At 38.0% G+C, this 71862-nt stretch overlaps 4 protein-coding genes across 6 annotated transcripts; 2 read left to right on the top strand and 2 right to left on the bottom strand.

Annotated features, from left to right (window-relative positions):
• Nucleotides 1–14546: 14546 nt before the first annotated feature.
• LOC138872525 (uncharacterized) lies at nucleotides 14547–22083 on the top strand. The gene is made up of 3 exons (XM_070150692.1): nucleotides 14547–14648; nucleotides 15782–16658; nucleotides 21980–22083. The coding sequence occupies exons 1-3, from the start codon at nucleotides 14547–14549 to the stop codon at nucleotides 22081–22083; spliced, it is 1083 nt and encodes a 360-aa protein (XP_070006793.1).
• Nucleotides 22084–28727: 6644 nt separating this feature from the next.
• Nucleotides 28728–41017, top strand: LOC104223564 (K(+) efflux antiporter 4-like). Its single transcript, XM_009775027.2, has 20 exons — nucleotides 28728–29331; nucleotides 29780–29823; nucleotides 30879–30937; nucleotides 31042–31120; nucleotides 31252–31313; nucleotides 31434–31509; nucleotides 31662–31736; nucleotides 33877–33948; nucleotides 34037–34120; nucleotides 34291–34359; nucleotides 35181–35258; nucleotides 35480–35568; nucleotides 36725–36821; nucleotides 36904–36957; nucleotides 37072–37167; nucleotides 38555–38743; nucleotides 38870–38947; nucleotides 39196–39240; nucleotides 40211–40300; nucleotides 40429–41017. Exons 1-20 carry the CDS (start codon nucleotides 29127–29129, stop codon nucleotides 40507–40509), a joined length of 1722 nt encoding a protein of 573 aa, XP_009773329.1. The 5' UTR covers nucleotides 28728–29126; the 3' UTR covers nucleotides 40510–41017.
• A 3020-nt stretch (nucleotides 41018–44037) lies between these two features.
• LOC104223563 (transcription factor MYBS3-like) lies at nucleotides 44038–46606 on the bottom strand. Its single transcript, XM_009775026.2, has 3 exons — nucleotides 46025–46606; nucleotides 45022–45227; nucleotides 44038–44630 (listed from the first exon to the last, which is right to left on the bottom strand). Exons 1-3 carry the CDS (start codon nucleotides 46314–46316, stop codon nucleotides 44331–44333), a joined length of 798 nt encoding a protein of 265 aa, XP_009773328.1. The 5' UTR covers nucleotides 46317–46606; the 3' UTR covers nucleotides 44038–44330.
• A 1719-nt stretch (nucleotides 46607–48325) lies between these two features.
• Nucleotides 48326–54223, bottom strand: LOC104248068 (inactive protein kinase SELMODRAFT_444075-like). 3 transcript variants are annotated; one of them, XM_009804256.2, is made up of 9 exons: nucleotides 53526–54223; nucleotides 52821–52975; nucleotides 52644–52738; nucleotides 51463–52487; nucleotides 50963–51123; nucleotides 49851–49927; nucleotides 49623–49762; nucleotides 49350–49499; nucleotides 48326–48823 (listed from the first exon to the last, which is right to left on the bottom strand). In XM_009804256.2, the coding sequence occupies exons 1-9, from the start codon at nucleotides 53704–53706 to the stop codon at nucleotides 48777–48779; spliced, it is 2031 nt and encodes a 676-aa protein (XP_009802558.1). In that variant the 5' UTR covers nucleotides 53707–54223; the 3' UTR covers nucleotides 48326–48776. The 3 variants fall into 3 exon arrangements, with proteins under 3 accessions (XP_009802558.1, XP_009802557.1, XP_009802559.1); XM_009804255.2 differs by having other exon boundaries at nucleotides 49615–49762; nucleotides 53526–54220; XM_009804257.2 differs by lacking the exons at nucleotides 48326–48823; nucleotides 49350–49499 and having other exon boundaries at nucleotides 49674–49762; nucleotides 49839–49927; nucleotides 53526–54222.
• Nucleotides 54224–71862: the final 17639 nt, after the last annotated feature.

The following is a 71862-nucleotide window of genomic DNA, read 5'->3' as shown; positions in this document are numbered from 1 at the left end:
GCTGAGTCCAAGGTATATCGGGCCGTATAAAATTCTTCGACGGATTGGACAGGTTGCTTATGAGTTAGAATTGCCATCCGAATTGGAATTTGTCCACCCGGTATTCCATGTATCTATGTTGAGAAAATGTATTGGAGACCCTTCTCGAGTCATCCCTATCAAAGATGTACAAGTTACAGAGGACCTATCATATGAAGAAGTGCCAGTGGCGATATTAGATCGGCAAGTCCGCAAGCTGAGAACAAAAGATGTAGCTTCCGTCAAAGTATTGTGGAGGAACAAAAATATGGAAGAAATGACATGGGAAGCAGAAGAGGAGATGAAGTCTAAATACCCTTACTTATTCCAGAATGAAGATAACAAGGATGTTGGTGGAAGACAGGATACATTGGAAGGTGAAACGGCTCTATGAGGTAAGCAATAATTTGAGAATACTCCTCCTTAATACAAAATGGTGATATGTAGATAATGTAAATACGCATAATGCTTTGTGTAGCCTTGTGAAGCCATATGTTGGGCTTAATTACTTGCAAGTTTTGCTAGTGACCATTTTATAGGGGAAAATTGATCGGAAATTTCCATTGGAATCCACGATGATTTAAACTCCCCATAAACCCTTACATTCGAGGACGAATGTTCCTAAGGGGGGAGGGTGTTACAACCCATATCCACATGTGTTAGTTCATGCCATATATTAGTTAACATAAATCCAAGAAGGAATTATCTTTGAGATGATAAGAAGTCAATCCTATTGGTCTTAAGTGATACAAGAGTGTATAAGGGTGATTAACCAGTATTAGAAGTTAAACGAATCAAGGATGTTGTAACTCGTATTTTCAGGTAATCTAGCGGTGCTTAATACACTCAAGAGGTCATTTATTAAGGTATTTTAATCATATAATATCCGTATCATAAGTCTTGAAGTCAAACGAGTTATGAAACAAAAGTCGACAAAAGTTGTCGCAACTTAGGTTCATAATTTTACTTAAACATTAGGTCAAATGTTTCTAATCTTTTCTCATAATTTACAAGGAATTACGGGGTGATCTACCCACCAAATTAAAGATCTATGAGTCTAGTTTCCAACGCATTAAACCGTTCATCGATACGATCTCGGAGTAGAGAGATATTCGCGTTTTCGCGAGACTGCGCCAAGCACCTCTCTATGGGGCCCACTAAGTCGGTTTAAGATATTTGGACCTATATAGGATGCCTCCAACCCGTTTTAAGTCATTTCTTCTCACTATTTTCAGACCTTAGAACCCTAGGAACATCCTCTCAAGGTTCTCTCAAGATTCAAGACACAAAAAGGGGCAAACAACACAAATCAAGTGTCGGGAATTCCGTGGCGCTAGTAAGTCTCTTGTTCTTCTTGTTGTTGCTCATTTTTGTGTCGTTCTAGCTCGTGTGGGATGTTCTTTAAATACTCCCTCATGTTCTTAATATCAATCCTAGGTGATTTCAAGCCTTCTAAAGTGATTCTAGTGCCGAAAAACACTAATTGATCGCTAGTTTCGCTTTTTTGTTGTTGTGGCAGCATTGGAGGGATATTTCATGGAAATTTAAGGTCAAATTGGAGTTGTTATTTCTGTATAAAGGTAAGGAACCTCTTACTCTATATGTATTTAAGATTATCCAAGTTGCGGCTAAGCCATTGAAGCTAGAACTTGTGAGATATATATCGAAAGGCTTGGTAGTAATGTTATTGTTTTGTGGACTGTTTTGCGTTGTTGTTGGGCTGTGTATTTTACTACTATCTTGTGGAGTTTTGGAGGAGGAAGGGTGTGGAGAAACACCATATATATGTAGGGTTATGGGCTGATAGTTATTCGTAACATTTCCAGGTTGTTTGACACGACTACGGTGGTCGTCGTATGTATGGAGTGATTAGGCTGTGTGTGGACTATTTTGGGAGGCTCAATATGTTTATTATTGATGTTGTTTGGGCTGTTTGGTGACTGTTTTGAATGGTGTGAGGTCATATATATAGGGGAGGTGCTGTCCGTTTCATCGTAAAATAGGTTGTGGTCGATACATAATAGTTATGACGCTTAAATGATAACGATAGTATCGTTTCTCTTATTGTAGACTAAGGAGTTTTGACAATTGCATAGCTTGAGATTGGGGCAGTATATACAAGGTATGTGAGGCTATCCCTTTCCTTCTTTTGCACGACTCCGATTGTACATAATGTAATGAACGAGCTTCCAAAGATACTCTACTCTTAGAAGCTAGCAGTACTTACATTGTTTTCCCTCTTATGGAACGATTGATGTTAATGTTGCTTCTCTTATTCTTATGTTATCAATGTTGTTGGTACTTCCTGATTCTTATAAGGTTCATAGTGAAGAGTTAGTCCTAATAACGTGTACAGAGGATACCGACCTTACGTCACTCCGAAAGGTTTAGAATGTGATTCCATGAGTCGAGCATGCATTATATATATGTATCTATTTTACTCTACCGAGCCACGCTATAGTTGGCCGGGTACGGCACCTATTGTGCAACCACTGATCAGTTGGGTTTTACCGAGCTCCACGTGGCCGGGTACGATTCTACCGAGCCTATTATGGCCGGGTACGATATGATGATGATGATGCCCACAGAGGCGAATGCTTTAAAGGTTTATGTATTTATACATATGTATCATGCATTTCATGTAAGTAGCCCTCAGAGGTACTAAGATGTTACAGGTTGTATATTCTCTATCCTTGCTTACATTACTGATCGTATTTATGGTTCCTTGCCTTACATACTCAGTACTTTATTCGTACTGACGTCCTTTTATTTGTGGACGCTGCATGTCGTGCTGCAGGTCCTGATAGACAGGCAGGTGCAGCTCCCCCACCACAGTAGACTGTCCAGTTCAGCGGTGATTGGCGAGATCCCTTCTCCGGACTTGCCTTGGTCTTGGTATGCAATTTTTGTTATAGACATTATGGGTATGTCGGGGCCCTGTTCCGGCTATGTTGCAACACTTATGTTCTTTTAGAGGCTCATAGACAGGTGTCGGCTCATGTATAGTTTGGTATGCCTTGTCGGCTAGTTTTTGTTGTATAGTCTTTCATAGTAGCGTGGTAGCTCATACCTTATATGTAGTTTCTTGATTGTCTGGTCATCCCCTGCTATGTATGTTCATGCCGTCATATTTTATTGCTGGTTGTCCATGATCTAGGTCTACCATTTATATTGATCTCGTCAGCCCTAAAAGATAATAATGAAGGTTAGATGAAATGTACGTTGGTGCTCGGCAAGTGTGGTCGGGTGCTAGTCATGGCCCTTCAGTTTGGGTCGTGACAAACTTGGTATCAGAGCAAGTCTGTCCTAGGGGTTGTCTATGAGCCGTGTCTAGTAGAGTCTTGATTATGGATGTGTAGCGCGCCACATTTATAATCAGGAGGCTACATGACATCTAGGGTTGTTACCTTTTTCCTGAATCTAGATCGTGCGTAGATACCCATAGAAGTGGAAATTCCATCCCTTCGAATTGTCGTGGAGGCTGAGATCGATGATGAGGAGTGGGTCAAAACCCGCTTAGAACAATTGAGTTTGATCGATGAGAAGAGACTGGCAGTAGTGTGTCATGTCCAGTTGTATCAATAGAGAATAGCAAGAGCATACAACAAGAAGGTACGTCCACGAAAGTTTGAAGTGGGGCAGTTAGTATTGAAACGCATTCTTCCTCATCAAGTTGAAGTAAAAGGAAAATTCGCCCCAAATTGGCAGGGGCCGTTCGTTGTGACTAGAGTGTTGTCCAATGGTGCATTTTATTTTACAGATGTAGAAGGCAAATGTGTAGAAATGGCTATCAATTCTGATGCAGTCAAGAGATACTATGTATGATTTCTGTCTTTGATTGTACTTGTTTGTATTTGACGTCTCGAATATTGAAATGACAAAGGCATTTTGTTATGCTATCTAAACACGTTATCCCTTGTCACCCCTTTTGAGCCTTATTTATTTTCTTTCATACCCCTCTTTCAGAATCAGTAACAAATATCAGAAACATAAGTGTAAAAGATAAGTAAAGGAAGGAGAGAAAACTAGAAAGAAAAGAAAAGAAAAAAAAGAATGAAAAGAGAAAGAAGAATGAAAAGAGAAAGAAAAGAATGAAAAGAAAAATACAGGAAGAAAAACAACAAAAGGGAAAAAGAAAGCAAAAGAGATAGTAAAGAAAGAGAAAAAGAAAAATCACAACAACAAAATAATTTCTATGACATGAACTGCGTTCGACCTGATTCCTTTTAAGGATACGTAGGCAGCCTCATGGTTCGGTCCCATCAAAACAAAAATCCAAAAGCCCCCCAAGCAAGAAACTGGGGCAGAAGTTGTGGTTGTTGTGAGGAATCTGATTATTGTTTTGAGCCTTTTATACCCTTTCTTTCTAACCCTATCCAAAAGCCCACGTTACGGTCCAAAGAAAGACCTTCTGATCAGTCTTCGAGAAATGCCAAGTCAAGTAGGTAAAGGTAATTCATGTTAGGGGCAACACTCTGGTTCAAGCAGAAAAAAATCAATAAAAAATGAGAGGGTCTTATTGGTGAAAACCTTCACGAGCACCGTAAGGCGACGGGAGCTGAGAGAAATAAAAATGAGAGAGTCTTATTGGTAAAAACCCTCACAGGCACTGTAAGGCGACGGGAGTTGAGAGAAATTAAAACGAGAGAGTCTTATTGGTGGAAACCCTCACAGGCACCTTGAGGCAAAAGTGAGTTGAAAAGTCAACAAGTGAGAAAGGTCTGTCGGTGGAAAACTGCTTCAAAGCACCGCAGAATGAACAAGGTCAAGGTTTGGGTAAAGTAATCAGGTCATGGAAACTCTGAGGCAACAAAGTATGGAAACTAAAAGTTGATTGGTTGGACAGATTGGGCCGATTAATCCGAAATGCATGTCGTGATCATTGGTACCAGTTGTTCCACTCAGATATTTTTCTTTTTCTTTTTCCCCTTGTAGTCGTCATCTGGTTTTGGATTCTTCTTATCCTTAACCCGCAAAGTCATTGCATTTCATTTTCTTTTGGGTTCATTTGTCTAAGATGTTTTAATGTCAGTCTTATTCAAAGCAAGTGAGAAAGAATTTCAAAGCTTGCTACCAACTTCCAAAATTGCAAAGCATGGTTTGGTCAGCATACCAAAGACAGCATGATGTAAGGTGGGATACAGGGGATCACCAGAAATTTCATCGGTGGAATGGTTTGGTAATGTCATGGGAGATATAAAGGTTCAAATAAAGGGGTCATAGGCAAAACAACAGCATGGGTATAGAACACTCGGTTTGTCAAAGGTCATGGGGTTTGAAAGTCAGTCAGAAAATCAAAGCGGTTCAGGGCTAGTTCGGGAAAGCCAGTCAGAACAAAACAACGCAATGGAAAGATCTTCAGCAAGAATGCCATCAGCTAACCACCATTTTACACTGACAAAATTTTCTTTGATTGAAACAGTGGCAGGAAATTTTGGTTGTTTCAGAGAAACCCTCTGTGGAGAAAGGCAGTCACCAAACAGGTTTGATTTTTGATTTTCAGGACCCTCCTGGAAAATGGGACCTAGTTCAAAATTCAAAACAATTATGAGTAGTAAGATCTAGCATAAGTGCGCCCCGAAGGGATAAGTTGGTTTCGAAGTTTGCATGTTTAAGATAGGATTCAATTAGGAGTTTCCAGGACCCTCCTGTAAAATGGGACCTAGTTTAAAAATCGAAATAATCAAAAGTAGCATAAATGTACCCCAAGGAATATAAGTTGGTTTCAAAGTTTGCATGTTTAAGATATGATGTAATTAGGAGTTTTCAGGACCCTCCTGGATAATGGAATGTAGCCTTAAGACCCTCTTAGATAACAAGATTTAGCGGAAGTCACACCTTTAGAAGATATAACTCAGATTTAAAATTGTCGTTTAGGTAAGAATTGGCAGGACCCCCCTGGATATTGGGACATAGCTTTCAAATTCTTAGTAATATTTGGTGATATGATTCAGTTTAACACTCACATATGTGCCCAGCCACCAAACTGGGGCAGAAAATTTTCTTTGTTTTTTGTCTATTTCATTAAAGTCAGGAGCCCGCCTGGAGAGCAGGGAATACATTTGCCTGGAGAGCAGGGAAAACATTTCAAGTCAGCAGTCAGGAGCCCGCCTGGAGAGCAAGGAATACATTTCAAGTCAGCAATCAAGAGCCCGCCTGGAGAGCAGGGAATACATTCAAGTTCAGCAGTCAGGAGCCCACCTGGAGAACAAGGGAGTACAATTCAAGTTTTGGTTTTCAAAATTCTTATTGATATTCGGTAATGTGATTCATTTTACACTTACACATGAGCCCACATACCCAAACTGGGGCAGAAAATTTTCTTTGTTTTTGTCTATTTTGCTGAAATTAGGAGCCCGCATGGATAGCATGGGAATACATTCAAGTTCAGCGATCAGGAGCCCACCTGGAGAGCATGGGAATACATATCAAGTTCAGCAGTCAGGCATCTACCTGGAAAAAGGGAAACATCTCAGTTTACAATTCAAGGCGACAACAAAGGAATTTTACCAAGATAATACAAGACAACAAGGCAACAAGAAACACAAGATCAAGTTTGAAGATCTAGATAGGATTTTGTAAAGCATAGATCATAGTCTAGCCTAGCTTCTTTTATTTTTGACTTGGTGTAATAAGGGGTTCAGTAAGCAGTAGCAGCAGTAGCCGCAACAGTGAAATCATAGCCTCATGGTAGTCCTAGCTACCAAACATTCCTGAACTACACTGACCTGATTCCTTTTTAGCCAAGGATATGTAGGCAACCTCGGAAGCAGGGTGCGGTCAAATCTTTCAAAAATGCTTCCCACGGAGTATTCAAATGGGCAAAAATCGCTCGTATCCGCTCACTTTATCTTTGCACGAAAACTCTTCGTGTTTCCGGGCAAAGAGGGGCAGCTGTGAGCACGTGATTTTTGCCCTATATGAATTACTCCCATAAATTCAAAACAAAATAATTTCTTTTCATTATTTGCAATTTTGTGGTATTTTCTGTTAATTATTTGCATTTGTCTGTACATTTCATTTGTTCAATTAATGAAAAATACAAAAATACACTGCATTTGCATTTAGGATTTAATTTTTGCATTTTTGAATTAATTAGTAATTTAGTGTTTTATAAAAATGGGAAAAATCACAAAATAGTTCATTTTTGCACTTTATTTTTAATTTTTCGAATTTTGTTAGTTTTCTTTAATTTGGCATTTGATTAGTGGTGGTAATTATTATTTAGAATTAATTAATTCAATTTAATCAGATAATTTGATTAGGAATTAATTTAGGTTTATTTTTATTTTTAATTTAATTTAAAAGAAATTAAAGGGAAAAATTGAAAAAAAGAGAAAACAAAGGTGTGGATCAGATTTTGGGCTGAGTAGTATTTCAATTATTAAGCCCAATTGGATTTTCCCTTAAAACTCGCCCAATCCAGACCCAGCCCCACCCCTGACCCGGTCCGGTTCCCCCCACTTAACCAAACAACGTCGTTCCTGTTCCCTTCATCTCGACAGTTGAATTGATTTGATCGAACGGATCGGAACTGGGGAGGTAAGGATATTTATATGTTCAAACGCTACCCTACCCCCTCATTTCGTCTCTTTCAAACACCCCTCCTAGGACTCTCCTTAGAACCCTAGCCCGCCGCCCCAATTTCCACCGCCTCGGCCCGGCGGTGCCGGCTCCAATCAACCCAAAATTAATACCAAACAACCATCACACTCTTCTCTTTCCAAATCCCGGACCAGTTTCCCTTGAACATGTCCCAAGCTCGTCGAATCTTAAGTTGAAGATGAGACCTAAATGTCGAGCTCCAGAATCGGTAGATTTGGCGTCGATTTAGACCAAAATGGGCCTTGTTCAGGTGTTTTCATTTGAGAACACGTGATTGAGACCCTTTTTGGTCAAAATCAAGAGTCCTGTTTTTCAAGGTTTGGCCAGCCTGATTTAGGTATTTTCCTTGTTTCTGTCCTTCTTCATCTTTTTTCTGTTTCTTCTTCTCTTTTTCATTATGAATTCGTTTCAATTTTGTCCATGCATAAGTGCTTAATAATCAGCCTATTTCATTTGGTTATTGTTTGAAATCAATTAAGTCACTGCTTTTTCTTTTGGGTTTTGGGTTTTGTCTTATGGGTTCCGGATTTTTCCTTTGGCTCATTAAATTGGGATGTTGAATTAGGGCTCGATCTGAGCCTGAAATTTGCAAAGCCCAAAATGGATTTGGCCCATGACCCATGTTGGACTGGTTTAATACTGGGTCGAGTTGACCCATGATTCATGGAAATTTTGTTAGGGTAATTAACAGGACCCTAAGGGGTAGAGTTGGGAATTCTAAGGGTAAGGGAATCTCAGTAACAGCCTAGGAAACTTCTAGGAAGTTGAGTATTGGGATTAATGTGGAACTCTGATTTTTAGACTAAGGTTTTCTGAGCAAAAATGAAAATGTAAAAAGGGTCTAATTGCAAAATATGATTTCTTTAGGCCTGCCCTAGCCCCTTGCCTATAAAGTCATCATTTCTTGCCTTTCAAGGCAGACCCAAGAGCTGAAAAACTCAAAAAAAAAGGCAAGTGAAAACTAAAGAAAATCACTATTTCATTAGATTTTGTAGAAATTCCTGCTTTCTTCTTAGCTTCTGGGATTATTTTTCCATCCGAGTGAGAAATGGTTTGAAACTTAGTCTCTAGAGCCTGATTTAAGGTCTGTTTGAGGTTGTTTTTTGGTTGTTTTGGATATACTGAGTTGTTACAAATCATCTCTGGGGTTGTGAGCTTTTGTTGGTTGTTTCTGGTGTTAACTTCAGTTCTTGTTTTGTTCACTTCAGGTATTCCCCCTTGAAACAAACTCGATGTAGTTCTCATATTAAAGATGAAGTTGAAAAGTTTTGAAATGTGACAACTGAACCTGTCTTGCTTGTTTACATTTTTAGCATGCTTCATCGTTTGATTTAATATAGCTTAGTTACTGCCAGTTGATTAGTTAAGTTTGTGTATTATATTTAAACTTTGGACTGTTGGTGATATGCTACTGACAGAAATCTGGTGAATGCATAATTTCTGAGAGTTTTCTTTTTGAGCACTGTTGGCAATGAGATGTGTTAAGTTAAACATCTCTATTATTTCGCTAGTTTCATTTCATGTGTTAAAATTATTTAGAATGAGGACTCATAGCAAGGGAAATAATTATAGAGGGAAAGTTATTGATATGTGTATGATGAATATGAGTGGACTTTGATTAATATGCATATTGTGGAGTAAAATAGATGTGCGTAAAAGCGGAAGTGGTAAAAGTCGATTAGCATGTTCAAATGTGAGCAGTAAGGGAATGTGCATAATTTCTCAGCTTCATGGTCTTTGATAGTTGTAAATTTATAGTTTCTTCACTTGGCATCTGAATATGTTTTCTGAATAAAAGGGCTTAGAGAAATGTTCAATTGGTTTCAGTCAGCTTTTGATACCCAATAGTTTTGATCAATTAATTCGATGGTTTTGTCATTTATAAAGATAATGATGCCTAGAACCATTTTTTGTCATTTTTCAAATTAGATGAGTTCTGCAACTACGCGAGTTCGACATGGCATCCAGAAACCCCTAGCTTGTGCATCGTGTGGCTCGATTCAGGTCTATTGGGCCCGAACACCATGAGCCGACCTGGAATAGGGATAGGGCATTAAGATCTTGAATTTCTACTTTGTCGCTCCATTGTATACAAATTGGGCCTATTTTCAAGTTTGGCTCAAATCATTTAAACTCGTGAGTTCTACAATTGCGGTACGTCATGGGGTTTAGCTTCAAGGGAAAACGGATCATTGCTTATTTATCTCATTTTAAGTATTTCAAATAATTGGGAGGTGAGCTATACTAGATAAAACAAGTAGTTTATGGCCCTCACAAGTTAACTTCGAAACCTTATAGTTAAAATAATGTGAGGTGTGCCGGCCAAATAGAATCCCGAATGCGTGGCCTTCCCTTAATTATATCCCTTAAAATCCTTAGAATTCGAAGGTGCCATTTAGCAAATTTCATGGCCCTCGCAAAGTTGCAAACGCGTAGTTGCTTTAGGTGCGTCATTTAATAATATTACCTTCCTAAATTCGAGTGTGCATTTCATGTGGCCCAAATCAAAATCTTAAAACGTTGACTAAAATGTGTCTAAGATTGCGGGTGCATTTCATGTGGCGCGATCTAAAGGCACGTTTTAAATGACGTTCAATCTTCTTAAAAATTGAATAAAAGTGGTTAAAGTTAAAATGCACATAGGTTCAAAAGTGTTTTTAAAATCAGATAGTTAAGCCAAAAATAACAGTTGAGCGACCGTGCTAGAACCACGGAATTCGGGAATGCCTAACACTTTCTCCCGGATTAATAGAATTCCTTACCTGGATTTCTGGTTCGCGGACTGTTGAATAGAGTCACCCTTTCCTCGATTCGGGATTCAACCGGTGACTTGGGACACCATAAATCTCCCAAGTGGCGACTATGAATCTTTTAATAATAATCCTGTTTCGATTGTCCTTTAATTGGAAAAACTCCCTTGTACACACCCTTCTCAGGGTGTAGGTAAAAGGAGGTGTGACAACAAGCTGCGCAAAAGAGTTTGAGAGTGTGAAGCTGAGCATATGGCACAACATAAGGCCGATATGGAAATGATAAATGAGTGGAAAGAGAGAGCTGTTAAATCTAGTGAAAGGCTGGAATATCTGGAGTACAGTTTAATGGAATTGGAAGGGAAGATAAAAAAGAGAGTCACTGACTGCCAGAACGCTGAAGGAAACGAAGGAGGGCATTTGGCAGGGGCATTCTTACTGTTGAACCTGCGCGAGCTGGGAGAGCTGATCGACAATAGCATCTGGTCTGGAGAGGGTCCTTCTGGGACCAAGTAGATTAGATTTACTTGCTTTTCTTTTAAATGTAGTAAGGCCAAGTGCCATTAGTAACATTATTTAGTGTCGTTTTGGGTCGTTTATTTTTACATTAATGAAATGAGGCAATTATTGGCACTAAATTTGTCCAAATCCATTTGTCACTAGGCCTACCTCGGGCACAACGGGGCTCCTAAATTAGGACAACGAATTTACATTCTCGCAATAGGTATTTAAATATTGCAAACATTTTAGAACCCTTACTGACTTGTTTACCTTTTATTTTCTTTATTCTTTATTCCCATCCCCTAAGGTTGGTTCGCACATACTAGCATCATCAACGTATCACACCAGATCTAGAGTCCCTCCACCACCTCCTCCAAGTAATACAAAGAGCAAAGGGAAAACTAAAATGAATGACTTAAGTGGTATTCGAAAGGAAAATGCAGAGAATGCAGAAACTTTAGATGGTCGGAGTACTCCAGCACCAAATGATTTGGTTTTACGGTTGGAACAAAAGATACTAGAGCTACAGGGAGAACTTGAGCAGGTCTACAACTTAGAAAACCTATCCCTCACCCTGAATGTCCCCGATGTCCAACCAACAAAACACCAAAAACCCAGCACCTCCCCAAAATACATTAAAGTAACATCCACAAAACCCTCCTACACCACATTAATATGCAACTCCACCTCAAAATCTCAATCCCTTAACAATACCAACTCCACCACAACACCATCATTAACTAATCTAGTACCCACCAACCGCTACTTATCACACTCCCCAAAATACACCACAACCCATTCCCGATCCTCAAAACTCAACCAATGACCACTACTACACCTGGGTTCCTGGCACTTACAAAAACAACCCTATATATGTGGAAATCGTACCTCACTCTACTCAACCAACCTCCTATACACCAGAATTTGCTGAGAAGGACATGCTCATCAAGAACATGGCTGAGGAACTCAAGAAATTGACAAGTCAGGTTCAGGGTGTCGAAAGAGGCAAAGGGATAGAAGGTTTGAATTATGAAGACCTATGCATTTAGCCGGATGTAGAACTGCTAGAGGGTTACAAACCTCCCAAGTTCGAGATGTTTGACGGTATAGGTGATCCCAGGGTTCATCTAAAGACCTACTGTGACAAACTTGTCGGAGTCAGAAATGATGAAAAAATCCAGATGAAGCTTTTTATGAGAAGTGTTATAGGAGATGCTTTGTCTTGGTACATCAGCCAGGATCCTACGAAATGGTCCAACTGGGTGAGTATGGCATCTGATTTCATGGACCGATTCAGGTTCAACACAAAAAATGCACCAGATATTTTCTACATTCAGAACCTTAAGAAGAAGCCCACCAAGACTTTCCGCGAGTATGCTACTCGTTGGAGGTCAGAAGCGGCCTAAGTCAGGCCAGCTTTGGACGAGGAACATATGAACAAATTCTTCGTCAGAGCACATGATCCGCAATACTATAAAAAGTTGATGGTTATTGAAACCCATAAATTCTTAAATATCATCAAACTTGGTGAAAGGATCAAAGAGGCATCAAAAGCGGGATGGTAACAAACTTTGAGGCACTACAGGCCACAAACAAAGCATTACAATCAGGCGGCATATCGAAAAATAAAGACGTCGAGGCAATAATGGTGGCTTAGGGCCCAAAATTTCCACTCACATACCAAACATCTCCACTTACATACCAAACACCTCCACCCACATACCAAGCGCCTTTATCTACATATCAATCCTCATCTCATAAATATTCCCAACCAGCCACTGTCTATCACACCTATAAATCCCAACCATCTCATTTTCAGTCACCTCCAACTCGCCAAAATTACCCCAAGACCATGGCCCAATTTTGACCGCAAACCACCCAGACAATACACCGCTATTGCTGAACCCATCAACTAGTTGTACTGGTTATGTCACTCATATTCCTGTTGTGGCAGTAGAGAACCTATCCCAATGGGTCAACCCAAACAAAACCTGTGCATACCATTCCGGTATGAAGGGGCACACCATTGACGAGTGTCGAACACTGAAAGATAAAATCCAGACACTGATTGACAACAAGGTCATACAGGCAAAAGAAGTTGCACCTAATGTCCACAATAATCCTCTCCCAGATCATAAGGGTGGTGGAATACATGTGATAGAGATAGATGAAGAATGGGGTCCTGAGGGGTCAATCGGTATTTGAGAAGGCGATGACTTCAAACCCGCAGTCACACTTTCTCCTATTGTAGTACAGACTCAGTCACCAGTCGAGATTGATGTAGCTGCATCGATTCCATTTGAGGTAGAGGTAGCTCCACCTGCGGCCACCCCTGTTCCATTTGAAGTAGAAGTGGCCGCACCTTTCACAGTAACGATATCAACCATACCTCATTTCGATTCAAAAGCAATACCCTGGGATTACGTTGTCGAAGCTAGGCAAAAAGGAAAGGAAAAGATGGAAGAATCCGATGCTGCACAAGGAATGACTAGGACCGGAAGAATCTATACACCTGAACACTTGGGAGGACCAAGTAAGGATGCTACTACCAAGCAGCCTGTAATTGAAATAGGACCAGATGACCTTTGGAGGAAAGTACAGGCAAGGGAATACTTCGTCATTGATTATTTGAACAAAACTCCAGCTCAGATATCCATCCTATCACTGTTGCAAAATTTAGAGGCGCACAAGAATGCTTTGATGAAGGTGTTAAGTGAAGTTTACGTACCCAACAATATCACCTACGGAGAGATGGCCAACATGGTAGGGCGGGTGCTGGAAAGTCATAAGATAATCTTCCACGAGGATGAACTATCGCCTGAAGGGTTGAATCATAACTGAGCATTGCATATCACGGTACAATTTGAAGAGAAATTCATTGCCAGAGTTGTGATCGATGGAGGTTCAAGCCTTAACATTTTTCCGTTGGATACTCTGAAAAGATTGGGCGAAGGTTTCCATGAAATACGGGCAGGAAACATGAACGTGAAAGCCTTTGATGGGTCTCAAAGGGCCACGATCGGGGAGATTAATCTTTGTCTGCATATGGGGCCAACTTGGTTCGACGTTGAATTCCAAGTGCATGACATATTAGCTTCATACAATCTTGTGTTGGGCCGACCTTGGATACACGTTGGGGTTGTGGCTTCCACACTAAACTAGGCTGTGAAGTTCGAATGGAACCATTAGGAGGTGATCATTCACGGGGATGGGAGTAACCCCATTTACACCAGTCAAACCATCCTGGTTATCGGGAATAGAAGAAGGCTAGGAGGGGAAACTTATCATCACATCGAACATGTCAATGCCATTGAGAAAGACAAACAGTGGAGTAACAAAATAGAAAGCATACTAGCATGGTTTGGGTATGAACCCGACAAAGATCTTGGATGAAGAACTTTGAGGAGAAGAAGATGAAACACTTGAGGAGATTGTCAGAGAGATTGAGAACTTTGAGAATAAACCTAAGTCCAATCTGGACGAAACTGAAGTAGTAAATTTGGGAGACGCCGAAACCGTCAAGGAGACTCGCATAAGCATTCACTTATCACTGATAGAGAAGGAGGAGTGCATTCATTTCTTGAAGGAGTATGAGGATATCTTGCATGGTCATATGATGACATGACCGGTTTGAGCACATCCATAGTGGCTTAAAAGTTCCCTACCAATCCAATGTGTCCGCCAGTGAAGCAGAAACTCAGAAAGTTCAAACCAGATATGAGCTTGAAAATCAAGGAGGAAGTTACTAAGCAGATCAAAGCCAAAGTTCTCAGGGTGGTCGAGTACCCAACCTGGACCAAACCTGGTTAGCCAGCATTGTGCCAGTTCTGAAGAAAGATGGGAAAGTCAGGGTATGTGTTGACTATAGATACTTAAATAGAGCAAGTCCCAAGGACGACTTCCCACTGCCAATCATACACATCCTAATCGACAATTTCGCCAAGCATGAGCTCCAATTCTTCGTAGATTACTTCGCGGCTTATCACCAAATTTGGATGGATGAAGAAGACACAGAAAAAATAGCTTTTATTACACCATGGGGGGTGTAATACTACAAGATGATGCCATTTGGTCTAAAGAATGCTGGGGATACTTACATGAGATCCATGACAACCATCTTCCATGATATGATACACAAAGAAATAGAGGTGTATGTTGACGACGTCATTATCAAATTCAAGAGGGTCGCAGATCACATAGCGGACTTGAGAAGGTTCTTTGACAGGTTAAGAAGGTACAACTTAAAACTGAACCCCAATAAATGTGCATTCGGGGTTCCCGCAGGAAAGTTATTGGGATTCATTGTCAGTCGTCGGGTAATTGAGTTGGACCCATCCAAAGTTAAGGCTATTCAAGAGTTACCGCCACCAAAGAGCAAGAAGGATGTGATGAGCTTCCTGGGACGTCTCAACTATATCAGTCGCGTCATAGCATAGTTTATAGTTATATGTGAACCCATCTTCAAAATGCTGAAGAAAGATGCTGAAACAAGTTGGACCGAAAATTGTCAGAAGGCTTTCGACAAAATCAAGGAATACTTGTCCACACCGCCAGTCTTGGTCCCACCAGAACCTTGGAGACCTTTGCTACTCTACCTTGCAGTGCTAGATGGAGCCTTCGGCTACGTTCTTAGGCAGTATGATGAGACAGGGCGAAAGGAGCAAGCCATATACTACTTGAGTAAGAAGTTCACACCTTATGAAGCACGATATTCTTTGTTGGAATGCACTTGCTGCGCTTTGACCTAGACAGCTCAGAAATTGAGGCATTACTTCTGTGCCTACATAATATACCTCATATCAAGGATAGATCCCTTGAAATATATCTTTCATAAACCCATGCCCACTGGCAAGCTGGCTAAGTGGCAAATCCTATTGAGCGAATTCGACATTATTTATGTGACTTAGAAAGCAGTCAAGGGACATGAACTGGCAGATCATTTTGCTGAGAATCCCGTGGAAGGAGAATACGAACCCCTGAAAATGTATTTTTCCGATAAAGAAGTATCATTCGTAGAAGAAGACATTACTGAAGCTTACGACGGTTGGAGGATGTTCTTTGATGAAGCTGCGAACTTCAAAGGAGTGGGCATTGGAGCAGTTCTGGTATCAGAAATATGTCAATATTATCCGGTATCTGCCAAACTCAGATTTCCCAGCACCAACAATATGGCAAAATATGAAGCCTACATACTAAGGCTCAACATGACAATCGACATAAATATTCAGGAGCTACTGGTAATCGATGATTCAGATCTTCTTGTGCACCAGGTACAAGGAGAATGGGCCACCAAGAATTCCAAGATATTGTCGTATTTACACCATGTACATGAATTGAGAAAGAGGTTCACGAAAATAGAGTTTCGGCATGTGCCCAGAATTCAGAATGAGTTTGTCGATGCATTGGCCACCCTGTCATCCATGATACAGCATTCCGACAAGAACTTTATCGATCCCATCCCAGTAAAAATCCATAGTCAGCCGGCGTATTGTGCCCATGTTGAAGAAGAAACAGATAGGAAGCCTTGGTTTCACGATATCAAAGAATATTTGGCAAAAGGAGAATATCTGAAGCATGCGAACCATACTCAGAAACGCACACTCCGGAGGCTATCCAATCATTTCTTCCATATCGGAGGAAACTTGTATAGAAGAACTCCAGATTTGGGATTGCTAAGATATGTCGACACAAAAGAGGCTTCTAAGCTACTTGAGGAGATACATGCTGGGATTTGCAGCCCGCATATGAATGGTTTTGTCTTGGCCAAGAAGATACTTAGGGCCGGTTATTTTTGGATGACCATGGAGACAGATTGCGTCTAGTATGTCCGAAAATGCTACCAATGTCAAGTACATGCCGCTATGATAAAAGTGCCACCAAATGAGCTCAATGCCACAAGCTTACCTTGGTCATTCGCCGCCTAGGGAATGGATGTCATCGGTTTGATCGAGCCCACTGCTTCAAATGGGCACAGGTTTATTCTAGTAGCCATTGACTACTTCACAAAATGGGTAGAGGCTGCGTCCTACAAAGCTTTAACCAAGAAAGTCATCACAGACTTTGTCAAGGATCGTATTGTCTGCCGATTCGGAGTTCCCGAGTCCATTATTACTGATAATGCCGCCAATCTCAACAGTGATCTGATGAAAGCCATATGTGAAACTTTCAAAATCAAGCACAAGAATTCCACAGCCTATAGACCTCAGAAAAATGGAGTCGTAGAAGCCGCAAACAAAAACATCAAGAAGATACTAAGGAAGATAGTAAAAAACCCTAAACAATGGCACGAAAAGCTGCCCTTTTGTTGGGATACCGCACTACAGTTCACACATTAATCGGGGCAACTTCCTACATGTTGGTTTATGGTACCGAAGCTGTCATCCCAGCTGAGGTAGAGGTTCCTTCTTTAAGAATCATACAGAAAGCCGAACTCAGCAATGCAGAATGGATAAGGAGCCGCTATGATCAATTGGCCCTTATAGATGGAAAAATAATGAACGCAGTATGTCACGTCTAGCTTTATCAGAACAGAATGTCCATAGCTTTTAACAAAAGGGTCAAACCAAGGCAGTTTGCACCAGGACAGTTGGTACTGAAGAAGATCTTCCCACATCAAGAGGAAGCCAAAGGGAAATTCTCTCCCAACTGTAAGGTCCCTACATGGTTCACAGGGTGCTAACAGGAGAAGCACTTATACTTGCAGAAATGGATGGAGAAGTGTGGCCAAAACCAATCAATTCAGACGCAATCAAGAGATACTATGCTTAGACTATTTACATTTCTTTATCATATGTAATTGAACTACGCTTGACTTGATTTCCGTTTAAGAGAGGATACGTACGCAGCCCTGTGGGTTCGGTCATATCATAATAAAATTTCCATTTCCCCCCAGAACCAGAAACTGGGGCAGAATTTTGAGGAGGACCCTCAAAATTCCAGAGCAAGTCCAGCCAACGCCATTGCATGCCAGAAAGTTAGAAATTGGTTAAGAAACTGGGGCAGAATTTTGAGAAGTATTCTCAAAATTCCGAAGAAGGTTCAACAAGTTTTGTCACTCGCAAACAGCCGAAGGATCATCTACAAACTAGGGCAGAATTTTTAGGAGGACCCTCAAAATTCTAACATGAGAAAGCTGCAATGTCTCTGAAATGTGTTACAGTCACTAGTTTGTCTAAAACTACTTGATATTTCACTATGTTTTCTAAAATAACTCTACTTTCATCAATAATTGCATATTTTCGAAAACTCTATTTCTATAACAGCCAGGTGTTACCCAGGAAAACTCAAACAAGGCATTCGAAACGGAGGAGCAAGGCCAGCCAAGACACGAAGCAACCTCCTTTATAAAACTTACAATTTTTCTTTGAGTGCAGGTACATCTGACGTAACAGTAGCATTCGTAAATATATACACACAGCAAAATCTATAGCAATCGGGCCGCTAGACACCGAACAGATCTCCAGCTAAGAAATATTCTACTCTTATTTGCTACATGTTCTTTGCATGGGACTAAACCCTGTCCCGTATCTTGCATGAGACTAAGCTCTATCTCCATCTGCACGGGGCTAAGCCCTGCCTCTATTTTTCATAAGGCTAAGCTCTGCCTTCCATTTGCATAGGACTAAGCCCTGTCCCGATTCTCGCATGAGGCTAAGCCCTGCCCCCATTTGCATAAGGCTAAGCCATGCCTCCATTTTGCATAAGCTAAGCTCCGCCTTCCATTTGCATGGGACTAATCCATGTCCCGAATTTGGCATGAGGCTAAGCCCTGCCTCTATTTTGCATAAGGCTAAGCTCTACCTTCCATTTGCATGGGACTAAGCCCTGTCCCGAATCTTGCATGAGGCTAAGCCCTGCCTCCATTTTGCATAAGGCTAAGCTTTGCCTTCCATTTACATGGGACTAAGCCCTATCCCGAATCTCGCATGAGGCTAAGCCCTGCCTCTATTTTGCATAAGGCTAAGCACTACCTTCCATTTGCATGGGACTAAGCCTTGTCCTGCATCTTGCATGAGGTTAAGCCCTGCCTCTATTTTGCATAAGGCTAAGCACTGCCTTCCATTCGTATGGGACTAAGCCCTGTCCTAAATCTTGCATGAGACTAAGCTCTGTATCCACCTGCATGAGGCTAAGCCCTGCCTCCATATCTGCATAAGGCTAAGATCTGCCTTCCATTTGCATAGGACTAAGCCTTGTCCCGCATCTTACATGAGACTAAGCTATGTCTCTGATTTTGCACGAGGCTAAGCCCTGCCTCCATTTTGTATAAGACTAAGCACTGCCTTCTCTCTACACGAGACCAATATCTATCTCCATCTGCATGAGACCAAGCCCTGCCTCCATATTCGCATAAGTCTAAGCATTGCCTTCTCATGGGACTAAACATTGTCCCTCCTTGCATAAATGTTGCTCTATTCCGACACTATCTATTTGTTCCTCTTCCGGGCTAAGCCCTGCCCTCAACCTCACAAGACTAAGCCTTATCTTATTGATTTTAGCATCATATTATTACATCTCATGGGCTGAAATATCGCCAACTTGTCCAAAGATATCATTGTCTAAAGGCATCATCCTCATAGTTAGAAGACACCATGCCATGGCCTGAGGATATCTCAAATTTGCATATCATTATTCGAAGGAGTCATGGTTCGGAGGCACCATTTTCATGGCCCGAGAACATCATTTCATATCCTACGAATCCCTCATTGAACAAATCATGGCCCAGGACATCATGGTCTAAGAACGTTATCCTCAACCGTCCGAAGATAATCTTTCATGGTCCAAAGGGAATTTGCATCATCTATATATTCACATGCATTTTTTTTAATGTTTTGCAGGTATTACAGGAGGTAACCGTTCTCCATGCAGGAGCAGCCTTCGCTTCGGTTTCCGCTCATACCATTTTCACTTCGCCATTCATAACCAATTCTCATCAGTTACCCATCCTACCTCGTGATATCCAGCTATCTGCCCTATAATACATCTGATACACTCCAGACCCATAATCATAACTCTATCAGACATTACCCCCCCCCCCCCACACAAAAGAAACTTTGTTAAAATTGGCTACCATTCCTATAACAACTCCATCGGCTTCATTCACCGGTGGATCCAGAACTACAAATGGCCTGATTCCTGTAAAACCAGGGATATGTAAGCAACTCAAAGACCAGGGTTCGGCCTATATTTTCCAAAAATGCCCGTTCGGTCAAAATTGGCCATCAATTCTTTACCCGAAAATTCTTTCATCCTTCCCTAGTAAAGAGGGACAGTTGTTGGTACCCAATTTTTCCCTATAATGCTTTTTAAATGCATATATATCTTCAAAACTATGCATTATCATCAATTGAAATTTTTTCATAATTTCTATATTTTTTTAATTAATTTATCCTAGTATTTTATTTGTATAAATAATTACAAAATTGTATTACAAATGACTTTATAGCACTTCATGACTTAATATTGCTATTTATAGTCATATTAAGTTCAAATTATTTCACAAAGGGCCAGATTTATACTTTTTGGTTACAATTGCAACAACTTTACAATTATAGCTCATGCATACCTTACTGCATTATTTTACTAGAAATTTATCTATTATATTTTTAAAATATTAAATAATTGTTTTGAAAAGTATTTAGGCATGAAATTTATTTTTTATAATTTATTAAATATTTTTTCAAATTATTTTTATCAATTAAATGGGTATTTATCAAATGACTCCTTTAAAATCAGACCCCTAATTCAATTCAATTAAACCCAGCCCAATTTAAACTATACCCATAACCTAGTCCTTAACTCGACCCATCCAAAGAATCAATCCTGGCCGTCGATCTTAGAAGATCAACGGTCCAGGATTGATCTTCCATTTTTAATTCAACCAAACCCCCCTAACCCGGCTTATTTGTCACGCCCGACGCCCTTGAATCCCTTGTCTCCCTCTTCTCTCAGAGACTCGCCCAAACCCTAGTGTCGTCACCTAAAATCTACCCCAAATCCCTTCGATTCCTACCTATTCCATGAGATTCCATAGTGGTTTGAGGCACCTACCGGCTTCTTACCTCTCCTGGTTCTTTGACCCTATTGTTGAATGAAGGGATCTTAAAAAATCCAACTCAGATTTGGTTCAAATACCGTTCAAAGGTCTACCTATGGCCATTATCATTTTGTGAGTGTTGTTTTCTTCCTATTTTCAGTACGAATCTATGACTTTGGACCAAGTCTCTTTCACCTATGTTATTTTCAAAACCCTAATCTCATGACTAATTGGGTCTGTTTAGATCTTTGTAGATTTGAAACGTTCTGAACATTATTTGGTATTTTCTTCGGAAAAACTTCCTATTTTCCTTATCATTATTCAATTTCAGTGACTTCCCAGAACTAGGGTTCATCCTAAGTTCTCTTCTAATGATTTTTTCTTAATTTTCAAGTGTTAAACCTGATTATTCCTTTGCTGATTGGGCCGATTTTTGTGTATATGCTTAAACCCTAAGTACTTCTGTTTATGGCACTAGTTTTTTCAATTTTTCTTCCGTTATGTGTTTATTTCTGTCAATTAATTATCTTGGATGATTTTATTAGGGATTTGAATCATATTTTCTCGTTCAAATCAGTACTTCTTTGTGATTTGCATGTTTGCCTTATTCGTGACTTTAATTAGTACTATTTTCCTTAATTAAACTATTATTCTGATTCAGAAGTTTTATATGGTATAATTGATTCTCTTACCTTATTTGAGCCCTAATTTGTACCATTGATTGACTCTCCCTATTCTAAAGGGTCTTTCTCGGATTTTTCTGTATGATTTGATTGGTTAAATCCCCAATTAACTGGTTGATTTATTCGATTACCCTTGTTTTATGAACTGACATATCCTTACCTTACTTGTTCTTACCTTACTAAGTGCTATATATACTCTCATTCTAGTTCTCCTAGGGATGAACAGTAGTTTAGAATACACACACATACATTCAAACTCTCTCTTCTTTCTTTGCTATTTGTACTAACTGTGGGTCTAGCCGGCTGAAAGCAAAGACTAGATAGTGGAATTGCATATGTTTTTCACATTCTGCATTTTCTTCTTTAACTGGTATGTCTCTGGTTAGATTTTGAAACTCAACTCAATGTGTTCCATGTCTATACACCTATGCTTGTTCTTGTACTAGTTATTCAATTTGTTTCTCTGTTTGCTATTATTAAGCATGTTTAAATTCTGCCTTATGTGTAATCATCATATCTGACTTCATTTAGTTATTTGATATTTGTCCAGCATGTTTACTTAGTTCCCTTACCCCCTCCCTTTAATTGGTGTGACTATGTTAGTTACTTATTTTTACATTGCATTCAATTGGTCCTGATTGTGTCCAATTCTGTTCAAAACATTTTTGTCTTCAACATGATTTTGCTACATTCTTTCTCTATGTCTTAATTGTCTATTACCATGACCAACTTGTTCAGTAGACTCCTAGTTGTTCTGTACATTTGTTGTATCAAATGTTTCCCTATTTATGTGGTTTCAACCCTATATATTCCCAATCCCCTTCACCCCTGTTTGTAAGTCTGCTTGTTGAGTGAATCTGGGTACTCTATGATCAATTGGGTTGTTTGCGGAGTATGCTTTCCCCAAAGAATGATTTCAAAACTGCTGCTCCTACTCATAGCATTCTTCTCAAAACTGGTCACTCCTAGTATCTTTAAGAACTGTTTCTGAATCTTTTCATTTCTAAACTATTTTTACTAAGTCTTTCAGCACTATGTCAAGCACTCTCACCCTACTCTTAGACTATTAAATTCTGCCCCTCTGGTGTGTGTACTGCTTAAGGATCCTTGAGATCTCTCTGAACTCTGGCATACCAGGGTTGGCTCTTCCATACTGCACATAACCAATCCCTATTTTATGAAAGGTCTTGGTGTGAGCACTACCCGGGATCCTTGAGGTCCTTAGGGAACTCTGACACACCAAGACATACATTATTGGCCTGAGATCTTTGGCTTCTGAGACTGTATTGAAGGCCTGGCATTCCCAGGTTTATTTTAGGCTTGATTCAGGCTCCCTATAGTATAGCTTCATTTACTTATGTAATTCATTTGATCCTGGTCTGTAATAATATTATTTGTAAACAGATGTTGGGTGATTAGTCAAAAGGGAGGGTTCCTATATGATGTTTGTGGGAAACTGGGTAGATATCATGTTTTAGGTCAATAGATAGTAGAAATCATGCTCTTAGTTTATATATATATATGTTTGTGGGAAACTGGGTAGATATCATGTTTTAGGTCAATAGATAGTAGAAATCATGCTCTTAGTTTATATATATATATTTGCGATAGAAATCCTGATTTGAGTTTATATTATGATAGAAATCATATTTTAGGCCCATATGCTATGTTACTTGCATCAACACATGTCATAAGTCTATATTATTTGAATTAGAAAACCTGCCTTAGGACACTCACGTTTATATTTTGCATATTAGAAACATGTTATAAGTTCATCACTTCTTTCTGACTCTGCATAAGTTATTATCACCTGGGAATCATGTCAATAAACTACTGCTGTAATCATGCTTAATAAAAATGATCTCATCTCTCTGTGCATTAGAAATCCTAATTTAGGACTTTGTTTGCATTGGCTCTAAATCATGTCTACATCGTTTGAATAGATAACTGTCAATAAAAGGTTTAAAAATGAACCAACATAGATATTATGTTCTAGTGTACACATGCGTGAAATCAGTTATGTAATATTAATCACCTAATTCAATATGCCTATAAGATTGAATGACTTCAAGTTGTCCTAACCAATTCCCATAATTATGATTCTATACAGACCCACGCCTAGGTAAGCCATAGGTAATTAATGGTCTTATAACTGTGAAATCAGGTTCTGTTTATGTGTGAAATTGTCCAGGTTTAACATGCTATAAAATCAATAGGCAAGCTGACTAGGGTTCAACCACTTCGCTTTTAAACAAATGCTGCATATTCTGTGTTTGTGATGTTCATCTAGATATCATGTTCTAGGACTTTCTGAATTTCTTTAAAATCAGTTGTTTGAGACGTGCTACGTATTTGTTTATTTGTGTAGGTAAAACATGAGCCCCTAATTGCTTCCCTATTTGACAGTCCTATATGTTCTTTGTTGTCGCTTAGATTTTACCTTTTAAATACCTTAGGAGTGTTTAGAACTGCCTAAGTGTAGAGGTCCTAAACACCTCCGGGACCACAAGGAAGGGACGGGTAAAGCACACTTAGAGTTTGTTAATTAAACTAGCTTATATAATCACTAAGGGGATGGTAATGGGTAGTAAAAGGATATGATGACATGTGCGCTAATGCCACGTGTAACCCTTCTAGTTGAGGAAGGCTTACCGGGTATTGTACAAATGTGATCCTATAGGCTAATCAACTTAGGACTTCCCTTCCCCAACTCACATATGTGTGCTTAGGCTGCCTAAACTTCCTCAGTTTATATATGTATGCTTGGACTGTTTAAACTTCCTTAATTTACATATGCTTAGACCATCTAAACTTTCTTGATTATGTATGTGTGTTTAATTTAGACTGCATAAACTACCTTTATTTGTAAATGTGTGCTTAGATCGCTTACTTGTTAAATGACTAATTCACATAACTAAGTTCGGTGGGGACCCACCGTTGTGGACCGCAAGGGGTGCCTAACACCTTCCCCTCAAGGTTATTTCGAGCCCTTACCCTGATCTCTGATAATGCAAACTGGTTACATGAGTTAATTGCTCTAGGTGACCTAACGCACCTTAATCCGTTAGGTAGCAACTCTTCAAATACCCAATTCCCAAAAGGAAACGAGTTGTTCCCAATGAATGTCGAAACCCAGACTCCGCGAAGGAAAAAGGGCCGCGATAGCAGCGTCACGATCGGATGCAACAAGAACGACATTATGGACTTCAACCCATTTGGCGTTAGTTTCTTCAAATTGTGCCTTTAACAGGGCGAATTCCTGGCTAAGGGTTACTATTTCTTGCTCGCTTTGCTGCAACTGAGCCTTCAATTCAATGGCCTCAACATCACGTGCTTCTAGTTCTAAGAGGCGAGCAATATTCTGTTCTCGTTCGGCCAAAAATTGATCCCGTTCGGAGGTAAGCCCCTCCTTATCATGAATCAACCTTTGAAGGCCCTCGGAAGTAAGGAAGTTGGCCTAGAAAACAAAAATGCAAATTCAAAATCCTACCATAACAAAGATAAAAGAAACAACAGAGGAAACAAAGAATATACCGTTGTTGCGTTATGCATGGTGTTGTTCAACAAATACTCTCCTAAGAGAGTTAGTATCTTATCTCTATCTTCTTCTGAAGCCAAAGGCTTCAGATAATTAGCAAGCTCCACCGGCCGGGATAACAGATGGCATTCGGTAGAGACCGAGGGGGTAACATTCCTCTCCTTTTGGGGATCTTCAGAAGAGACAACATAATTTTGCCCAAAATTCTCATTAGTTGGGGACTAGGGAAGAGGGATATCCTCCTCTTGGGCATCTGCAATCGGTGGAGATGATGTAGCAGTTATTGGTGGTGAAGGCAGAGTTGGAGAAGAGGGAGATGAAACGGATAGCATTGTAGGATAAAGCAACTACGACAAATGTTGTGCTGGTTGTTGGTTGCTCGTCAATCAAAGAAGGAAGGGAGACGGTACTCAGCCTTACAGTAACGGGTGTAGCAACTAGATTCAGAAGGGAGAGTTATCATTTTTCACTATATCGAACTCCCCCAGAGTGTCTAGGCATCGTCCTCGATTGGTGTAACCAGCTCAATAAATTGAGCATTTTGTTGAGCTGATGAAGATTGTCGTCTTCTATGTAGAGAAGCCCCCTCGTTACTGTATTCTCCATCATCATTGATGACCATGCTTTCTAGAACTAGCTCGGTGCGGCGCTTGTCTCTACGACATCTCTGGATGGATCAGGCACTACATTCTTTGATCTTTTGTTCTTTCCCCCAGCCGCGGGGGAGCATCGTCTTTTTGGTTGCTTGTTCTCCGGCCGGGGACTCCGAGAAGAAGCACTTGCGCCAGAAGCAGGACCTATTACACCCATTTGGGTAAAAGCCTCCTGCAACAACCTCATCGCGTCAGCAGGATTAGCCAAAATGTCCTCCTCGGAGACAACAACTGAGCCCTGGGGTAGACCTAAATTCAACGAGAGAAAAAGGTTAATATGCTTTCTTATACGAAAGGGAAAAACAAGATCAGTTCAACCTACCATGATTTTTGGCCTTCCACCCATATTTATGGGCTAATTCTTTCCATGTACAGGTCTTGGGCGTAGTAACATCCAAAATCTTTTGGATCCATTGGTCCAAGCCTTCAACCCTTAATGGAACCCACCAAGTTGCTGAAACAAGTGAAAGAAGAGGAATTAGTAACAACATGGGGTGGTCTTTAACTAGAAGAAGAGACAAATTATGAACTTACGAGTATGGTTCTACAACTTCGGAAAGGATGAAGCCGTGGCCGGAATGATGTCCCTGATGGCAACTGCAACGCATTGTTCCATCCACCCACGACTAGGGCTGTTCATTCGGATCGGATATTCGAAATCCGAACCGATCCATTCAATTTCGGATTTCGAATTTTGGATTGGATTAGATTTCAGATTGTGTTTATTAAAATTTGGATTTCGGATCGGATTCGGATTGGTATATTTTAATCCAATCCGAAATCCGAAATTATTAGGCAATGTATAAATACTACACTTTAATTTCCGGTAGTCAGTACTTCCTTTACATCTTCCTCCAAATTATTACCTTTACAATTGCTAGATTTAGCTATATTGTACCATAGTACTCTCATAATTGCATAAACATGAGTTTTTCATAATGTATTGTCTCTTTTACAAAGAAAATATACATAATAGTTTGCAACTTTAAGCATAATAAGATCCAAAATCAGATCCGATGCGACCCAAACTTTAAAATCTGATCAAATCCGATACAATTCGGATCAGATTCAGATTCCATTTTCTAGAATCCGAAATTCGAAATCCGAATCTGAAATATGCTAAATCCAATCTGATCCGATCAGTGCACAGCCCTACCCATGACCGTTATCATCATCCATGCTGGCTAGCAAAGCATGGGGACCACGTTTACTGAAATTTATCATTCCCCGCGAAAAATCTTGGGGGAATAAAGGTTTATTAATCGAGCTAGAGTTAGCTCATCTCTCATCTCCTGGCACAAACGCCGAAGACAAACGATTGTCCTCCATACAAAAGGACTTACTTGTGCCAGGCATACTTGGTAACAGATGCAAAACTCCATAATAACGGAGTCAAGCTCCCCCACTCAAAGAGAACGACCCTAAAGTGAAGGGATACACATAAAAATATGTGAAACCCTTCTTGGGTAAGGTTATCCACTTCATCAGATCAGGAGCGATAATGTCTAAATCATATCAATGACAGTCTTCCTTCATAACAGGAATACTGAAAGGACGAATGGAAGTAGGGTACACGCTGACAGCCACGTACGAGGGTTAGCATAAGAATTCTTCTCTTCGAAGTCTTTAGTTATGACAAGACTTCTTGGGATGATGGTGCTTACCGTAGGAGGAACTACATCGTCAGCTTTACCTTTATTTTTTGAGGAACTAGGGTTTTTGAAGAAGAAACAATTTTTATCAGAAAGGAAGAAAGGGTTTCTCTGAAGAAGAAGGTTAAAGAAAAGTTGAAGAGAAAATACGAGTTCAGTAAAGAGAGTTTGAGAAAGTTTGAAAAATTATGAAGTGTAAATAAAGAAGTTTGATGCGTATAAGTAAAGAAAGACAAGGCTAAAATCGTGGCCATAATTACCTCGATAATTAGCAAAAATGATGCTAAATCGTGGGATGACGCGTGTTCGGAGCATTAAATGCGGAGAGACGTGCGTCTAATCAACCGTCAAAAACTTTTCAAAGGGGGTCAGAGAATTTTCCTCCAAAAAAGGTATCTCTACTAACTTCTCGGTGACACAAAGTTATGCCATGGGAAAGTAGGGGGACTATCTGTATAGGGTGTTCATATTAATGTTTGCATGAGAAAGTGACATGTGGAGCCGAAGACAGAAGACAGTTGGTGCTGAGGGCAATGATCTCGATTGTTATCGAAGAGAATAATATTCATAAAGACGAAATAAATACCTACCATCTGATAGTATTTAATGAAAAATATTCTATAGTATTAAGTGCACGGTCCATTACAGAGAATAAGACATTCACTGCCTACCGTTACACATTCTCCAATGACCCTCATAATTATCATTTAAGAGAGGCTTGATCCTAGGACCTTGTTTCCTAGGTATAACTATAAATAGTGATCTCTACCGTTATTGTAAAGGACATGAATTTTCTGACAAGCATACACTATATTCTATCAAAAACTCAATAACATTTTACTTTCTTGCTTACTTATATTGTTCTTACTGCCTCCAGAAGCTCTGCGCCCGGGACTAAGATATCGGCTGTTTAATCTCAATTTCTAGTTTAAGTCTTACATTTTTGTCTAATTCCTTTATCATTTGAGGATCAAATCAATTCACATATCTATAAATTTTGTATAAATTCAACTGAACCGTTTTACGGATAAAAAGACTTCACTCTTGAAAAATGAAGATTACATTTGAGAACCCATAGGCTAAAAGATAAAGCTGGTAAAGTTAAGGAATAAATTACCAAAAAAGTAGTAATATAATAAAGTTGAACTCCTGGGCAATGCCTTGAAAAATTTGTTATGAAATATTTTACCTTTTTGTGGTTTAACATTGTGTAGTATTTTCGGTTTTAAAAATTTTCCCCTTGAACTGTAGAATAGATAAAGATTTTCTTCACAAAAAATAACGAATTTCGTTTGCTTTCGGATAATGTGACTAAGGTTGACCGCCACCTGGTATCGCCGTTGATCGAAGCGGTTGATACCGGAGCGTTTGTTGCACGTGCTAAAACCTCGTGTGCACCTCATTGGAAACACCTGACGGGAATCACAAGAAGCGAATATGAAGGAGGAGTCTTTTGTACTTTCACTCAACTTCTCCCGGGGCCCGATGCTTTCCTTTTTCTCTCTCCTTCAATCTCTCGCCAAAAACTTCCCTCGCCGATAACGTGAACGTGAAAACATTTCGACTTCGACGACGGTTAGTTAGCTTCAATCGGCTGCCACTCACCCCACCCTTTTTCCACATAAAAAGTCACCTTCTCTCTCTAAAACTCTCACTCATCAGAGTTCTCTCTCTCTAACATCCATTGCAAATGGGAGGGCTCTTCGTTGTCCTCCTCATTCTCTCCTTCTCCTTCCAATACGTTCTCTCTGATGCTGATGCGAAGTTTGAAGATGCAGACGACGTCGTAAATGCTTCTGAATTCAACTCGTCTAGATCTACGGAAGTTACCTTCGCTAACATGATCGATCGAGCTCTCGAAAAGGAGTTCAACGAGACTGACGACAAGTCCGATGGTTAGTTCAATTCCTGCTCTTCATTTTTTAGGGTTTATCCAATGCTATGCCTCGGCTTGAGGGAACTTGAATCCAACAAAACATGCAATGCGGGAGCTAAAATTGCATGTTTGAGTAGCTATTTCCCACTAATCTTCCAGTTTACCTCTTTACTATTTACACTATTAAATCTGGATAATATGTTCTCTTTGCGAAACAATTTGAGTGGAATTACTAGCTGGACTGACAGTGTTGGTACTTTTACGTGTCGTTACATTTATGCGGCAAGATCTTCTGTTTCTAGATTTGGTTGTTTATTCTCTGATATGTTATTTGAAACTCAATAAACCTATCTCTGATGCTGGTGATAAAGTTTCTGTAAACGATTTTGTGATTTAGGATTCGGTAGCTCCCGTTCTGGTCTTTCTTTTGTTCTCTCATACTATTATTTATTTATTTTTCATTTCAGCAACTGATCCCAGAAGCTTCAACAACAGCGTGGCAGATCAAGAGGTTTGCCCCTACTTCCTTCGAGTTGTCTGAATGAAAATAATTTGGCCCCTATGACTTGCAAATTTCGAATGAGAAGTTATTGCAATAGTTCTCCGGTTATCCGTTCCTCGAAATAGTTTTTGGATAGGATATTTGTAGTCTGATTGCTGATCTGGAACTTTAATTGCTTTTTGAGGGGTTTATTATGTATTTGTTTGCTACAATCTTAGCGGTTTTACTATTTTGCTATAAATGGGAACTATTTAAAGAACTATTATTCAAGGATGAGTTTTTTGGACTGCCACTTGGAACATCTTCTCTGGCAAAGTACATGCTAGTTCCCATTGCAGTTCTTTTCCTAAAATTTCTGTTTTGTTCTTTTGGTCAATTAGCATCTGTTAATCAGCCGAAGAATCATTTATTGCCAACTGGTTGGGCTTCTCTTAGTTGAAGGTGATAAGTGTTGGTGCTATGATCTGAGGTCCAGTGGTTGGTCTGCCCATATTAAAACTGAAGCTTAACCCATATACTCCTGTAAACCAAGTTGTGGAATGTGGTGCATGGTAATGGTGATGCTTGAAGTTCAAGTTGGGCACAACACACTTTTGATTACAATGAAGTAGCATGCTTTTTTTAGCTAAATTATATTGTGATATTTTCCGGTTGTTTACATGAAAAGATGAAAATCTGCAGTTGACAAGAATTGCTAATAAAACATTGAGGGTCTTTGGGAAGTAAAAAGAATGAAGTGCTAATATGTTGTATACAAATTTATGAAATAAGGAATTTGATCTTGGAGCTTATTGGTTGTTCTTGATCCTGAGAGCTAGATACAGATTAACATGGCTGCTATTGTGAGAAAAGATTCTCAAAATCGGTAACTAGATGTTATTTTGAGTTATTGTGCTAGTAGATTGTTTTAAACGGCACATTATTCCTTAGCTTAAGGCTTTATTCTTTGCTTACCATGTAGTTTGCCATTTAATAATAAGTGTCTGAGAAGAATCTTAAGATGTGTTTTCATGTTGATGTTATCACTTTGATCTGAATATTTCTTGAAATGCTTCATTTCTCAGGCAGTTTTGGAAACTGTTGCTAGGGTCAAGCCCAAGAAGAATGAGACGAAGGAGGAAAAGTAAGGTTAATCTTGTATTTGGTACATGCTATGCTACTTTCAATAGTCTCCATGTTATTGGAAGTGAAAATACTGAATGGTGTTGGAATAATGATTTATATTAGGTCGTTCCAGTTGCATGATGTTTTCCACCTGGAGAATGACAATGGAGCTGAAGATACACCTACCTTGATAGATCGAAAGGTACCTATTGCATCTAGAAAGTATTGGGTCTGCTAATAGGTCACACAGGAGCACTAGTAGTAGTGAGAGATGATTATGGATTACTGAACATGATTTACTAACTGGTGCCTTCACTCCTGCTCCCCCATCAGGATAATGTCTTTATCATGTCTAATCCCAAGTCGAAGTTTCCAGTGCTGCAGCTAGACTTGAGGTTAGCTTTTTTCTTCCCTACATCCTGGTCATTCTGAACTAAGTGAAAAAGGAAGATTGTTCTGTTAAGAGGAGCCATATTTTTTTAACTGATCTGATTTTACTGTAAATCAATTGGCAGATTAATATCGGATCTCGTTGTTGTCATTGTTTCTGCAACTTGTGGTGGCATTGCCTTTGCTTGTGCTGGACAACCGGTGTGTTAATTCATCCTTTGCATGTTTTTTATGCTAACTGTATAGCCTCTTATTTTTCATGCTGACGATATTATCTTGGCTGCTTTTACACATTTTAATTTATGCATTAAACTTCAGAAACAAGTAAGTCCTATCCTGTTAATATCTTTCAGGTTTTCACAGGATATTTGCTAGCAGGATCTGTAATTGGACCAGGGGGTTTTAACTTTGTCAGTGAAATGGTGCAGGTATGCTTTTTTTTTTTTTTTTTTTTTTTGCAGGTATGTCGATTTCCAGTCTGATTCATTAAACTGACAAAGATTATGTTATCGTGTAATACCTTTTATTTGGTCTAGTTTGCATAGACATTGAGTAGGCACTTATTTGCAATCTGTATTGCATCAATATTCTGCCTCCCTTGGGTAATTGTTAGCTGTGTGTCTGTTATCAGCTTGTCCATGACCATAATAAGAATTTAGCAAATTTATGGTAGAAACTGCCCAGCTAGCTTATGGGCCTGAAGTACTTAAACTCTAATTATTCCTTCTCTTGAGGATCAGGACATTGTATGAGGCATCAAAGCTTTTTCTAAGCTTTCAAATTGATGGAATAAATGAGTCAGGATTTGATAACTTCCCAGCACCTCCAATAGAAGGGCATGGAGAACCCATCAGGCCTATGTGCTTTATACCTCATTGAACTCCTAGCTCATTTCTTCTTCAAATTTTCTAGGGATGGCATCACTTTGGAAGGAAGTCCATGTAAAACTTCAATATCTCTTCTCTGTTAGATTCTTGCGCCTCTCAGATCTCCCCAGTGATCTTTAGCTTATCAACATGGTGTATCTCCTGTGGGCATTAGCTATTTTGTGGAAAAATTTGGTGCTTTTATCCCCTTGTTTGAGCCAAAGAGATCTTGAATTTTGCCTCCATTAGATTCTTCCAACCTGAATATTAATTTTTTTTTTTTGCAGTTGCTCCTCCTCTGTTAAAGTATTAAGATACTTTCATCTAGCGCTTTGTCAAGATTCATAAGGCTTTCCACTATTGCAGACTTCCTATTTCCTAGATGGCTTAAAGTGGTGCCGTCTCACTCCAAGTACTTCCAGCAGCTTTAGTATTTTCGTCAGAATGTAACTTGGAATTCCTGTCACATCATAAGACTCCAGAAAATCTTGACCATGTCTACAAAACCATTGATCTCAGCCACATATTCTCATATCAAAGTGGGACTGTCTTTGCTCCCACTGTCCCAAATTGAAGGAAACTGATCTGACGGAGTCTTAAGGAGGATAAAATCAAATGTACCTCAACTATATATCCCAGTCAGTAGAAAACAAGAATATCTTTTCTTGATGTTGTTCTTATAGTATTCACTTCGCCCTAGTATAACTGCCACCACATGGAGGATGGTTAGCTTGCTCCTTTTACTTGAAAATTCTCTCATTAGTTTGGAGTAAAAAGTCATCTTTTTCGATAGATAAGAAAAGAGAACTTTTATCTGATTGGAATAAGAAAGTTGAGACTAGAGAAGCTTAATACTGTCTCCTTTTTTTTTTGAATGAGCGTCTGAATGATTTTAAGCCTTTGTACAAGATCTTAATGATTCAGACCTATTAAGAGCTAATAAATGGTTGTGAAAAGAAAGCCACTTAGTAGGCAGACCTCCATTAAGTGGAACCAGATGAGGCCTACGAAGGATGTACTCTTTTCTGCTCCTGTATTCATGTCTCCCCAAAAAACCAGCTTAAGTCATTGTGTACGAAAGACTTAAGCCTGAGATACAGTTGTGGCCACTAACGAACTCTTTATATCGTTAGCTCCTTTTGTCCCAAAGATCACTTTACAGTCTTTCAGGCCTATTGCAGTCCACTCATGTGTTTGGCCAAATTTGACAGATTGCTCTCCGGTTCCAATCTTACACTTTGGTCTCTTAGAAGCAATAGAACTCTGCCTTCCATTGTTGAATCAGTGACCTTAGTAGGCCTATTTTATTCTTGCACTTTAGCCCCTCACTGAATTTTGTGAACTTGCAAATGTTATAAATTTCGTTTGTGATCTGTAAGTGCTAATGAGTCATTGCATACTTTTCAGAGTTTTGAGGTGCAAATATATTTTTGGAGAGCCGCTTACTAGCCATCTTACAATTACCGCTTCCTGGAAATTCAATTTCTTTACTGAACTGCTTTATTGAAACAGCGTAGCCTCCTGATATGATTTTTGTGCTTATAGTACTTTTATGTTAATTAAGTTGTCTTTTGGACCATCCCCATCTAATGTTGTGCTAATGGTCTAACTGATATTAGGTCTTCTAATTTCCTTATCAGAAAAAAAAAGGTTAGGTCTTCTAAATTCGTGTTTCCTAATATCCAGTGGCTACATCATTCAGGTGGAAACAGTTGCTCAATTTGGTGTTATTTTTCTTCTATTTGCATTGGGTTTGGAGTTCTCCACCGCGAAGGTTTGCTTTTGATTTTCTAGATTAAGACAATTTTGTATTTTATCATGTAGAGTGAAAGCAGAAGTGCATTTTTAACTTGTAACTGCAGCTTCGCATTGTTCGAGCTGTTGCTGTGCTAGGAGGGTTACTCCAAATTTTTCTCTTCATGTGTTTGTCTGGGATAACAGCCTCGGTATGTGATTTCTATTATCACCTTTTTTTTAGCTACCTTCTCAACATGCAGTTCAGCTACGGGAATCTGCATTTTTAAAATGTTGTCTCTATGTTTAAAGCTCCAGTGCTCCAGTTATGCAACATATAATGTCTTTCTTATTCATAACCATGAATCAATGATACTTACAGTTATGCGGTGGGGAAGCATCTGAAGGTGTTTTTGTCGGCGTCTTCTTATCAATGTCTTCAACAGCAGTGGCAAGTTGATGTCGTTTTTGAATTTATCTTTCCAATTTAATTGATTGTACCATCAAGTATTTGTCACGGGCTTTTGTTCAATTTTCATGTAAGTTTCCCTATGCGTTCCTAGAGGAAAATGGAAAAAATTGCAGTTGATAGTTAAATTTACCTAAGGTATAATTGAGGAAAGGAGAAGGAAAATTGATGCCATAGATGCATGAATCTTTTTGTATTTTGGATTCAATACCCTATATCTTTACTATTACGAAATGTTAGGACCTTGTTGAGTGCTGTAAGACAGGAAGTAACATCCTCATTCTAGGAAAGATCTTTTGAATAATCTGAAAAGGGGTGTACTATAGGAAGATGTACTGATAAAAAAGTGTATTACAGAAAGATGTGCAATGGGATTCACTCCAATTTGAAAATTTTCTAACATCACAATAAATGATGCATAAGCATTTAGTTTCTGCCTGCATCAGTTTTGTGCTTCACTTGCTGTTAAGAAATGTGATTAGAGGTATTAAAAAGCCCAAGAAATACGATAGAGTAACTGCAAAGTTGTTTCAGTATTCCCTTTCAGAATGTAGAGAAGCCATCTCACTGGAATTTTGAGGATTTCTGGCTCTCTGAATCCACTAAACACAACACATTTTCCTTCATAACTGGCTAATAACTGAATTAGGAAAATGGGAAAACTGCGGAAGGGAACGAATTTTGAATGTTGAATCCCCTTATCGGATGTTATGGACTGAAAATATTGTAAAGGGCACATTATGCTTTAATTAGTAAAGCTTCTTATATATGTACTGAAGATCTTTATCTTTTCTGAATAACAGGTGTTAAAATTTTTGATGGAAAGAAATAGTGTTAACACCCTCTATGGGCAAGTCACCATTGGAACTCTTATTCTGCAGGTCTGTCTCAGCTATCCTTTTCTCTTTTGTGAATATAGCAATGTTTTTGACAAAATATTGGCTCACGTTTGTCTTTTTATATGGATGTTTCTTATAAAAATAGTGCTGCCTTTCACATGGATGTGTTATACCCTAAAAATTTCCTTCTCGTCAAAATTTTCTTGTCCTTTTTCTCAAGAGTTCTTCCCTGATTGAACTTTTGAGATGTCTCTGACTTCCAGGATTGCACGGTGGGTTTGCTATTTGCACTGCTTCCTATTCTAGGTGGTAGTTCCGGTGCTCTTCAAGGAATGGTTTCCATGGCAAAACTGTAAGCAGTGGCGATTGAATAAATTTTGAATTTGGAATGCAGAATTCTTTTTATGTGAAACAATATGTTGTTACATGCATTACAGAATTCTTTTGCATCTCCATAATGCATATGTTGTTCTGTTTTCGTCATTCTTAGAGGTGAGATTGTGATATCTATGGTGGGTGTCTGGCAATTATGATGTGCCAAACAAAAGAGCTTTCAATCTTAAACTATTACCTTGTTTGACACTTTTTCTCTTAATCAGTAAGAGGTAGTTTTGTTTATTTCCAGCTACAAGTATATGCTCTGAGGTATGTACTGTATATCTGCATCACAACTTGTGTAATAAGCTCAAAAAATCAATCATAGCCTTAAGTATAGCTTTTATTGATAAGCATAGCCTTACAATATAGCTGCATCACAGGTTGTATAATAAGTTCAAAAAATCAGTCATGGCCTCTACATTATTAACTAAAGCCACATTGCACCAAAAAGAAAGTAAAGAGATACATCTATACTTCATTGTAATTATAGATTTTTTTTTTGCTCTAAATTATTACTTTTTGCATTTCGTTCCTTCCAAATTGACCACCAGATTGCAGCTGGGGTTGAGTTCCAGACCTTACCTGAAGCTTTTCAAAAACCTTTTCTGCAGCATCATTGAAGTAGTTTCAATTTCTTAGGCATTGACCAGTTAAGTCCCACCATGTTTATAAAGACTTCAAAAGCTGAGAGGTGAAACTGCAGTGCTTCGTATTAGTTTGACACCTTAAGTGTGAAAATTCATTATAGCTTAGGCCAACTACTTACTGAACCTGTTAGATTTGTGCGAAACCAGTAAAAAATCAGCTGGTGAGTCATTCTGGATCCCGTTGATCGCTGAACACTTGAGACATATCTCTTAAACACAACATATTTATTACAGGGCAAATTCCATTATGCCATTCCACAAATCTAAAGTCCACTTATGTTGATTAGTTTCACACGTTCACTGCAGTAGAACAAAATTTCCAACTTCACTTTAGCCTCTACTCATCTCCCTTCCCCCCAAAAAAAGAAAGAAAGAATAAGAGCACAATTCCTGATTTTCCTTCTGTTCTTCTATGATATTGACTGTATTAAACATTTTGAATGTGAATCTTGTCCTTGACTGCTACTATCCTTTTGATTACAGATTTGTCGTTCTGGTCATATTCTTGGCCATTTTGTCAGTATTATGCCGCACCTGTGTACCTTGGTTTCTTAAGCTAATGATTGGCCTATCTTCGCAGGTAACTTTGCATCTGTTGGAATGACACATCTTTTATGTCACAGCTGTTTCTATACATGACTGATTTACTGAATTCTTTGCAGACTAATGAACTGTATCAACTTGCATCTGTGGCTTTCTGCTTGCTTGTTGCTTGGGTTTGTCTCTTTTTCATATCTTTGAGTAGCAAATACGTGGTTCTCAACTTTTTAACCTCTTATTATCTCCTGGATATGACCTACTTGTGGATTAAATTGACTGTTGCATCACAGTGTAGTGATAAACTGGGTTTGAGTCTTGAGCTGGGTTCTTTTGCTGCTGGAGTGATGATATCAACAACCGATCTTGCTCAACATACACTTGAACAGGTTTTTCATCTCGTATATTTCATAAGCATTTTACTTTTCCTCATGTCTCTCTCATCGCTATCGTTATGACGTTATCTATGTGCAAAATACCGAAGAACAACTTGTGTTTCTAGGCAAAGATTCTCAATTGACCCTTAGCTGTATCAGTACAAGAACGAACCCAGTGTAATTCCACAAGTGGGGTCTAGGGAGGGTACTATGTCGCAGACGTTACCCTACCTTGTGGAGATAGAGAGGATGATTCCTTAGCTATATCACTATTTTGAACATTATCTAAGTGGAACAAGTATAAAAATTGATGAGATTTTAGTTTTTCAGAGAAGAATAAATCAACAGATTCAAAGATTAGAAAATATAATAATCCTCTAGATTGGAATGGATAGAAGAGGATTCATCCGATGGACCTCAACTAGATTGGGATAAGGCATGTTCGATTGATTGATCAGTCGGTCTTAGCAATCCCGAATAGCACAAGTTAAAATTTGCTTGCATCTTTTATGTTAACCAAAGTATTCAGTAATTTTACATCATAACGATGTCATTCTTACAAATGCATGTATATATTAAGTCTCGAAGAGCCTAATAACTATCTATACAAATGGTCCCTTTAAAAATTCTTCTTTATCTTTTTCTCTAGCTTATATTAACCTGAAAAAGCAAAATGGAGACATTCAATAACCCCATTTTCCAGCTTTCAATCTGTGTGACCCCGAACCTGTCATCATTGTTGCCTTGGTTTTAGGAACACCCAATTGAAAGTTAAATAAGAAATATGTTAATTCCATAACGCTGTAATGAAATTATTGGTGCGGCGGATAGTGATCAACATCCTCCCCGTCTTTTATCTAAGCAATAATAGCTTATCACTACCGATCTCAGCCTTCTTCCTTAGTTCCCAATCTGCTTAAACAACACAGAACCTCGGCGAATACTCCACATCTTCTCTCTCTCTTTTCCATCTCAAAAGTGTACTTCCCCAATTTCCGTTATCCTCAATGATTCTCCTACCTAGCCTAATATCCTAGCATAGCCCTGGTCCCTGGCAAGGCTCAGTAAGAGAGAGGATAAAGATCCATCTGAAGAAGGAACTTTGCTTATCTAAGACTTTTCCGCTCTGTTCCGGCACTTAGTCTTTAGAATTGTATAAATTCCACTTTAGAAGTTGGGATGGTTTGTCCATGTTGCTACCGGACCTATTTTTATCTGTTCCGGCTTTAAGCTTATAACTGTTTTCTTCTCTCTAAGGAAATAATTTTCTCTAACAATTCCATATAAATCGTAGGCATGCTGGAAGATGTGGGTTTCACATATTCGTGGATTATGGTTACATTATTACACCGTCTGCACTACATGCCTTATTCTTAGCTGTATTTTCATTTTGTTGCAGGTTGAACCTATACGGAACTTCTTTGCTGCTCTTTTTCTAGCTAGCATTGGAATGCTTATCCATGTTCATTTTCTTTGGAATCACATTGATATCTTAGTAGCAGCTGTTATATTGGTCATCGTTATAAAAACTATAGTGGTTGCTGCAGTTGTCAAGGGTTTTGGCTACACCAACAAGGCTGCAATTCTAGTAAGTTTTCCAAGTCATATGAGGTCATAATTTCTGAACTCTTTTCAATATATAAAACAGCTATTAGTATCTGTTCTTTTCCACCCATAATTTCTGTTACTAACTTTTTTGTATGGGTATGTCCAGGTTGGAATGTCTCTAGCTCAAATAGGAGAGTTTGCTTTTGTTCTTCTTAGCCGTGCTTCAAATCTTCATCTAATTGAGGTGCTGGTTTAGTATGCCATTTAAGCAGTATGAAAAATTCTTTTCTGCTGATGTCTACAGTAATATGATATCATGTGATATTTTGAGTACCATTTTGTAGGAATTGTGTGATTTGATGGAATTGAAATTAATTTACTAATACGTTGTATTCCTTTCCTTGTTGCCACTCTCACTTATGTAAAATTCAATCATTGTTGAGTTATCGACTGCTGATTTGAGATGAGTAATGGAATTTGGTGATGCTGCAGGGTAAAGTGTATATGCTGCTTCTGGGCACAACTGCACTTAGCTTGGTATGTTTACTGTTATTCTCTTTTCTAGCAACAGTAGCTGTACCTTATATACTTTTGAGACTTTGTTGAAGTTTTGCTTGCCTTCTTGCTTTTGATACTTGTATATCTTTCTATGAGTGATCAATTGACTAGAATCTGGATCTGTGACAATGCATGTGCTCTTTAGGAGGTAAAGAGCTGGTGCTTCAGAAAATATGGAAGACTCATGAGATCTGCATTAAGGGGTTTTCATAATTATGTCCCGGTAGGGGGTTGATGTCAGAGGTTAGGCATAAAGAACATATCGAGACTCTTCCTGAACTAAGCGTGTTTGAGTTTTAAACATCTTTTACAGTTATCCTGGTGAAAATCTTGAACACCAAACAATCTGGATTGCAAATGAAAAGGTTTCTGCAGATTTTACCAAAATAACTTTACTGGTACTTAGCTGCATGAGTTTTATGTGCTTATGATGGGCTAAATTGTACTTTAGAATGGTTGATTAAACAGGTGAGCCAGCTTTACAAGCACTTCAATTCCGGGAAAGGGGGTTGCATGCATGTACGCGAGCTTCTGCACGGGGATTTGGGAAACATTTGTGGACTTCATGATCTATTTTTGGATTCTAGAGGACTAACAAATAGGATTCCTACATAAGGTTGTTGAAGCCTAGTGTCTGAATTTTGAAACTTTTACCCTTAGTCAAGATATTGTTGGAAATTATATTTGCAATGCTTAGGCTAGAGTTATCAGCCAAACCTTGAATAAGTACCACTTCATTATGTCTTTGACAACTCTAATAGTTTGGCGATGAAGATGACTTATGCGTTATTACATAGGACAATTGGGAGAATCTTTTAGGGAAAGGCTCAAGTGATAAAATTTAATGGTTCTACTTTATCTTTCATTTTTGTTTCTATGCTGATATGTTGCGCCTCACTTCCCTTATTAAAAAAAAAATGTTGGGCCTCACTCCAAATCAATTCTACAGGTGACCACACCATTGCTTTTCAAGCTAATTCCTGCTGTTGTGCATCTTGGAATACTACTGCGGTGGTTCTCGCCTGAAACTCCAAATGAGGTATTTTTTTTGTCGTGTAAAGAATGCCTGGTTTTTCTGCAGTTTTATCAGCTCACTTGGTTACAGTTTCCCTTGAATACCTGCCTGTGTTAAGAGATTTGAGATCTTGGAAATGATTTTTCATACAGATTGGACCCAAAGGAGATATCCTGCGCGCAGACAGTTCTAAGCGTATCAGTGTGCTGATCCAAGGATCCCGTGATTCATGATAGTTAAATAAAAATCAGAACCAGAAAAGCAAATAGTAATATATACCTGATGGCATTCTGATGCTGGGGGACAGGAGTGCAAAGGAGGTGACTGACTGGACAATTCATAATCATGAAGCTCCTTGTATGCACCAACATCAGGTGGTTTTCTTTGATACATCGGAGAGGTTGCAAAGTTGCAGAGCCCTTATTGATCTATCTGCCAACATTCCATGGCATTTATTTTTTGATACGCCATTACTTCCCACGTAGCTGCTATATACAATCTTGCCCATCTGTAATGCAATTGTTTATATTCTCTAGTTAGATTTTTTTGTTTTTCTGGGTTTGTGTCAAAACAGCCCTCTCAATATCCTCTGTAAATAGACGATCATAGATTAAAGTGATGTAGCAATTATAGTTGTATGTATACAACTGAACCTTGACTTTTCAGGTGCAGTATTCCAGTGCCTAAATTTGCGAATACTCCAACTGCCCCTTAATAAAGCGCCACAAAATTCTCTTTCCCTCTTCTTTTTGTATGCGGTAAGTGGGAAAGTATTCTCTAACACAGTTCCGTGCATCCTATTTTAAAGTTTGTACTTTACATTGAAGGAGAATTTCTTTGCATAACTCTGCCTGTACCTCGTTCTCAAAGATGCACTTCAGAATAAAGCTACTATTGGAAGATTCTCACTGGCAAAGCTAAAGACATGACGCGAATGAATGGTTTGCAAAGAGGATTACTTTTTCCACCTGCGAACAAAGTAAGAGCTTCTTGCTATATTATTTTCTTGTGATAGCTGCAGCAATAACTTTTCTCACCATCTATGTTTTCGTGCCAAGACCTTGTATGAAGCATGAAATCTGTCAGCTAGTAACAGGGATTTTCCCCCAGGAACAGAAAGAATCCAAAAGTGAATAAAAAGAAGGATAATACACTTTAAACGTGGAGTGTTGTTTTACTTCAATTCTCCTTTTTCTTTCCTATTTGTTCTACCCAATCGACCACTAAGAGTCCATTTTCACGAACATTATGTTCGAATCCTACAACTTCTGCACAATTTGTGGCTTCTTACCTTCGAGATTAAATTCTTCACGAATGACGAAACAAATAGTGAACAGTGACCCTACTTTCAGATTCCTGGTCAGGAACTGAATTGAGACAGAACATCAAATGGATATAAGGTAAGATTTTGCATCCTTGTTGACAATTTAGAGGCAGTAATAGGACAATGTCTGGACTCTGGACCCTGTTAGTGATCCAAAGCTATTACATCAACAGTTATTACGTCCTGACTACTCTCCAGAAATATGAATTCTTTTTCTCGAAGGGTCATCAATAGGATCCTTGATCGTACGATCATCAGCAATCTTAAACATGCACATAATAATACCATATGGTATGAAAGGTGGAAACTTGTCCGAGTTTGGCCTCATCCCATTTCTGGACTCATTCATTACATAAACCTTTCCATATAATCCAGAATTTGTCGTGCCTATGTTTCGTAGATACGACAGCCTGACCCAATTTGCAAAAGCATAAAGCAGTGGTCCTTTTGCAAAAGCAACAGCTGGTTTGCAGGAGTGGGCCAAAAAGTGTAATGACTACTGCGATTGTTATGTACGTATATTGTAGCTTCCGGAAATTTGCACATCACAATCAATCTCGGGTCCGATAATAACTCAAATTAGAATCGAATCACATTCCCAAGATTGAGATTAAACTCAGACGTGAGTCTAGGGGTGTGCATTCAAATCGGTTTATCGATAAATCGAATCGATTATTTGTTATCGGTTTATCGATTTCGATTTATCGATTTCGATTTCAAAATTTTCCTTATCGATTTATCGATTTCGATTTAGATTTTGTCCTCTTCGATTATCGGTTAATCGATAAACCGATAAGCTACAGTAAATTTTTTTTAGATTTTTTTAATTTTTTTTACCCTTATTCTATAATACCCTTTCCTTTACCCTAAGTCCCTAACCCTATTATTTCCTCTACCACATTTAAGGAATGGTCATATTTAAAGCTCAAGTGAATGAAGTTCAAATTAATGGAAAACAAAATTAGCCGTGATGATGTATTTTGATTTTTTGTTTGTTTATACCGTTGGAGTGTTGGTGACATACATTTGATCCCTTACTTTAGTTTCGTTGCATGTGCTTGTTGACACAATTTTTATGTTATAAACGGTGCTCTTCTTATTTTAGCTTCCTTTTATCCATATTAGTTAGGTGTGTTTGTAGCGATATACTTTCCGTGGAATCCCGTAAATTTTCTTATTGGTGTAATCGATAACCGAATCGATAAGCCCCAAAAATCGATAAATCGAAATCGAAAAAATCGAAACCTTATTGAAACGATAACGATAAGCATATGTACAAATCGATAATCGATAAATAATTATCGATAATGGTCAAAATCGAATCGATAAATCGAATGCACACCCCTAGACGTGACCTTATCCAAAACTAATAGTCCATAGCATATCCGTCTTTTATGATTAATATATACATTTAATGAGTTCGTTGAATGAAACATTGGATGAACTTTCTTAATGTCTTTTTAGTTAACTTTGCAAACTCAAATATGCTGGAGTTCTTGCTCTGCAATTCCAATGATCAATTGCTTAAGCCAAGTGCACCGAGTTTTTTGAAAGATTTCACACCATTAAGAGCATTACTGTATATCTTATACTAGTATTTAGCTTCTTTTCTTATCAACTTACAATGTGAAACTTTGCCACCACAACCAACACAATGGTGTGTTGAAGGGCAGGGGCAGGGACGGGGTCCATAGAAAGCTTCTAGTTTTCTCACTTGTCCTACTATAGTGGTCCAACTCACAAGAGACCTAAAGGACAGCTTATACATGTCTTGAATCAAGAAATGCTAGTGAATGGACATTTATTTTGTCTATATAATCCTACTATATATTCAATTTTGTAGCATTGTGCACAAAGAATTGAACTGAATCATTAGTGTTATCAAAGGCAAAAAGTAAAAATAAAAGACCCCAAAATCTATTGAAGCATTAAGTGAAAAATATAAATAAAGTACGAGTTTTAATAAAGAAAAACAATAAATGATGAGGTGTACGCCTTGGTGAATACACTAAAATACAGTTTGAGCGGGCCAAAGCACATAACCTACTTTGTAATGAGTTCAAGGCTTAATCATGTCTCAAGAACGCCTCATTGATTAGAGTTTGAACAATCTTAATGAAAAAAAAAAATGCACTTGAGTAAGGTTAGAATAGATAGGTAGAGTGACAATATCCGTCGGTATAGAATTTAGATGCTCAGAAGTCAGATGTGTGAAACAAAAACAATCATATCTCTGATGTAGGCTTTAGCTTTAATGGATAAAATAAATGTTGGGAGTAGGGGGAAGAGGACAAATCTCTATCCTCCACAGGAAACATGTGAATAACTATGAATACAGAGATTATCAGTGTTATTTATCAAGATATGGAGGTATGCTTGTTGGTTCAAAGGACACTTTCTTAAAAGTGAATGCACGATGTGACAATTGACAACTTGGTATACCAAATTTATTTGCGTTATGCCAAACTAAAACTCCTAAAACAGATGTCCTCCAACCCAATTAACCCCACCCATCACCCCTCAAAACAAAAAAAGAATGGGTCGATATTATTATTCACCCATTATTACTTTCTAATAGTACGTAATATTTGAGAAAAATGCTTTTCTCTTGGAAAGTCGTTGCCTGAAAATTTGATGTTAGAGATGGAGAATAGAGTTATTACAGGAGTTTACATTCTATATAGTAACATGATAAAAGGAAAACACATTCATTATAGCATAGAGAGTACGTTAAGTAACAGGAATAGGTCCAATTAGAAAGGTATTAGGCTTGCTTTTATCCACATTTGTTGGAGCTGCTAGACTTAGCTCCAAATCAAGTGCTGCTTCCACTGGAGAGTTGGACATAATAGTAGAAGAAGACATGACCATCTGATGAGAAGCAGAATTGAGATCCATCAAATTAGATAAACTAGTTTCTTGGCAAACTTCATTTAAGCTTGTTATCCCAGTTAGAGAATTTGCATAGTCTGGCTTGGTATTAATGTAATCGGTTATAGCATCAAGATGGTTCTTGTTGTTGCTCCTTACCTATCATGTTCAGAAAAATAACACATTAAATTTCAAATATATTATATTTGATTAGTAATTAAAGTGAAAAGAAGAGCGTATTGATTGGGATTTTTTGAGAACTAAATAATACTAGTAATAATGATGTCTAATTGATAGTTATAATAAGTAGTACGAAGTTAAAAGTTAAGATAGTTATAAGAAACATGACTTCTGCTAGTAAGCGAGGGAAGTCATTTTTCTCCGATTTAATGAAAAATATTTTTCTTAGAAATACTTTGCTATTAACTATGCAAAGACCATAGAATGACTATGTCATCAAAAATATTTTTCTAAAAAATGACATTGATGGTACCAAACACATAGAAATAGAAAATATATAGGCGATGAGGATCCTATATAGTATACGTACCAAGTCAAAGAGGCTGGAACGGCGCTTCTTACTGTTGATGAGATGATGAGTTGATAGTCTGAGGAAATACTTCTGAGCATGACTAGCAACTTGAGTTGGAGTTCTTGTTGTCACAAAGTTCCTTGAAATTCCTCTCCAATCTCCTTTACCTAACTTCTCTAGTCCCACTAAGAATGTTCTGTGTTCCTCCTCTGTCCATGCAACTCCTAAAATCATCCAACAATATCCATATAATTAACATTAAAAAAATGTGTGTGTATTTAAATCAAATGAGACACGGTTCGAATTTCAGTAAAAAATAAAAAATGTTAGCTGGTTTTCTTCTCATCTGCTTAATTAAACTTTGATGGATAAAATTATCTATATCTATATTGGCGTAAAGTACATGTATCCGGTGAAATAGTCTAGCTAGCTACAATCAAAGTGGCTCATATATAGCACCGCCTTTATTAAAAAAATGTCAAAATATTAATAGAACGACTTTGACTAGTTACATTGTAAATAGGCCAATCGAAAAGAATACAGTCCGACCTCTCTATAACCAATATTCTTATATAAGGACACTTCACTGTAAAAGTCAAGTTTTTCCGAAACCAAATTTCATGCTCTATTATAATAGTATATGGTTTCTATAACAACAATTCATGATAACATCCAAAAATATTTGGAACAAACGAGATTGTTATAGAGAGGTTTGACTGTAGTTTAAATCATACATGCATGAAGATATTGGAAAGGAATGTTCAATTGAGAGAACAAACACAAAACTTTTCCTTTCACAAAGACGAAGATGCATGGTTATTAAGATTGCATGCCAAAAAGGGTTTTCAATACCTGTTGAAGGGAAAGAAAACATGTAACTCTAGTTCTTCTGAAATTGTTAGTCAATCCTATTTTCGATAGGGGAATCTGATTTCGACAATTATTTTCATACAACAGTACCTTATTATACTGAAAAGTAGAGAAACCATTATACATCTAAACAAGAATAATTATTCCAAACCTTTCCTTCTATGTTGATGAGCTTGACCTAAGAGACAATCAGAGAGAGAACCATTTGTGCAACTAGTCTTTTCAGATGAAGATAAGCAATCTAAGCTTAAACTTTTCTTCAAGTGAATATCATGAGAAGAAGAAGATGATGATGAAGATGAAGATGAAGATGAAGAAGAGATATTGTCAAGTACTTGCACTCCAAAGAGTCTTAATCCACAGCTAATGACACCTACTCTGAAACTGGTGCAAGTTCTTGAATTATGACCTATCTTCCCACAATGTGAACACTTTCTCCTCATTTTTACCTAGCTACAGAAAATATTATTAACTTCCCAAACTACCAATTACTCCAAGAACTCAACATCCAGAATGAGTTTTCTCGTTTTGGTTGTGGAAAGAAGAGGAAATATTAAGTGGTTTATATGAGTAATAATATGTTTTGTAGTACAAGTTGGGTCTTATGAAAATAGGAGCATACACCAAGTGAAGATGATTGGATTGCCACGTTACTATTTGTTTTTTCTTGGATATTTTCCCAACTTGGGTTCATGACAAGAAATCAAGGAACAACTCCCCTTCCTTTACATATTAAAACACACAAGAAAGGATATACTTAAGTAGTAGAAGATGGTATAGGTTAATTTATCCTATGAAATATCATAATAATTACAGTATCAATTTTCTAGATTTGAATATGTTGTGGGGGTACCCTTTTACATGTATTAATTATTTGCGCTAATATTTCAAGCATTTGCATGTGTTTAAGCATGTAAAACCTCAACTAAACAATAAAAAAGTACCCTTAACTAATATTCATGTAATGGAAGATTTGTCACACCATTATCTCATATCTCGACAATTATAAAATAAATGGTCATCAAGCTAAGGTGATCAGGATAAAATAATCACTTGATAAATAATATTATCTACAATGTTAGATAAGCTTTTTTGTTGGGAAATATCTCTAGAATTTTTTAAAAAAGTTTCTAGTAAGTACTAAGTAATACATAATTGTACCGCACAATATAGTACTATATTTTTGTTTAGGACAATATTTAGCAGGTCCATATAAGTGCACCAGATATTGGAAAAGGTGATTCAAAATGACATAATAATAATAATAATAATAATAATAATAATAATAATAATAATAATAATAATAATAATAATAATAATAATAATAATAATAATAATACGCTCTTAGAATGTGAAACTATTACATTCACAAAGAACTGAAATATAAATACCGAATAGGCCGGTCCTAAATAATATTTTTAAAATAAAGAGATCAACAACTTGACATGTCAACTATTTTGGGTCTTCCATTTAATCATTTTTAACCTGTATTTTGTCTGCCAAAGACTTGGCTGTCACACCATAGTCATTACTTAAATCAATGAACTGACCAACAATTTACAACTTAGATCTAACTTAGATTTGGACGCGCATATATTTTATTACTCAAAGTTTTTGTAGTTAGATATCTTATTCAACTTGGCTTTATCTCATAGTAGAGTTCTACTTAAAATATTAGCGACCAATTGCTTCATAGAGTATACGTCAAAAAAGATGTATACTTATTTAATGGTTTTATCTCTATCCTTCTAGGGAACTATATAATTTATGGTCAATGTACTAAAACCCCATCAAAATCATGATTTGGCATAATTATCCCAAGGAAGGAATCTTGATTTAGGGAACAAATCAAAAGATAAACTTTCTTTTCCTGACTTTATCACTTGCCGTAATGTTTTATTTATATATATACACACACGTCTCATGACCTTGCCACAAGTTGGGGGTGATTAAAGTCTAGAATATTAGACAGCCAATCTTTTCATCCTTTGAGGTCTCATGAATTTAAGATAATGTTTCCTTTTTGCATCCGCTGAAAGATGTCTTTCATTGTGCATTAGCCACTAATACAAACTTGGAACATTAAACAAAATGATGATAATTAAGATTCCACATAATTGAGCATCCTCTCAAGTCATAACCAGTTGGACTTCCAATATCAAGTTTTAAGTTACATAAGAAAAAGATCTTCCTCTTCCTAGGTCAGCAAAACAGCCAAGTTCTTGTTTTCCTTTTCTTTTTTTTTTTTTTTTGGGTGGGGGGTGGGGGGGTGGGGGGTGGGGGGAGGGACGGCTCTGAGGTAGAGGCTAGAGAAAGGACCTGTTGGAAATTTTTTTGCACAAGAGGCCCAATACTTTTCTCATTGTTAGTAGCTTCACTACTTAGACTTTAGCGCGAAAGTAAAATGTTACGGGAGAAAGGTTATTTCTGCATTTGTTCCAGGTAAACAGAATAAAGTTCAACAAAATTGTGTATTCAAGACATTGCTTTTTTGAAGCCAAAAACCATTACGGACAAGCTACAGTTTCACTGCCATTCCCATATCCAATGTTTCGTCTTAGTTCTACTATGAATAACAAATCAAATAATTTTTACACATTCATACTTATCACTGCTATACAGCATCTATAATGCATGTGGATCATAAAGTGTACAAAAAGAGGAATAAAATGTGGTTGATGATTGTGGGAGGACTAAAAATGGCCATGACATTCTTGTTTTTGCCGATCATGTAAGCTTCCCTTGTCTCGTACATAGGAGAACCTTTCTGCCCGTGGAATCTTTTTGCAGCCCCCAGAACAGTTGGAGCATTATTCTGAAACGGCCCTTGCCAGCTTTGGCTCAATTATCTTATGTCAAACTTGACTTCTTTTGAAGACCAACTCCAAAGCATTTTCATTTTACTACAAAGTTAGTTCACTAACACGTCGCCTTCTAACATCCGAAGTACCTACATGTGCAATGAGAACAACAGAGTGTACATAAGACTCATATTAAAGTAATTCTAGGGTGCTGCTAACATGATGTTAAGTTTAACACTGAAAGTAACATGAGCTCCGCCCATTGAAAATATACAGTGACGGCTTTAACCTAAACTCCTGCTACTGTAAAACAATAGGAGACAACAACAACAGACCCAGCGTAATCCCACAAGTGGGGTCTGGACAAACAATAGGAGACTCTTCATTTATAATAACTTCACTCAATAATGATCTTTTACAGCTACCACTCATGAAGAATCTATTAACATTAGGTCCTCCCTGTTTTCTTCTTTCTTTCTTCTTTTTGTTGTTTCTTTTTCCTTTTTTTCTTTGGGGGGTGGGGGGGTGGGGGGAATAAGAAAGCAATAGATCAACGCGTAACAGGTCGACGCATATAGTTAGCTTCCAGATATAGATGCTTTTGCAGCAAAAAAAGACAAACAGTTCTTTCACAAGTTTTCGTTTTTGGACAGCAAACTTCAGTATATCTCTTACCTGGGACATCCTCGGCCTTGAATGAGGGTCCCGTCGAATGCATAATGAAGCACAATGTAGCATGCCATGAATCTCCTGCTCCAAGTAGCAGTCCCCTAGACATGGGTCGATGAGTACAGAGATGGCACTCTTTCGCAGTAGAGGACGTGCCTGGTCCATTTGGAATATTAAGGATAAACTATTAGTACTCTACACCATTAAAGCACGGGTATATTGAGATTTTGATGTGACCATAAAACACAAGAAAAACTTAAAGAACTCATACCCACTCACTGAGGGACTGTTGGCCCTTGGGGCGATTAATGTCTATAGCTTTTCTTCCGGTAACAAGTTCCAATAGTACTACACCAAATGAGTAAACATCAGCTTTTTCAGTTATTTGACCACTTTGAGCATATTCCGGTGCCAAGTATCTGAACAAGAAATATCGAATCAATTAAAAGGCTGAAAGATAGTGTTAGTCGGGGCCAACTGTGTTATGTTTCATACTTAGCTATTTACCCAAATGTTCCGATTACTCTTGTATCAACACCCAAGTCCCCTTCTGGCTGCCACCTCGCCAGTCCAAAGTCTCCAACCTATATCACAAGGAAAAAATGAAGAGGGGACCTAAAAATTAAAGGATGAAAGAAGAGAATAATACACGCAAGCCAGAACAAGCAGACAGATCATTTTGTGACCAATTTTAGACAAAAAAACAGCCTACTACATTTTAACGACGAATTACTTCAGATATTTCCGAGTACTATTTCCCTTCCATTATGTTTGAAAACAACAACAACAACAACAACAACTACTACTACTACTACTACTACTACTACTATGCCGCAATTTCAAACAAGTTGGGGTCAACTAAAAGAATCCTCACTAATCATGTTCCCATTTAAATTCATCTCAGGTCAACATTACACAAAATAAATATAAAAACAAAAATACCTGAAGTACTTTCTATTTCCTACTGGCATAAGTATCTCTAATAGGACTAAAAGAGTCCTAGATAGTATATGACCTGAAGTAAGCATATTAACAACATTAAAATATCTTCTCAACTAATTGGTATCGCCTATATATATTTCCTGTTCTTCCATTGAACTTCATATCCATCTTAAAAATTGTATCTTTGCGACACTCATCTTGTGGATGTGTTGGACTTAAGCAGCTCAACATTTACTCCTATATACCATTACTGGTCTTATAACTACTATGTAGAACTTACTTTCCAGTTTGGTAGGAATCCTTCTATCACATAACACCCATGTAGCACTTCTCCAATTCAACCATCTGATTTTGATTCTATGTGTAGGTCTTCATCTATCATTTCATTCTCTTGGAACATAGTCTTATATTTGGATTGCTTGCATTTAGGCACCATAATCTCATCTAATGTCACCTCGACTTTACTCTTTTTTGTGCTAACTAAACTTGTAGTGCATGTATTCAGTCTTACTTCTACTTATCCTAAAAACCTTACTTTCCAGAGTACTTCTCCTTAGAGAAAAAGATTTACAAGATCATCTAAAGCTTATAACTTTTAAAGAAATAAAAGAGGACCAAAACATGACCAGAGATTCTTGTAAAAAGATAAACATAAAGTGTACAAGAGCAACACACACCAATGGTTCAAAATCATGAGTTAGGAGGATATTATTTGGCCGCAGGTCACGATGAACAATACAACCTACTCTGCACTCCTCGTGCAGGTATCTCAATCCTCGAGCAGCTCCGACGGCAATCTTTTGACGTGCTGGCCAATTTAATGGATGTCCATTACGTCCTGCAGGTTGGAGAAATTCATTATCAACAAATAAATATGGGTTGCAGAATTTGTGACAGGTTCCTAAGCTTTGTTGTTCCCTATTTGCTCCACACATTAGCAAAGAATATAGTTCTCATAATAATCGACCAGATATAGTGATTTAGATTTAGCAAAGAATATAGTTCTCATAATAATCGACAGATTTTTGTAGACAGGAGTTACTTGTGGAAGTGGAACCACACCAAAAATAAAGGCTTCAATTTTTACTCAATTAAAGCATTTGAATGTCACACATTGAGAAAGACATGAGATGTAAAGAGGATTGAGAGATAAAGACAGGAGTGGAGAGGCTGGTACCATAAAGGTGAGAATCTAAGGAGCCATTGCAGATGTATTCATAAACTAGCAACCTTCTTCCATCCTCCACACAGAAGCCGATCAGCATCACAACATTTCGATGCTGAGCACAGCTCAGGACCTCCACCTCAGAGCAAAATTCAAGGTCGCCCTGCGAACTAGCCGATTTGTATTGCTTGACTGCTATGACTTGTCTATCTGGTAAGTGTCCACGATGTACAGAACCATATCCACCCTCAGCCAAAAAGTTAGCTTGTGAAAATCCACCAGTAGCACGTTCGAGCTCAGAATAAGTGAACCACCTAGGTGGTTTTCCAAATACAGGTGCCTTGTGTTGGCATATTGAACAAAGTGGAGGAGGATCAGCAGGAGAATTTTTGGTTAATGACATCATTTTTCTCATATTATTGTTTACTTCCAGATCATGTCTTTCTTTCTTTAGACGAACTCCAGGGTCCTGATCACGTCCAAATGATTTCTCCGGGGTAACATCATGCTTCAACTTTAGCAATGTGCCTTTGGATCTCGGTGAGTCTTTCTTTAAGAAACTTGAATATTCCTTTGCTGCAATGAGAATGTCTTGCATCCATTGGTGGGAACATATGCTTGTTGTAGGAGAATTTAGCTTTTCACTATCTGTGTCAGAATCAGATTCATCTGAATAATGATTGCATTTATGCGAAAAGCTCTTCTTCATATCCCAATTGATCTCAGAGAAGAAAAGCGGAGAGGCCCCTATGTCTAGACTGGAAATCGAGGATGTCCCGGCGTCAGTTGTGGTGAATGATGAATGCTCTGGACTACTTGCTGGAGTCACGTTTGGCACCCGAATCTCATTCCAGGGATCATCAGACTTTTCACCTAAATGTTTTGAAGAAGCTCGTGACCTACGGGAGACTTCAGTGTCAGTGTTAGGCGATCCAATGAAATTCAACCTAAGTACTTTTGGTTGAGAATTTTTCATCTGAACAATACTGCAGTCCAGTTGTTGTTCCATACATATTCTGGCCTCTTTTTTCATCCTCCTGAACATGAGTCATCAAGGAAATATGCATTTAGCACAAAACAGATTCAAATCAAACATCATGCACCAAGAGAAACTAAACACCTACAATCTAATCAGATGCAAAACACAAAGTACTAATGCATGCAAACATGAAATAAGATTTACACTGTATTACTTATCCAACACCACCCATCGTGTCTGAACTCTCCTGGCTTCAGCAGCCACTACTCCAGACTGCGACCCAGAAATGACTTTGACCTTCACCTTTATCTGTGAAATAAAACTGAATGATGTTTGAATCCCATGTGTTCCTTGAAGGAACTATGATTTCAGAATTAGATGTATCACTTACTTTATCTGGATCATAAATATCATGAAGTTGAAGCAACATTTGAGTGCATGATTCTGTAATGAAGTCCTTCTGATCTAAAGTTGTTCCAGACAATGATCTCCAGTTGCTATTCGTGCAATCACTGTTAAATCTAGGAAAACCCCAAAGCCTTTTACCTGAAAGTGTAGTTCAAGTCACTTTAACATATTGCTCTATAGCAAATGAAAGGACAAATGACAAAGACTGAAGAAACTAGAAACACACATGGAACTAGCGTAATTCTTGCACGGATCAAGTTAAACAGGACAATGACATGAATCAAGGCTTGAGCTAGCAATGGCTCTACAAATTCTGGAAGAATATGCCTATTCATTATCAGGAAAAACGGTGAAGTTTCGCTTAGTTAAAGACACAAAGACAGGTAGCAAGCAGGGATTTTGGCCAAACCACCTATAAAGTAGAAGGATTGATGTCTGGCATAAACTAAGTAACAGGGCAGCCCGGGTCACTAAGCTCCCGCTATGCGCGGGTCTGAGGAAGGGCCGGACCACAAGAGTCTATTGTAAGCAGCCTTATCCCCACCGTTTCCACGGCTCGAACCCATGACCTCTTGGTCACACGGCACCAAGTTTACCCGTTACCACATAAACTAAAAAGTATACTCATAAAAGCATTTTTAACACTAGTAGTATGTAAATGCATGTTAGGGCAGTTGATAAAGTTTACTTGAGCTATGAGGAGGAATGAGCACGAGCAGCTTAACAGAATCTCCAGGTTGAACCACATGAGTTAATGCCCAGATAAAGGCACTTCTTGATATATCTCTTGAAGCATTCACAGCAACAAGCACCACTCTCTTTCCCACATCCATGCTTCTATTAGTCCCACTCTTCTCTCGCAGATTCATCTCAATCCTAACCTCTAAAAAGTTAATTCTTGATTATTCCTCAGAAACCCATTTCAGCAAATATCTTTTTGCCCAAAATAACAAAAAGATTCCTCCTTTAGACTGCCACTTGCTAAGTTTATAAAACAGACCAAAGTCCAAGATCAAGAATTGGACTGTAACTGAAAAAATGAGGAAAGTATGAGCCAGAAACAGAACAGAAAGCGAGGTGTCATGATTTTCTGGGGTTAAGTAAAAAGGTAAAGCAGAAAAATCCAAAAATGTCAGTAAAGCAGCCAGCAATTGCAGGCTTGATTTATCGCATCATTTTTCAACAGGAATTCAATTATTGAGATAATCAAATACGTACAAACAAGAGAGAGGTGCCGAACAAAGAATTGATAAAAAGCGCATCAAAGGAATGGAAGACAAAGACAGTGAAAGGTAAACAAACGTTGAATTAACACTCGTATTCCAGCGACCCCACAAATTAGACACCAGCAGGAGAAAAAGTCTATATACTCTTTATTACTAATTACTAATGGAATCAACGATGTCTACACTCCAAGAATATTACGTAGTAGTGTCAACTGGAGCAGCTTCATTTTCTTTTCTTTTTTCTTTTTCTTTATAGTACAAACTTTAAGATTTTTAAAAAAAAAGGCGATCGTATGTGTGGAAAATTTCTATAAGCTTGAGCTCTTCAACTTCAGTATAGACAGTAATGTAGTATGATTTGTAAACGAGTTGTACTAATTTTAAAATAAAATAATAAAAAAATTATTTAAAATTATTTTATCTGTTATGCTTCTGGGCCTCAACAAATCACCTATATGAAACTATATTACTCTCACTACTCAAATTTTACTATAATTACATTTTATATACTCAATTATCATTTATGTACATTTTAAGGAAATTAATGATAATAATTAGTGTCCTAAAATTACTCTAACATATCTTCCACTCCCCCACATTTCTCTCTCCACATCTCATCCCTCTCCCTCAGGTATCTTGCACCCACCCACGATTCCATCATTGGCAACCATTAAAAAGCTTTGAATTCGAATTTGGGTTTTCAAAAAACATTATTTGTTTGAATTGGATGTTGTTGCAAAGAATTGAGAATTTCCTCTATGTCTTTCTCTATCTCTCAATCCCTAATTTCAGTAATGTAAAGCAAAGGAAAAGAGAGCAGCAATTCCACCATTGACAGCCATTAAAAAACTTTGAAGCTTTGAATTCGAATTTGGGTTTTCAAAAATCATTATTTGTTTGGATTGGGTGTTGTTGCAAACAATTGGGAATATGGTTTGGAGTTTATATCTCAATTTTGAGGGGTTTTGGTGAAGATTAGACTTGGTTTTGGCTGAATTTCAGATTGAAACTCGAAGAAGAAGAAGACATGATATACATTATATTTACGAAATTGTAGTAAAATTGTAGAAAAATTGTATTCTGTTGTTTTTATATATATTTTTTATTTATTTAACTATTGTATGAAAGTTGAACAACATTGTATTAAACTTATATTTAAGTTGTATGATATTGTAGTTGTATATAACTGAGTAAAAATAATGTATGAAAATTGTAGATAAGTTGTATAATTTATAATTAGTTGTATGATTTTTATTTTTACTATGTATAAATCAGATATAAAATATACAAAAGACATATTGTATAAATTTTGTATTTAAGTTGTATGTTATTATAGTTGTATTTAACTGGATATAAATAATGTGTGAATGTTGTGGATAAATTATAGATGAGTTGTAGATAAATTGTATAATATATAATTAGTTGTATTAAATTTATTTTTACTATGTATAAAGCAAATACAAAATATACAAAAGACATATTGTATGAAAGTTCGAACAACATATTGAAATTGAGGGGAATTTAGATGTTTGATGTCGGAAAATATGTTAAAGTACATGTAACTTGATACATTTGTTTATAAAGACTAAGATAGAAACACGTGTTTCTTCCATATCCAAGGATACTATGTTAAGCATGAAAAAAGAAAAAATTTAATATCACATTTGAGCAATTAAACGTAAGACAAAATAGTATAATTTAATTAATTTATAATTCTTACATTATAATTTAAGGTCAAAATTATAGGAAGACCCATTCAATTGTGTCAACTGTCGTAATGCATAAAAGTGACTTGTATTTTCATTAGAGTGATTAAATGATTCGTCAACTCTTATTAATCTTCATTCCCAACCCCAAAACACGTGTTCAAGGAATATAGCGACTTATCGGAGAAACTGGTACAATAATGTCACTTCGTATGTGAGTAACCAATTAATTAACCAAAAGAATTCCTTTGGATTAGTGAAGTGCATACAACTGCAGTACTAAGAAATTGTATGTTTAAATTCACTTCTATGCAAGATATAACTTATGCCGAAGATATGGGAAGAAAGAGAGAATCTGGGGAGAAGAGGGGAGAGAGGAGAGGAAAAAAGGAAAAGTGTATAACTAAATCTCTTGATTGAAGGCACAAATAATGAACTGGGAGCCTTTTAAGGTGGATTGTATATATTTCGTAAATAAAACTTGTTTATGCCGGGTAATTAACTAAACATGAACATCAAGGGTAATAAAATTTCAAATAGTGTATAGGAATGAAAAAAATCCCTATTTATAATGCCATTAACAGATGAGAAAAATTTTACTCAATACGTTGTTCACAATAAATGACCAATTAACTTTTTTATTTTGGTCCAAAATAAGTGTTCAATATATAATCAAAATAAAATTCAATTTATTTTTCCAAAATTATCCTTATGTATGTATCCCTAAAAAGTCTTTTACTCCCCACATTAAATTATGCTGCAACATTTAATTAAAGATAGTTTAGTCACACTAAGTATTTTTGTCTAGATTTTAGTATTTCCTTAATGAGTGTACCCAAAGCAAATTGGTCACTTATTGTGGACCGGAGAGAGTATCGAATAATGCAAAGACAAATTTAACCTTTTGCTTACCATTAAATATGGGGCAATCATAACTCAACGGTATTAAATAATCTCTTAGAATGTTTGGATGGTTTTCTGTGATTTTTTAGGAACCTTTTTCTGTAAACATATATTTTAATTGCATACCAGGATCTTGAACATGATAATCTTACATAAAATTGTTACAGAAAATATACCTGAATCGTAAGCCATTATCACAAAGTGGAAGCGTTAATTGGAAATGGTTTCTTGTTCCTTGCCCTAACTTTCGTTACCACCGACTTTAGTGATGGAAGAGAGAAATAAAATACGGTAACCCTAATGGGTGGGGAGATGACCAATTTATAGAGGTTCTCATTTAATCTGGTACGTCCATCAAGTAATCGATCAGACGAATGAAATTTGCACATTAATTAAATATTAATTATGTGCCTTAAACTTATTGGGCCACCAATAAATTAACGTAAGAAAATCTTACATTCTCCACTTGGCCCAATAATCACATAATATTAATATTTAATATAAGAACATTATTTGCGCATAAACAAATCTCCTCTATAATGTCCATCATAAATACCACAATACGATAAACTAGTAAATATGAGTTATGGCAGTTATATATAATTTGTCTACATACTCCCTTCCATATACTACAACATTAGTAGTTTATCGTATGAGGTTCATAAGCTATAAAATATTATGGTTCATAGTAATGTCTTATTGAGACTTATCCTGTAACATCTCAAAACAATAATGTGTACATTATTTTAAGAAATAGGAAAGCACTAATATATACCAGAAACACATAAATGAGCTCCGAGTGTCGAAACATCATAAATATATCAATCATAAATGCAACCAAGACCCATTCTATGTACATGTTCTTTAAATATCTTTGGTTGTAAACCTTTCGTTAACGGGTCTGCAATCATGAAATCTGTTCTAATATGCTCAAGTGACACTCTTTATTTCTGAACTTCCTCCTTGGCGGTAAAGTACTTTAATTCCATATGTTTGGCACCTTTGGAGTACTTATCATTCTTGGAGAAGAATACTGCTGCAGAATTATCACAGTAAATTTTCAGCAGCTTGGTAATGGTATCGACAACCCCAAGTCCTAAAATAAAGTTTCGAAGCCAGAATGCATGATTTGTGCTTCAAAACATGCCACAAATTCTGCTTTCATCATGGATGTAGCAATGACAGACTGTTTAACACTCTTTCACGATTTTCTCCTTCAGCTAATTGGAACAAATAACCAAACATGGATTTTCTAGTGTCAATACATCCAGCGAAATCTGAATCCGAGTATCCAATAACTTTCAAATGCTTGGATCTCCTATACATGAGCATGTAATCCTTCGTTCCTTTCAGGTACCTCAAAACTTTCTTTGCAGCTTTCCAGTGATCAATTCCTGGGTTACTCTGATATCTTCCTAGTATTCAGATCGCAAAACTAATATCCGGTCTTGTGCAAGTCTGAGCATACATCAGACTACCAACACTAGAAGAGTAAGGAATTGATTCCATTTCTTTTTGTTCTACATCATTCTTAGGGCATTGCATGAGACTAAATTTGTCCCCTTTTTGAATTGGGACAATTTCTGCTGAACAGTTATTCATGTTAAATCTCTCTAGAACACTTTTGATATAGCTTTTCTGAGACAATCCCAATAATCCTTGTGATCTATCACGAAATTTCTATTCCTATAACATAGGATGCCTCATCCATATCTTTCATATTAAAATTCTTACAGAGAAAATCTTTAGTCTCACGCAATATGCCTAAATCATTAGCAGCAAGTAGAATATCATCAACATATAGGACTAAAAATATAAACTTGCTTCCACTTGTCTTTTGGTATATACACCGATCAACGGTATTTTTCACAAATACAAAAGATGTTATGATATCATTAAACTTTATATACCATTATCGTGAGGCTTGTTTAAGTCCATATATATATTGACTTCTTCAGTTTACACACTATTGACCTTTTCCTTTAGTTTCAAAACCCTCTGGTTGGTCCATATAAACTTCCTCCTCGAGATCTTCATTAAGAAGGACAGTTTTCACATCCATTTGGTGTAACTCTAAATCATAATGAGCCACCAAAGCCATAATAATTCTTAACGAGTCTTTCTTTGAGACTGGTGAAAAGGTCTCTTTATAATCAATGCCTCCATTTTGAGTATAACCCTTGGCAATAAGTCTGGCTTTGTATCGTTCAATATTTCCATTTGAATCGCGTTTGGTCTTAAAGACCCATCTACACCCGATTCTTTTAGAACTTTCTGGCAATTCAACAAGATCCCAGACTTTATTGTATTACATGAATTTTAACTCTTCCTTCATGGCATCAATCCATTTGTCAGACTCATTACTTTTTATGGCTTGTGAAAATGAAACTGGATCCTTATTAAGACCAATGTCAAAATCTGACTCTTGCAAATAAACCACGTAATCATCCGAAATAGCCGATTTTCTAACTCTTTGAGATTTTCTTAATGACATTTCTTGTGGTTCATTTGTGTTAGATATTTGTGAGTTAATTTCTTCATGAAGTGTTTCACCCAAATGTTGTTCAGTGTTGTCAAAGTATTCTTCAATAACTGGAACAATATTTGGTATTTGTGTGGAAGTAGGCACATTCGTGGGTAATAAAATATTGACCCTCACCTCTTTTATTTCCAAACTTTATTTTTCAACACTTCCACTAACTTCACCATTCTCAGTAAATCTTGCATTACCGGTTTTAATAATTCTCGAACTATGGTTTGGACAGTAAAACACATATCCTTTAGATTTCTCTGGGTAACAAATAAAGTAACCACTTATTGTTCGAGAATCTAATTTCTTTTCTTGTGGATTATAAACTCTAGCTTCCGCTGGGCAACTCCAAACATGCAGGTGCCTTAAACTAGGTTTCCTTTCTGTCCACAGTTCAAAAGGGGTCTTTGGAACTTCCTTACTTGGAGCCCTATTTAATAAATATACAGCGGTTTTAAGAGCATACATCCATAATGATTTGGGTAACGAGGAATTACTCATCATGCTCTTAACCATATTCATAAGTGTTTGATTACACCTTTCTGTAACACCATTTTGTTGAGGTGTTCCTGGCATAGTATACTATGTACATATGCCACGTTCCTTGAGGAACTTTGCAAATGGACCCAGACGTTGTCCTGATTCATTATATTTTTCATAATATTCACCACCTCTATCTGACCTAATGATTTTCACCTTTTTATCTAATTGCCTTTCAACCTCATTAACAAACATCACTTTTTTATCTAATTGCCTTTCAGCCTCATTAACAAACACTTTGAGAGCATCTGTTGCTTGAGATTTTTCTTTCAGCAAATAGATGTATCCAAAATGTGAAAAATCATCGATAAAAGTGATAAAGTATTTTTCTCCCCCAAAATATTTAACATCAAAGGGTCCACAAATATCGGTGTGTATAATTTCAAGAAGCTAGGTACTTCTTGTGGCACCTTTCTTACTATGCTTGGTTTGCTTTCCCTTAATGCAATCCAAACATATAGTAAGATTAGTAAAATTTAGATTCGGAAGAATCTCATTCTTTACTAATCTTTCTAACCTTTCTTTAGATATATGATCCAAACCTCTATGCCACAAGTAAACAGAACTTTCATCTAGTGAACTACGTTTAATTCCAACATTATGTTGAACAGTAAGAAGGGATTCAGCAAAACCAATATCGAGTTTCAATTTATATAACCATCACTAGGAAACCCAGAACCATACAAAATAGCATTCTTATATAAATTAAAACATCCATTCCCAACATTTAAATCAAATAATAGAAACATCAAGTCTTGAAAGAGAAATCAAATTCCTAGAAACTGAAGGTACATAAAGAGTCTGCAATAGATCAAGGTGACGTCCAGTCTCCATGATTAAACGATAAGTCCCTATGCCTTCAATTGAAGCCTTTATACGATTTTCCATGAACAAGAAATCCTTATTTGGATTTGTAGTTTGGATCGTAAGGAATCCCTGCAATGTAGTAGATACATTAGCAGTTACACCAGAATCAAGCCACCAAGTATTATTAGGAATTTCTATTAAATTTGATTCGAAACATACAAAAGCACTAATTGTACCTTTCTTTTCGAACCAAGTGTGAGCACGTGATTTTTGCCCTATATGAATCTATAAAATTCAAGAAAATAAAATTTTTCCATTATTTGCAATTTTATAAGATTTAGTGAGAATTTGTGTTAATTGTTTGCATTTCTGTGCATGTTTATTTCTGTTAAAAATCATGAAAATGTTAGAAACACCATGCATTGCATTTAGAATTTATTTTTATATTTTTTGAGGTTGATTATTGAATTAGTTGCTTTATTAAAATTAAAATTCCAAAAATTGGCCCACTTTTGCATTTTAGCTTTTTAATTTTAAAAATTAGTAATTTCCTCTCTTAATTTAGGAGTAATTAATTTTCATAAATATTTTAGTAGATGATCAGTCTTATTTTTTTTTTCAAAATGATTATTTTAGGAGTATTAATTTAGGTTTGAATTAACTAAAATAGGAAAAGAGAAAAATAGAAAAAAAAAAAGAAATGAAAATGAGAATTAAAAAATAGGGGTGTTGTGTAATGGACCAAAAATACAAAGCCCAAATCATTTTTTCTCACCTATCCGCCCAGCCCAACTCCATACCCTGATGCAGCCCAGCCCCACTCTCGAATCAAAACGACCCCGTTTCCATTAGGTCAATCCCAACCGTCGATTTAATTCGATCCAATGGCTGGGAACTGGGTATCCAAGCCATATAAGAGTGTCCGAACCCACCCCCTAAACCATTCGAACCCCTCCCACTCTTTCATCTCTCTCAACCCAAACCTTAGAAAATCTGCCGCCTTCAAATCTCCATCGTCTCCGGCCGGCAGCGCAACCCCAAACCGCCTCCAAATTCACACCTTATAACCACCAAGCCTCCCCAAACTCGAAACCTTTGGTGTTTTTCCTAAATAACTGCTGGAATTCGTTGAATCTCAAATCCAGATGTGCCCTAATTTCGGAGTTCAGATTTTTTCTTGAAGCTTCCGCTTGTCATGGCTCGAAGCTAGCCCTGGTAGACCATTCTTGACTAGAGTGGTCATCATGGTCGGCTTCAAGCTTCGTCAAAGCATCCCAAGTTTGGTCATCTATGCTCTTATTCTCCGAGTTTTGGTGAGTTGTTCATCTCTTTCTTTATCTTTATTTTTTGAGTCTTCGTCTCTTCTTGATTCTTTCCTTTTCTTCATTTCTTTTCTGATTCAAATCGATTTCTGCTTGCATGTTAGGTTTAAATCATATTAGTTTATAGTAATATTAGCTTAATAATACAATTAACATATTTTGTTAGTACATTTGATTTCGTGCTTGCTTTTTGCTCAATTCTGCTTTTTGTTTTTGATTCTTTGGAAATTTGATGTCAGGAGTTCAAAACTCCATTGGTCTGTTGTTTTTGCAGTTTGTTGGTAGTACAGAAGTCCAAAGAAAAGGGGGAAGGTTTCAATTCTCGCTGTATGTCACATTTGTTGGATTTTGATAAGGTAAATAACAACCTTCTAAAGGGTATTTAGGGGAATTGGATAGATAGGAATCTTGGCTAACTGACTAGGAAGCTGCTAGGAAGGTGGGAATTGAGTGAATTACTGAATAGTTTAAAAGATTAGGGTCCAAAATGAAAAGATGAAAAATTGGGGAAGGGGTAAATGGTAAAGTTTTAAAATCAATTTTGCTGCCCTAAAGCTGGTTATAAAAAGACTCATTCCCTTCATTTTCTAGCAGGGATTAGAATACAAAAATTAGCAAATGGCTGAAATATACACACACTGATATATGTTCAAAAATTAGAAAGAAAAACACAAAAAGGGGTCTCCAACACTGTTCCATTGCAGTTGATTTTCATTTTTTTTGGGTTTAAAAAGCTTGAACACATTGCTGCTCTTCTGGGTTCGAAACATGGATTAAATTAATGGTGTTGTTGCTGTTTACTGTGGTCTGAAGCTCCATTGATCTCTTTTGTCACCTTGCTGAAGTTTTTGTTATTTTTGGCTGTATCCAGGTATGGTCATTACTCTTGAAATGACAAGTTTGAAGCAATGCATGGATTAAAGTGGAAATGGACTATTCTGCCTTTCATTCTTCTGTTTATCTTCAACATTTGATATGTTTTACTGGTTTATGGTAGTTGTTACTTCCTAGTTATGTCTGAGTGCTAGTATTTGCGCTTTTCTTTAGTGAACTAGGAGTTTGAATATTCTGAGTCTCATATTTGTATAGTGTTTGGTTATAATTTTAAGAATTGTTTAACTATGGTTGTAAGGTTGCTAAATGACTTGGACATTTGAGTATTTTCAGCATGTTTTAATTTTTTGATTCCGTAAACACTCATGGTTAGATGATTAGGACCAGTGTTAGTCCATTAATATTGTAGTGTAGTTTGATTTCAGAATGTGTGTTTCATTTTAGCTAAACTCTGCAGATTATTTGAGCCACAATAGGTTAAGAAAAGCTGTTGGGTCTCAAATGAGTTTGACATGGGGCCCAATTTCAGGTGGCCCAGTCTTAAGCTGGGGCATTTTCAGATCAATGTCAATTATTTGTTTCCTTGATATTTCATTTAGCTTAATTCAATTTTGGTTGGCAGTATGATTAAATCGCTTTTGGATAACCAATAATCTGCGCTTGGGCTTTGTGTTTGGCCCAGTTGAGTCGTTGATGCTTCCTGCAGCTTCAACATCGACTTTGGGCTTCCCCTTTAGCCCAATCCCTTTAGTCTCGTTTCTGGTTGTATCTGCAGTAATTTGGGGCCTCTAGTTGGCCTGTTCTCCTAAAATTAGTTAAAGGGTCTAGAGCATGTACCCTAAGTCTTTTAATAATAGCTCAAACCAATTGGATCTAAATAATCAAGAGCCCAATACATGTACCCCAACCCTTTTTACCACTAACAACCGTTCTTTTAGTTCAAATCAATTAGAGAGAAGAGTATCCAGCCTGCGTTAATTAGATGTGTTTCTTTTAAAAACGAATTGAAATGTGCCATATCAAACAAGACCTATAATTTATGGCCCTTAAAGACTAGATCAAGACATCACTTGAAGAAAGAGATTGAGGCATGCCATAAGCAAATTAAATCATCTATGGCTCTCATGAGTATTATAATTTAGATATTAAAAATGAACTTCGTAGTTTGCTTTAGGCGCGTTAATTATATAATTATCACGGCTATTACTAAAATCCGGGTGTGCATTTTATGTGATTCGGTTCTAATTTCCAACAAGGTTAAATAGAACGTATCGTGAATCACGAGTGCATTTCATGTAGCGTGGCTTGTGATATGTTTTAAATAACCTTGAATTTTCCTAAAATATTAAAAGCGGTTAAAAAGTCAAAAGGGCACGTAGGTTTAAAATGTGTAATTAAATCAGATAATTGAGCTAATATTAATAGTTGAGCGACCGTGCTAGAACCACGGAACTCATGAATGCCTAACACCTTCTCCCGGGTTAATAGAATTCCTTACCCGAATTTCTGTGTTTCGCAGACCATAATTAGAGTCAAACTTCCTCGATTCGGGATTTCAAACTGGTGACTTGGGACACCATAAATTATCCCAAGTGGAGACTCTGATTTCAAACAAATAATCTCATTTCGATTGTCACTTAAATTGGAAAAAAAACTCCCTTATACCCTTCCGAGGTAGAAAAAGGAGGTGTGACAGCTCTGGCAACTCTGCTGTGGACAAGAACCCAGAATCTCTGGTTCAGGGTTCAAGAATTCGAGCTTAGAATAATTTTTATATTTTGCTTTATTTATTATCTGATTTTTTACATGCTTGGGCCTAATGTGCTAAATGTTGCTTTTTACCGCTTTGATATTGTTGAACTGTATATAAATTGATATGAAACCCTCCTCTATCTAAGTCTTCTAAATCATCTAGGAAGTGTACACTTCGTGTGACTTCTCTTCTGTATATAAGTTGAACTATAGAATAATTTTTATATTTTGCTTTATTTATTATCTGATTTTTTACATGCTTGGGCCTAATGTGCTAAATGTTGCTTTTTACCGCTTTGATATTGTTGAACTGTATATAAATTGATATGAAACCCTCCTCTATCTGAGTCTTCTAAATCATCTTGGAAGTGTGCACTTCGTGTGACTTCTCTTCTGTTAGAGTCATATCCCAATTTTAGAATGAGGTTCGGACAAGTTGCAAAGCCGGTGAAGCTTCTGTATTCCTGGTACGCTGCCCTCCTCCCCGGCTCGAGCCATCCGCTCGGGTAAGCCAAGTCTAGAACAAATAAATCCAGGTTTTCAAACCTAGTATAACATAGCCTCATGTCGGATCCCTAGCAGGAACACTTGTTTGCATCATGTGCATTTGACTTTGGGGACTCAACACTGGGGTTGGGTCCGTCTAGGACAGGTACACCCAAAATCAAAAGACCATCCTGATGTATTTCACTTGCTACGTGCGCATTTATTTGACTCGGATTGCATGTTGACCGGTTTCTAGAATGGGGAAAAAATTGAGAAAAACCAAATTGAGGTGAGCGAGAGGCAATTACCCACTTATGAAAAACCCGGTGTCCAAAATATCCCGAAACTCTACCGAATTTTTTGAAGAAATAGAAAAAAAGCTATTTTAAATGTTTATGTTTTTTGGTTGTTGCGTCAAAGTTGACCGAACTACGAAAGTTTAATTCTCACCGGATGTGGGATACGTAGGCAACCCTCATTGGGTCCAGCTCCATTTTTACAAAATAACCCAAAAAAGTTTGAAGTGTCGCTATTTTATCATAAATAAATTAGGTGACGCCGTTCTTGTCCAAAATAGCCAAAATGCCCCAAAAAGGCGCCGGAAGGCTGTTTTTGCAAGAATAGCCACCTAAGGTCCTTTTTCAAATTTTGGTTGATTAACAAACACAGCTCTAAAAATTTCTTTCTTGAGGTGATGAAGGGCTGTATTCGCAAAAGTATTTTGTTACAAATTGCAGTTTTCGAGAATTGGTATTTTTCTCTTGAGTCAAAGTAATACATGGTCTTTTAAACCAATCACTTTGAATAAATGTGCAGGATAAGCACGATTGAAAATGAACCTTTCACTGTCCTCGGGGAAAATCCTGTCAGAACTCCATATGTGGTGGAATGATTTAGGGGAAGTCAGCAGAGAAACTGTGATAAAAGCTTTGGGCGATCTTGTTGGTCTTCTGAAGATTAAGTCGAGAACAGATATAATTGAGGCTTTGATACCCTTTTGGGACCCAGCGCATAATGTGTTCCATTTTGCTGATTTTGAGCTAAACCTACGCTTGAGGAAATGGCGGGCTATGCTGGTTTTAGTGAGAATCTCATAAATCAATACCCAGTGGCACCTAGAATAGTGACTCCTCATAAGTTTCTGGATCTTCTAAGCATCAGTAGGGAAGTTCAAGATGGAAATTTGGCTAAGGGATTCTACACATTCTACTTTTTGTACCAACGTTACGGGAATCCCCGCGGTTTTGAGATGCCAGATACCAGTCTTACTCATTCGGGGAACAAAGATAAGTGAGAAGCTCGGCGGGGACTAGCTTTTATAGTGGCATTCCTGGGTGTTTTGATTTGCCCAAGAAAGGATGGAAACATAGAATTGGGGCTTGTGGGAATAGCCGACTTCATGACTAAAAGGGCTAATGGCACCATTGTACCGATGATCCTAGCGGAGATTTATCGAGCTTTAACTGTTTGCCGAGAAGGAGGAAAGTTTTTTGAGGGATGCAATATGCTTCTACAACTATGGATGGAGGAACACCTTTGCCACCATCCGGGGTACATGAACTGTGGCATGATCGGTCTTAAATGCATTGAAAAACATGAACAACGGGTGGATGGCCATGAGTTTCCGGATGGTACGGAAGCACGGTTCGCACATTTGAGCTCCCTGACCGCAGAGAAAATTGAGTGGACATTCGGGTGGCTCCCGCTCAATGAAGTCATTTACATGTCGGCCGAAGTATGTTTTCTTCTATTGATGGGTCTCCATAGCATCCAACCTTATGCCCTACATAGAATTCTACGCCAGCTAGGCAGGTACTAGACTATCCCGCATGATGAGGATTTGAGCCGACAAGTCATCGAACTAGGACCAAAAGCTGCTTTCCCGGAAGAAAGGGTGCGTCGGATTTTGCATCAATGTAGGTTCTTAGATCCAAAGACTCAGGTAAAAGATTTGTCCAGAGGCGAGTTGGAGCATAGTTACACAACTTGGTACGGTAAAAGGGCTCAAGTCCATCAAGAGCCCGAACGGCCCGCCAAAAGGCCCAATGTCCAAAAATCCACTGATGGAGCGTAGGAGCAATGGGATTGGTTGGCAAAAGAGGCAAGCTACAGATCCACCATAAGCAAACTGGAGGGACAAATCCGAGATCTTAAACTTGAAAAAAGTGTACATGCCACTGCTGATGAAGGGGAGAAGAAGAAATTGGCTCAAGAAAATAAGGCCCTTCGAGCACAGATCCAAAAAATGAAAATAGCTGCTGAGAATCAGGAAAAGAGCCAAAAGGATGAAAGACTCATAAGTGGTCTTAGGAGAAAAATAGCTGAGTGTGAGGATGATTTGGAAAAATCTGAGGGTAATCTGGTGAGAGCCCGGGCACAGTTGGCGAAGAACGTAGAGGGACGAGCAGAGTTTGTCCGGTAATTAAAAAGGAAATATGAGGGAGAAGCCACCAATTTGAAGAAAAAACTAACTACCCTTGAGAACGAGATGGTCGAACAAACAAAGAGCTTCAAAACAGAAAGAGAACACTGCTACGCCCTGATGTCGCAGTTAGAAAAAGACCTGCAGCAGCTTCAAGAACAAAATCATACAGCTGAACAAGTTTTGGAGACCAGGTCTCAGCAGATCGGACGGTTGCTACAAGAGAAGGGTATTATCAGAGAAAGGGCTAGGAGCATTGCTGACTACATTGTGATGAAGTGCAACGAGTGTGAAGATATGACCAGGTCCATGTTCTTCGCTTCCATTATGATTTTTGTCCGACAGATCATGGACGACCTATTCCACTTTTAAGAAGATATGGCGAATAGGCCCGCGACAAGACAGACTGATGTCCCGCGGGCCCATGGAGCAGTTGAAGCACTTATGTATTCATGATTTTCATTCGAGTCTGTATTTTCATCTTTCCTCCAGAGTCTGTTAGTCCATTTTTGATTCTGTATTTTCATTTTTCTATTGGAGTCTATTAGTCTCCGTTTTCGAGTCTGTTAGTTTTTATGATTAAATTCTGTAGGAGAAGTCGTTGTAATCAAGATGTTTTTTATTTTATGAAAAATTGAAAACCCCAAAAATGTATCTTTCTGTTATTTTACACTTATCCCCAGAACTACGCTTGATCTAATTCATGCGGCGTCATGATACGTAAGCAATCCCCATAGGATTCGATCATAACCATAAAATGAAAAGAAAAGAGGGAGAGAGAGAGAGAGAGAAAACAAGAAAATTGTGGGAAAGAAATAATGGCAAAACAAGAGAGTGAAAATGAGTGAATAAAAGAATAAAGACAAGAATCACACAAAGAAAATCAGGAATAAAAAGAGAGAGAGAGAAATTGCAAAATGAAAGTTAGTGGAAGCCGGGATGACGCAATCAGCCGTTCAAATGCATAATAGAAATGGTTAACTGCTTAGGTGCATTACATCTCCAATGTGCGGTTGCCTATTTGTTAAGCTCTAATCGCTAACGAGTTTGCTTGTTGTCATCAAGTCCAGGCAGGTGGTTAGTTTGTTTGGCATTCTGGCAACTCACCCATACAACACTAGGTCCAAAGACAAGTTGATCATGGCTGGCCAAGAACTGGATGCAAGTGTTATTGATCCGTCAAGAGAGGGGGAAGAGTCTGATGTTAATCTGAAAGAGGAGTTGCATAAGTTGAAACACCAAATGGCAGAGATGTACTAGGCATGGATGAAAGGGCATCCACCACCATCATACCCCGCCAACCCTGCTTTCGTCCCGCTACTGGCTCAGTCCCAAGAACCTCCTACTGTTGATTCATCTCCAGGCTTTCCCCATTTCCCCCACTACCAAGGCACCACTTCCCAAACCCCACAAGCACCACCACCCAAACCAATCCTACACCCCCCTCCACCAGCCACCCTTATTTTTGTGGCACCCCACCCGCTACACTCCATCGATCCTCCAGTGAGCCCTTATTCCATACCCAAGATAACCAATACTATTCCCCAAAGCCTACCTTCAAGGCCCCAGAGCATTACTCTTAAACTCCTCGTTTCGACCTCCCAGTTGAGACTGAGAAACCACCTAAGAACCCAGAGCAGGAGGAAATGTTCAGGAAGGTAAGAGGCTTGGAACAATCGTTCAGAAACATGCATGGATTGGGAGGCTAGGTGAGCGTATCCTACAAGGATTTGTGTCTATTTCACGATGTTCAGTTGCCTATAGGATTTAAGATGCCTAAATTTGATCTATATGACGGGCATGGAGACCTGGTTGCCCACTTGAGGGGTTTCTGCAGCAAAATGAGAGGAACCGGCAGGAAAGATGAGTTGTTAATGGCATACTTTAGCCAGAGTCTGAGTGGCTAGGCATTGGAGTGGTACACTCGTCAGGATCATAGCAGATGGTATACATGGGATGATTTGGCCCAAGCATTCGCTCGTCATTTCTAGTACAACATCGAGATTGTTCCAGATCGTTTGTATTTGACTTAAATTGAGAAGAAACCTAGTGAAAGTTTCAGGGAATATGGTTTTCGATGGAGAGAACAAGCGGCAAGAGTTAACCCCCGATAGAGGAGAGAGAAATGGTGGAGTACTTTTTGTAGGCTTTGGAGCCTATTTACTTTGGCCATCTGATATCGGCCATAGGAAAGTCTTTCAATGAGGTAGTGAAGATGGGTGGCATGGTGGAAGAAGGGCTCAAATCAAGCAAATCATGAGCTACTCGACCATCAAAGCAACTACCCAAGTCATTCAGAATGGTCCTGGAGGAACGATCGGAAAGAAGAAGAAAGAAGATGTGGAAACAGTTGATTCAGGATTGTGGTTTGGACCGAGGGTCCCGTCACACCATTATACCCAGCCTCGACCCCATTACCGAACCTACACCCAAACCCCATACAATCTACCCCAGCATTACTTCCTATCACCAGATCCTCAGATTTCTGTCCACCACGCCCATACATATACTCAACCTCCTGCCTACGCACAATGGCATGGCCCACCCCCACAAAACACCTACCCAGATCCACAAAATGCTTACCCGCCCCCACGAGCCTACCAAAACCCTGCCGGCCCAGGTTTTTGATCCAATACAACATTCAAAAATGAGAGGTTGCAACGGAAGAAAACTTTCACCCCGTTGGGGGAGTCTTATACCAGTTTGTTCCATAGATTGAGGTAGTTGGATATGCTGAGGCCAATTGAGTTGAAATTGCCAAACCCTCCTCCAAAGAATCTTGATTACTCCGTGAGCTGTGAATACTATTCTGGTACTCCGGGACATGATACGGAGAAGTGCTGGCACTTGAAAAATGCCATCCAGGAGCACATTGACACAAACCAGATTGAAGTCCAAACTCCAAAGGCACCCAACATCAACCAAAACCCATTGCCAGCCCATGAGGGAACAAACATGATCCAGATAGTACACATGGGGGGAGCCCAAGAAGCCTTCACAGTCTGTCATGATGATTCGGTCCAGTGAGGTCAAGCCAGTCAAAAAACCAATGGTTGAAGGATCAATGAACAAGTTGAGCATGACAAACGATGGACCATTTGTGGTAGTTAAGAAAAGATCTCCAAGTGATGTTGTAGCAAAGCAAGAAAAGTCAAAAGTGGTCGTGCCATGATTGGCAAATAAGCCCATCATAATTGTAGAGGGTGCCCGTACGGATCCTGTCATCATCAAGCCTGTAACCCAGTTGCTGGTAATCAACACCAAGACTATCCTATGGAACTATGAACAGGTGATAGTGACCTATAAGGGAAAGGAAGTGAAAGAGAAAGCCAATAAGGCCCAGGGATTAACTCTTTCGGGGAGATGTTTTGCCCTGGAAGAGTTAAGGAAAGCTAAAACATCCAGAAATAATCCAATTCTAGTAAAGAAAGCAGTCATTGAAGAAGAGGCGGAGGAGTTTCTGAGAAAAAATGAAGGTACAAGATTACTCCATCATGGAGCAGCTGAGAAAGACGCCCGCCCAGATTTCCTTACTATCATTGTTGATCCACTCAGATGAGCATCGTCGGGCCCTGATGAAAATTCTGAACGAAGATCATGTCCCAGACAAAATTTCAGTGAACCATCTGGAGAAGATCGCCAACAGAATATTTGAGGTGAACATGGTCACCTTCTCTGATGATGAGTTACCTGTGGAAGGTACTGAACACAACAAAGCTCTCTATCTTACGGTAAAATATGAAGATTCTATGGTCACCAGGGTGTTAGTTGACAATGGTTCCAGTGCAAACATCTGCCCTCTTTCTACTCTGAACAAGTTGAAAGTTGATGATGAGAGAATTCACAAGAACATCATATGCGTCTGAGGTTTCAACAGTGGAGGAAAAGACTCGGTCGGTTGTCACGCCCCCTTCTTCCTCGCAGAATCGGGTTTATGACATTTTTGAGACAACTCTTTCCTTTTGGGAAAGGGGTTTTGCTTTTTTTGGAGAGTCGATACCTAATGATTTAAGGTGCATTAGGGCATCTATAGGGTTCATTTATAACTATGTTTGGTAACCAGAGATAGGGTAAGGGCTTGAAATTATCCTAAGGGGAAGGTGTTAGGCACCCCTTAGGATCCACTAGTGTGGTTTCCGGCCAAACAGTTTTTGTGAATTTGTACAAGTAGCAAATAAACAAGTATGGCTCAAATAGTAGGGGATTTAAGTTTAAATACACAAGTGTTTAAAAACAATTAGTGAAAAGCGAGATTTTGAAAGAGTTACAATCTAAACATATTCGTGAATGAAAGAGGGGTGTCCTAGGTTTGTTTATAATATGGATCACATCAATGTAATACTCGGTATGACACTCCTCAAAGAGGGGCTACATGTGTCATTAATGCACCGGTCATCATATCCATATCTACCCTTTCCCACCCCGTGAAGGTAATTAAAGCGAAGGTTGGTCTTGACCCATATTGCATGTTGTTACCCGTCCCTTCCTATAAGTCCC

This window comes from Nicotiana sylvestris, chromosome 7 (genome assembly GCF_000393655.2).
Source record: "Nicotiana sylvestris chromosome 7, ASM39365v2, whole genome shotgun sequence".
Classification (NCBI taxonomy): domain Eukaryota; kingdom Viridiplantae; phylum Streptophyta; class Magnoliopsida; order Solanales; family Solanaceae; genus Nicotiana; species Nicotiana sylvestris.
Note: the sequence above shows the minus strand (reverse complement) of the source record. Positions and strands in the feature narration are given on the sequence as shown.

Bases quoted from the DNA above. Each gene is read 5' to 3' on its own strand.
- LOC138872525 (XM_070150692.1), top strand. From the start codon at position 14,547: ATGTGTCCGCCAGTGAAGCAGAAACTCAGAAAGTTCAAACCAGATATG. The intron at 14,649-15,781 runs GTGGTCGAGTAC...TATGTGACTTAG, and splicing joins TCAAAGCCAAAGTTCTCAGG to AAAGCAGTCAAGGGACATGA. The intron at 16,659-21,979 runs GTTATTTTTGGA...GTCTCTGGTTAG, and splicing joins CAAGAAGATACTTAGGGCCG to ATTTTGAAACTCAACTCAAT.
- LOC104223564 (XM_009775027.2), top strand. From the start codon at position 29,127: ATGGGAGGGCTCTTCGTTGTCCTCCTCATTCTCTCCTTCTCCTTCCAA. The intron at 29,332-29,779 runs GTTAGTTCAATT...TTTTCATTTCAG, and splicing joins GACTGACGACAAGTCCGATG to CAACTGATCCCAGAAGCTTC. The intron at 38,948-39,195 runs GTGCTGGTTTAG...GTGATGCTGCAG, and splicing joins CAAATCTTCATCTAATTGAG to GGTAAAGTGTATATGCTGCT.
- LOC104223563 (XM_009775026.2), bottom strand. From the start codon at position 46,316: ATGAGGAGAAAGTGTTCACATTGTGGGAAGATAGGTCATAATTCAAGA. The intron at 45,228-46,024 runs GTTTGGAATAAT...GGATGATTTTAG, and splicing joins TCATCAACATAGAAGGAAAG to GAGTTGCATGGACAGAGGAG. The intron at 44,631-45,021 runs GTACGTATACTA...TGAACATGATAG, and splicing joins GTTCCAGCCTCTTTGACTTG to GTAAGGAGCAACAACAAGAA.
- LOC104248068 (XM_009804256.2), bottom strand. From the start codon at position 53,706: ATGAATCTGCGAGAGAAGAGTGGGACTAATAGAAGCATGGATGTGGGA. The intron at 52,739-52,820 runs GTAAGTGATACA...TTTATTTCACAG, and splicing joins ATATTTATGATCCAGATAAA to ATAAAGGTGAAGGTCAAAGT. The intron at 48,824-49,349 runs GTAAGAGATATA...TTGCACATGTAG, and splicing joins CAAGGCCGAGGATGTCCCAG to GTACTTCGGATGTTAGAAGG.